We start from the raw sequence: 72,089 nt of genomic DNA, 5'->3' as shown, positions 1-72,089 counted from the left end.
CCCTATAGTTATTCATGTATGCATTAACAAGGATGCATTTCAGGAGGGTGTTCAAGCAAGCTCACCACTCTCACTCTGTGGCACTATTGAGTGACCCCACTCTGTCATAATATTCAGTGTCATCTGCGGAGATTTCTCACAGCGCGAATTGGGCCTTGGCTTGTACAAACCAAGCGACAGCACTTTGCTCCCAAAACTCTGGCAGTTTCAAAGCAATCGCATTGGCCAACAGGTTGAATAACTTTGGAACCGTTCCAGACTATCGAGTCATCAATGTAGGTTTTTGTAAATAAAACCGCAATAGCATTTTAAGTTTAAGGGAAACTATAATGACTCCTTTATTGTCAATCAAACACCAAACACAAAGTGTGGTAAAAAACTTTATATCATTATGTCATCACATCAGACCAGCTTCTTAAAGAGATCTTCAACTCAATGTTGGTGGTTGTGAATTATACATATGTTTCCACATTATCCTATAAGAGCATCACAGCAAGAGGGCAGACTTGATAGATTTTTCTAAAACCATGAGAGGCATAGATAGTTGGAATCTTTTATTTAGGGCAGAGGTGTCAACCACCAGAGGACATGATTTTAAGGTCCGAGTAGGGAAGTTTTAAATGTGATGAGACAGACACATTTTAACAGTGGTAGGAGGCTTGAATAGGTTACCAGCTGTAGTGGAATCAGTTAGTTTGTCAGAATTTAAGAGGCTTTTAGATAGGCAGATGGATAGAAAGGGATGTGGATGATACACAGGAGGAGGACAATTTGTATAAATTGGGATCACGATTGGCACATCATGGGTCAAATGGCCAATCCAGTACTGCACTGTTCTATGAGAACTGAAGTTCTATTTTAGCTGTTTGTTTTAATCACAGTTTAGTTGGATATGGGATAAATGCAGGCAAATGGGACTAGCCCAGGAGGCAAATTGGTAGGCATGGCAATTTGTGCGAAAAGCCTTGTTTCCATGCTTTATAAATCTATGTCTGAGTACATTGTACTTTGGTATGAAAGTAGAAAGAGGAGTACTTTCGCTGCCTTCTCTTCAGAAGTTATATAAAACTAATGAGTTAAGGCAGAGTTCTTTTGCATATTTAAATAGAATCAACCTCTTAAAGCTCAACATGCAGCCAATGATATGTAGTTAGTTATAAGACAAAGCTATGTAAGATCTTCAATAGAATTTGAAACAGCACCAAGTGTGGGTGAATATCCTAGCTGTCTCCACAATTGTCAAGATCCAGATATGGTTTCATAATTATTAAATAATTACATTATGGTTGGATGTTAGCAGCTGCCTGTTTCTGTAAATAGATCACTGTTGTGTACCTGCATATCAGTGTGCTGGTGAATACTGATTTATTATGTTGAATTCTGTGGAAGAGTACTAAATTTTTAATCCTCAGTTTCACCAAAATTGGGCAAGCAATTATATTCTTCAAAATTGGGCAGTGCTCTCAAACTTAAAAAGGTTGCAGCTAATAACAATGGTTTCAGTAACACCATCGTGATATATTGTCCTGAGAATGCTCTGATAATGAGCATTATTCGAAAAAGAGCCTTAAAGTTACATTGTGCAATACTATCACAGAAATGGTTTTAACATTGTATGCCAGTTTTAGCCATGACAGCAGATTTATTTTAAATGCAGTCTTATTTGTTAAAATAGCAGGGTAAGAAACTTCAAATTACTATATTGCACAATGTAGCTTCAAGGTAAAGACTTGGATCCACTTGTGTTTAGTCAATGTTTATGTAGGGAAAATGCTGAATAGCTAATTGAAGCTTTTGGGGCTCCTGTAAAATGCAAATAACAGAAAACCATAGAGGGAATTTTTTATGGCAAAGTTAATATATTATTTGATACAACTGATGTTTTGGGATGTGGACTTTACTAGCAAGATCTGTATTTATTGCTGTCGCTAATTGCTCTTGAGAAGTTGGTGGTGAACAGATTTTTGAACTTTTTTTTACTTTCAAATGAAGGTGCTTCCACAGTGTAGCAAAACTGCCCTTTCTCCAGTTTATAATCTCAACCCATGGACAAGACATATCTCTTTGCATATTTACTGTGGAGCTAATGGCATTGTGGTCATTGGATGCAAAATATTCCACTACACAAACTTCTGTCACCTGCTCGGTCTCATTTCTTAAGAGCAGATCCAATATTGCAAGCTCTGTCATTGAGACTTCACATATTAATCAATGAAACCTTCTGAACACATTTGACAAACTCTAACCTATATTGACCTTTTACAGCGTGGGATTCCCAGTCAATATGTGGCAAGTTAAAATCACCAACAATAACAACCTGAAACAGTCTGTGGTCTCTTTAGAAATTCGTTCCTCTAAATCCCATGGACTGTTGGTTGGTCTGCAATATAGCCCCATTAATGTCGTCCTATCTTTCTTATTTCTCAGTTCCATCCATAATGTTTCACTAGTCATGTTCTCCAGTCTGTCTTGAGAGAGCACTGCCATGACACTTCCCTGACTAGTAACACACCCCTCCTCCTTTAATCTCTCCTGCTCTGTCATATCTAAACAATGGAACCCCAGACTACTGAGCTGCCAGTCCTGCTGCTCTTGCAACCAAGTCTAATTAATGGTTATAACATCATTACTCCAGGTGCTGGTCCATGCCCTGAGCTCACCCGCCTCTCCTACGATACTTGTTGCATTGAAATATGCACAGCTCAGGACATTAGTCGCACCATGATCAATCTTTTGCTTCCTGACTTTATCTGAGGACTTACTAGCATTTGGCTCCACAACCTCTCCACTAACTGTTCTGGCACTTTGGTTCCCATCTCCCTCCCACTCTCATTTAAACCCTGCCATCCAGCATTAACAAACCTTCCTGCTAGGATATTAGTCCCCCTTCAGTTCAGGTGCAAACCTTCTCTTCTATACAGCTCTTACCTTCCCTGGAAGACAGCCCAATGATCCAAAAATCTGATGCCCTTCCTCCTACACCAAATCCTTAGCCACATATTAAACTATATAATCTTCCTAGTTCTGGCCTCACTAGCATGTGACATGGGTAGTAATCCTGAGAACACAGCCCTGGAGGTCCTGCCCTTTAACTTAGCACCTAACTCCTTGAACGCCCTATGCAGTACCTCTTCACTTGTCGCAGCCATGTCATTGGTACCTACATGGACCATGACTTCAGCTGTTTGCCCTCCCCTTTATGAATGCTGAGGATCTGATCTAAGATGTCCTGGACCCTACCACCTAGGAGGCAACATACCAACAGGGAATCTTGTTCTCACCACAGAACCTCCTGCCCATTACCCTAACTAACAAATCCCCTATCACCACAACATGCCTCTTCTCCCCACCTTCACTTCTGAGTGACAGAGGCAGACTCAGTGCTAGAGATTCAACCACTGTAACTTTCCTCTGTTAGGTCAACCCCACCCCCATAGTATTCAAAGTGATGAACCTGTTGTTGAGGGTGATGGCTACAGGGGTACACTGCACTGGCTCCTTACCCTCTTTCCCCTTCCTGACTGTCACATAATTTCCTGTGTCCTGCACCTTGGGTGTAAATATCTCTCTATATGATCTATCTACCACACTTTCAGCCTCCTGAATGATCCGGAGTTCATCCAGCTCCAGCTTCTTAACGGACTGTTAGAAGCTGCAGCTAAATGCACTTCTCGCAGTTGTAGTCATCAGGGACACTGGAGGTCTCCCTGTCTTTCCACATCCCACAAAAGGAGCACTCCATACTCCTGCCTGGCATTCCATTCCTAATGTCCTAACTATGCAGATATAATGAAGGGAAGGAAAAAAAAACTTAATCTGGAGTTTTTCTCTTCTTGGCTTTCTCTGACAGAAGCTTCTCTTCGCTTTAGCCTTGAAGAGCTAAAGCCTCAAGATCACCACTCTGACTCTGTCCACTCAGATGACAGCTGCTGCGATGGTGGCCATTGTGTTTGCTCCTTCCTCCCTTTAATTTGCTCTAGATAATCAAATGTGGTTTGGTCACTGGTCAAGATTCTAATATGCTGCTGTGACGTTCTGCTCCCTTTTCTACTTGGGCAGTAAACCTGAGTGAAATCCGCTCCTCAAACTTCCGATGTCTGGATTTGTCACAGGTTAAAGTCCTATTAAGCTGTCAAGATACACATCTCCATTTTCTACTCGGGAAATGAACCTGTGTGAAATCTGCTCCTCTCAAACTTCCAATGTCCAGATTGATTGCTGGTCACAGCTCTTTTGTCCTCAGTAAGGTGAAGCCCTTACTGTGGACAAAAAAGTGGCATCTCCTGGTGGCCACCCATTTCAATTCTACTTTCCATTCCAATTTTCTTGAACCTGATAGCATGAACATCAATTTCTCAATCTTCTGGTAATTGTCCCTCCACTTCATTCCCCATTATTGTTTCCCTCCCTCATTTTATCTCTTAACCTGTCCATCACCTCCCTCTGGTGTGCCTCAGTATTTCCATTCTTCCATAGTCTTCTCTCCTCTCCTATCAGATTCCCCCTTCTCCAGCCTTTTTTTCTTTCACCAATCCAAATCATTTATATAACCCACAATAAACAATGAACTTTCAGGACTTCATTGTATAAAGTTCTCCAATAATGAATAAAATCCTGTTGGCTACCACCTCATTTACTTTTGCTACTGAGAAAAATTTTACCCGAATATTGTCATTTTCCCTTGGACTCCACAGATTTTTAATTTTTTGATTAATCTGTCATACGAGATCTTGTCAAAACCCACATAAGATGCTCTAACCTCATCTGAACTACTTATTATCTCCTCACAAAATTCAATTAAATTAGTGAGACATTATCTTCCCTCAGCAAATCCACACTGACTGTATTTAATTAAGCAGAGCATCCCTAATAGCATTTATGCGATCCTTCAGAACTTTCTCCAACAGTTTGCTCACAACAAGTCTCAGACCATCCGAGGGTACTTAGTGCATAAGTTACCTGGACAGAGTTAGTTAATGATTTGTCTAGACTATGTTGATTAATGAATTACCCAAACTGTCAAATATACCAAGATCCATAAACTTCCCGCCTTCCAGCACCATATATGTAGAAAGAAAGCAGTGGAAAATTAGTCATACACTACACTTATTCTTCTCTTGTTTCTCAGTGGAACCTGATTTATATCATAGCAAGGCATGAGAGTTGTAAGCGTACAGTCCATGGTCGAGGCTGCATTACAGTCTGGTAATGAAACATCATTGCTCTTGAATGGAAAATCCACCAAAAAGTAGTGGGATGTCCACTACCATGGCTAAAGCTCTTCCAAACATTGAGCACATCTACATTAAACACTGTCACAGTAAGGTAGCATCCATCATCAGGGAACCTCACCACTCAAGACATGCTCTTTTCTCACTGCTGCCATCAGGAAGAAGGTGCAGGAGCCTTAGGGCTCACACTATCTGTCACGGTCCCGACTGTTAATTCCCCATTTTCTCCTAATTTCCTTTGATGGCAACACACCTAGTTTTCATCAGGACCTGCAGTATAAGCACCCTGGCTTTGCACCCACTAGTTGCCAGATCATTGGTTTTGCCAGTGTGGTAATTAACGTTTCCCGGCCATTTAGGATTGTGTGTCCTAAGTTTTGCTTTGGTACCGAGATTTACCTGTGCAACTCCATCTCTCTGAGTCAAGATAAGTTTTCTAAGTTCAACTCCAGTTCTGAGGTTTACCTGTGCAACTCCGTCCCTCCCTGCAAAGAAAAGATTTGTCTGCCGCTTCCCTTTCTACACTCCGTGTCAAGATAAGATCTGCCTGTCTCCTGCTTTCCTGCACTCCCTCCTGTTTACTGTTCAACGCTCATGCTCACGTCTGCATCCTAACTCAATCTCTGTGCCTGTGTCCTGCATTTAGGTTCACCTCGTTCATTGCAAAACTATCAGGTTCAGAACCAGTTAATAACCCTCAACCAAAGGGGACAACTACATAGAAACATAGAAAACCTACAGGCACTCTTTGCTTTCCGTGGGCAAGCCAATTCTGGATCCACAAAGCAATGTCCCCTTGGATCCCATGCCTCCTTAGTTTCTCGATGAGTCTTGCATGGGGTACCTTATCAAAGGCTTCACTCCACTTCACTTGCCCCATCATTGAAATGTTCCAACAGCTTATGCACTTCAAGGATTCTAGGATTCTTCATCTCAAGTGGTCGATATTTGTTGCTTATATATTATTATTGTTTCTTCTTTTTGCAATTGCACAGTTTGTTGTCTTCAGCACTTAATTGATTTTGTTATGATTGTTATTCTATAGATTTATTGAGTATGCCCTCAAGAAAATGAATCTCAGTATTATATATGGTGACATATATGTACTTTGATAGTAAAATTTACTTTGAAGTTTGAAATTTTATCCTGTTAGGTATTACCTCTCCAGTCCTTAGAGACACTGATGTGACCCTGACTGAACAATTCTTCATTCATTTAACAGGTACAGACTGAAACTATATCATCCATGACAGACAATACACGAACAATCAATAATCATCTTTATTGCAACTTGAATGAAAACCAGGAGAAAATTTTAAAAAATAATGTTTACTTTCTTGCCTGTTGTCTGTATAAAGAAGAGGTGCTAAATTATTAATCTCATTCAGGACCTGATAAGCAATCTCCTTCAATTCTCCTTGTTTAGAATAGATTTTTTAAATAGACGTGAATTTAGTGAAAGTAAAATATTCATCAATCGTTTAAAAAGGAATTTTGTAACTAGACATCTTGGCCTGGACTCTTGTTTCAAATTCTTAATTGTTGTGTAAATTTCCTGCAAATACAAGCAGGCCCCTTTTGGCCTGACTAACAGGGACACAAGAGTCTTCAGATGCTGGAATATGGGTCAACAAGCCAACAGTTGGATGAACTTAATGGGTCAGTGGCATGGGTTGAGGGAAAAGAACATAAGAACATAAGAAATAGGAGCAGGAGTAGACCATTCGGCCCATCAAGCCTGCCCCACCATTCAATAAGATCACAGCTGATCTGTCCCTAAGTTCAGCTCCATCTACCTCCTTTCCCCCATAATCCTGAATTCCCCTACTATGTAAAAATCCATCTAACTGTATCTTAAATATATTTAGTGAAGAAGCCTCAACTGCTTCCCTGGGAAAAACAGTTTCTCCTCATCTCCATCCTAAATCTTCTCCTCTGAATCTTCAGGCCATGTCCCCTAGTCCTAGTCTCACCTACCAATGGAAACAACTTTTCTACTTCTATCTTATCTACCCCTTTCAAAATTTTCTAGGTTTCTATAAGATCCCCTCTCATTCTTCTGAACTCCAGAGACTCTAGTCCCAGGCAACTCAAATCTCTCCTCATAGAATCTCCTCATCCCTTCATCTCTAGAATCATCCTGGTGACCCTCTTCTGCACTGACTCTAAAGCCAGTATATCCTTCCTCAAGTACGGAGACCAGAACTGCACACAGTACTCCAGGTGTGGCTTCACTAGTACCCTGTATAGTTGCAGTATGACCTCCCTGCTCTTGAATTCAATCCCTCTAGCAATGAAGGCCAACATTTTGTTTGCCTTCTTAATAACCTGTTGTACCTGCAAGCTAACTTTTTGTGATTCATGAACAAGCACTCACAAGTCCCTCTGCACAATGGCATGCTGCAATCTTTCACCATTTAAATAATAATCTGCTCTTCTATTATTCCTTCCAAAGTGGATGATCTCGCATTTACCAATGTTGTATTCCATCTGCCAGATCTTGGCCCACTCACTTGACCTATCTCTATCTATTTGCAGACTCTCCACATCCTCTGTACAATTTGCTTTTCCACTCAGTTTAGTGTCATCAGCAAATTTTGAACATGCTGTTTTGGGTTGAGACCCTTAATCTGGACTTTATCTGGGTAGGTCTGATGGAGGATGTTGAGCCAAAATGTTGACAGTTTAGTTCCCTCCACAGATGCTGACTGACTGGCACTGAGTTCCTCCAGCAGTTTTGTTTTATTGGGTAAAATGTCCAATGTTAATTACTGCAATGTTGAATCAGATTTGCAGGTCTGGCAAGTAAGATAGAAAAAACTTGACGGAATAAGTGTATTCATTATTTATCTACAAACTGTAAAAATTCAACCAGACATACAGTTTCCCCCAGTTACAGAAACTACAAAGCTGAATATTTAACAAACATACATTCGACAAAAACATACTTAGGTTAAAGTGCATGCAGAGCATATCTTCCTAATGATCATGTGTATGGCTTGCATTAAACAAGGGAAGAGAGAGAAAGAACCTCCCACATGTGCTGTCTATATACCCAAGATATTTGAAACTGGACACCAGACAGCTAACCAATGGGAAAAGCAGCTGCATTTTCTAAATGAACCAATTTGGATGGAAGCGACTTTCGACAATAAGAATACGCTCTGCCCTGCCACAGGACACTCCAACCCTCAAAAATTGTGAATGTGATGATCCAAACTTCAGACTAGTATGACTCTAATGAAATCCCAATTAGGCTACATATAAAACACAGAAGTACAAAACCCAGTACTGTAAACCCAATAGCCACTCACTGTACTTACAGGATGATCAACAGCTGGTGCTGTTAAAGGCAGACCTTCCCCTTTTAATGTGAAAACCACCACCATAGCCATGTGTTCTACCATTCCAGAAGTTATTTCAATACCTTCTTCCTGGCTACCACTGTCTCAGTATAATTCTGAGATAAAAGCCCACTGGCAGAGAACTTTAGTACCCTCCTCTACTCTGCTCTATTCCATTTGGGGTTTTAAATTCTGTTCAGTAAGAATGGGATACCCGTTTCACTGCAGCCATAATTCAAATCCACAGTGATTCATTATACTCAGGGGAAGCAAGCAGTGTTCTCAAAGCGTTACGGAACACGTGTTCAGACAATAGACTCCCTAAAGCACCTATCTCTCTGTTAAATAGGACCACTCCAGTGTCTCTCTCATCTCATAAATTAATAACCATACAGTCAAAGACAACTCTCCCACCAGCCTTTTGCAGGTAGTCACACCGGGGCCTCAGGAGACTGATAAGTGGGTGACGGTCAGGAGAGGGAAGGGCAAGAGGCAGACACAGGAGAGTACCCAGTGGCTATACCCCTTGATAATAAGTACTCCTGTTTGAGTACTGTTGGGGGAGATGGCCCATGTGGGGGAAGCAGCAGTGGCTGTGCCTCTGGTGCAGAATCTGACCTTATGGCTCAGAAGGGTAGGGAAAGGAAGAGGAAGGCAGTAGTGATAGAGGACTCTATAGTTAGGTGGTCAGACAGGCGATTCTGTGGATGCAGGAAAGAAACTCGGATGGCAGTTTGCCTCCCAGGTTCCAGGGTCTGGGATGTTTCTGATCACGTCCATGATATCCTGAAGTGGGAAGGAGAACAGCCAGAGGTCGTGGTACTTTTTAGTACCAATGACATAGATAGGGAAAGGGAGGAGGTCCTGAAAACAGACTACAGGGAGTTAGGAAGGAAGTTGAGAAACAGGACCAGGAAGGTAGTAATCTCGGGATTACTGCCTGTGCCATGTGACAATCAGTATAAGAATAGAATGAGGTGGAGGATAAATGCGTAACTGAGGGATTGGAACAATGGGCAGGGATTCAGATTTCTGGATCATTGGGACCTCTTTTGGGGCAGGTATGACCTGTAGAAAAAGGATGGGTTTCACCTGAATCCCAGGGGGACCAATATGTGGGCGGGGAGGTTTGCTTTGTCTATTGTGGAGAGTTTAAACTAGAACTGCTGGGGGGGGGGGGGGGGGGTGGGAACTGAACTGAAGTGACGAAGGAAGAGGTGGTTGGCTCACAAATAGAGAAAGCTTGGAGGCAGTGCGAGAGGGAGGAGAGATAGGTGATAGAGAGGGGATGTGCTCAGACTGATGGTTTGAGATGTGTCTATTTTAATGCAGAGTATTATGAACAAAGTGGATGAGTTTAGAACGTAGATCAATGCTTGGAGCTATGATGTTGTGGCCATTACAGAGACTTGGATGGCTCAGGGGCAGGAATGCTTACTTCAAATGCCAGGCTGTAGATATTTCAGAAAGGACAGGGAGTGAGGCAGAAGTGGCGGGGGCATGGCACTGTTGATCAGAGATAGTGTCATGGCTACAGAAAAGGAGAAAGTTATGGAGGGATTGTCTACGGAGTCTCTGTACGTGGAAGTCAGCAACAGGAAGGGGTCAATAACTCTACTGGGTGTTTTTTACAGACACCCAATAGTAACAGGGACATCGAGGAGCAGATAAGGAGACAAATTTTGGAAAGGTGTAACAATAACAGGGTTGTTGTGGTGGGAGATTTTAATTTCCCAAATATCGATTGGCATCTCCCTAGAGCGAGGGGTTTAGCTGGGGTGGAGTTTGTTAGATGTGTTCAGGAAGGTTTCTTGACACAATATGTAGATAAGCCTAGGAGAAGCTGTACTTGATCTGGTATTGGAAAGTGAACCTGGTCAGGTGTCAGATCTCTCAATGGGAGAGCATTTTGGAGAAAGTGATCACAATTCTATCTCCTTTACCATAGCATTAGAGAGGGATAAGAACAGACAAGTTAGGAAAGTGTTTAATTGGAGTAAGGGGAAACATGAGGCTATCATGCAGGAACTTGGAATCATAAATTGGAAACAGATGTTCTCAGGGAAACGTACGGAAGAAATGTGGCAAATGTTCAGGGGATATTTGCATGGGGTTCTGCATAGGTACATTCCAATGAGACATGGAAAGGATGGTAGGGTACAGGAACCGTGGTGTACAAAGGCATTTGTAACACTAGTCAAGAAGAAAAGAAAAGCTTATGAAAAGTTCAAAAAACTAAGTAATGATAGAGATCTATAAGATTATAAGGCTAGCAGGAGTGAGCTTAAGAATTAAATTAGGAGACCCAGAAGGGGCCATGAGAAGGCCTTTGTGGACAGGATTGAGGAAACCTCCAAGTCATTCTACAAGTATGTGAAGAGCAAGAGGATAAGAGAATAGGACCAATCAAAGGTGACAGTAGAAAAGTGTGCATGGAACCGGAGGAGATAGCAGAAGTCCTTAATGAATACTTTACTTCAGTATTCACTACGTAAAAGGATCTTGGTGATTGTAGGTATGACTTACAGCGGACTGAAAAGCTTGAGCATGTAGGTATTGAAGAGGATGTGCTGGAGCTTTTGGAAAGCATCAAGTTGGATAAATCACTAGGACCAGACGAGATATACCCCAAGCTACTGTGGGAGGTGAGGGAGGATATTGCTGAGCCTCTGGTGGTGATCCTTGCATTATCAATGGGGATGGGAGAGGTTCTGGAGGATTGGAGGGTTGCAGATGTTGTTTCCTTATTCAAGAAAGGGAGTAGAGATAGCCCAGGAAATTATAGACCAGTAAGTCTTACTACAGATGTTGGTAAGTTGATGGAGAAGATCCTGAGAGGCAGGATTTATGAACATTTGGAGAGGCATAATGTGATTAGAAATAGTCAGTATGAATTTGTCAAAGCCAGGCCGTGCCTTACGAGCCTGACTGAATTTTTTGAGGATGTGACTAAACACATTGATGAAGGTAGAGTAGTAGATGTGGTCTATATAGATTTCAGCAAGGCATTTGATAAGGTACCCCATACAAGGCTTATTGAGAAAGTATGGAGGCATGGGATCTAAGGGGACATTGCTTTGTGGATCCAGAACTGGCTTACCCACAGAAGGCAAAGAGTGGTCATATTCTGCATGGAGGTCGGTGACCAGTAGTGTGCCTCAGGGATCTGTTCTGGGACCTCTTCGTGAATTTTATAAATGACCTGGATGAGGAAGTGGAGTGATGGGTTTGTAAATTTACTGATGACACAAAGGTTGGGTGTGTTATTGGTAGCGTAAAGGGCTGTCAGAGGTTACAGTGAGACATTGATAGGGTGCAAAACTGTGCTGAGAAGTGGCAGATGGAGTTCAACCCTGATAAGTGTGAAATGGTTCATTTTGGTAGATCAAATATGATGGAAGAATATAGAATTAATGGTAAGACTCTTGGCAGCGTTAAGGATCAGAGGGATCTTGGGGTCCGAGTCCAAAGGACACTCAAAGCTGCTGTGCAGGTTGGCTCTGTGGTTAAGAAGGCATACAGTGTATTGGCCTTCATCAATCGTGGGATTGATTTTAAGAGCTGAGAGGTAATGTCAAAGCTATATAGGACCCTGGTCAGACACCACTTGGAGTACTGTGCTCAGTTCAGGTCACCTCACTACAGGAAGGATGTGGAAACCACAGAAAGGGTGCAGAGGAGATTTACAAGGATGTTGCCTGGTTTGGGGAACATGCCTTATGAGAATAGGTTGCGTGAACTCGTCCTTTTTTTCCTTAGAGTGATGGGGATGAGAGGTGATCTTATAGAGTTCTGTAAGATGATGAGAGGCATTGTTTGTGTGGATATTCAGAAGGTTTTGTACAGGGCTGAAATGGCTAGCACGAGAGGGCACAGTTTTAAGGTGCTTGGAAGTAGGTACAGAGGAGATGTCAGGGGTAAGTTTTTTACGCAGAGAGTGGTGAGTGTGTGAGTGCCGGCGATGGTGGCAGAGGCGGATACGATAGAGTCTTTTAAGAGACTCCTGGACAGGTTCATGGAGCTTAGAAAAATAGAGGGCTATGGGTAACTCTAGGTAATTTCTAAGGTAAGGACATGTTTGGCACAGCTTTGTGGGCTGAATGGCCTGTATTGTGCTGTAGATTTTCTATGTTTCTATGTTCTATGTTTCCAAACTTGCCAATTCCTTGGTGGATAATTTTCTGAGCTTTGTTGTATCAAAAGCGCCAATTGTATCATCCCCCACAATTTCCTGATGCTCTTCCCTCTCCCCCTCCTGAGAGGAAGAAACAGTGGACTAATGCCCCCCTTGGCGGGTGTGGGAACACATCATCCTTGCCTTGGCCTGTATTGTTTCAGCCATGCACTGAAGAGAGCAGTCATTTTGAGGTTTAATCCAAGGGGTCCATGCTACCCTCTCTCACTAACTTTCATTATCTATCCAGATATCCGCATACCACAGTAGAATCATTGCACCACTTCATCATTGCTCCAATCTTAACTGCGTCGGGCTGCCAATGCTTTTGGCATGCAGCATGTAAGACACCCCCCCCCCCCCCCACAGAACATCTACCCCTCTCCTATATTTTTGAGGAAGTGGAACTTCTGAAAATGAAGATCAATTCTAATAATGTATGTCAAATTCATTGCAAGTGTCTAGTTCAAGCCATTGCAATTTAATAAATTGCAATCAATTGTAACAGTCCAAAGCAATCAATTATTTAATGACTGTAAATTTAAAATGTTCAATCTTCAAATAAGCCCTAAATTATAAGTTTTAGGGTTATTCTACTTGGGTCCCTAGATCTTGCATTTCATTGCTATTGCTCATTTCACTAAAGAACCGAAGTCAAATGGAAAATATATTGATTCTTACTGTTGCTTTCAATGATCTTGATACCAAAAGCTTCCCCTACAGAACTTCGTTCTCACAATTACTTCCCTCTATTCGTAATACCCAACAAGGTTTTCCTCCCTAGACGTCACACCATGAACCGGTAAATTCCCAGCTCTAAAGTAATCAATGGCTGTCTACAACCCCCTAGTATCAACAACCAAAAACATTGATTAGCAGAGAAAAACCTTGCATAAATATTGTCTCATTTCTTTTTAAAAGGTTGAAGGTTAAAGATTAGGTTTATTTGTCACATGTAGATTGAAACATACAGTGAAAAGTATATTCATGTCAGATGATATCAGTCAGGATCATGCTGGGCAGCCCACGTGTGTCACCACGCCTCTGCTGCCAACAACCTAACATGCCGCTACTCACTAAAACTAAATATACTCTTCCGGACTAATGGAGAAAGCAGGAGTGCTCAGAGGAAACCTGCTTGGTCACAGGGAGAATATACAACCCCTTTCAAACAGCTGTGGCAATTGAACCCTGATCTTACACGGGGCATATTAAGGCTTTGCGCTAACCACTACACTACCATGTCACCCTTTTGCAATGACGTTTACTGTATCCTGAGTTTCCAAGATCCTGGTAAGATTAATAATATTTGTTCTTAGATAAATCATAAAGCTTGTATTGAGGTCTGGGACCGAGAGCTCCCCACTTTCTTTTATTGGATATATATTGTATTTGTTTCAACCCCTCATTTCCTGGTCCTTGAATACCTTCTTTTCCTTTGACACTGATTTTCTTTAAGCAGCTGCTTCCAATTCTCTTGTATTAAATAGTTTTGCAGTCTAATTAAACCAGCCTTTCCACTAGTTAAAAAAATATTTATTTGTCCTTTTACATAACCAGGATAAATGTAGCTAAATTATGATCAATGCTTGCAGCATGCAGTCCCACAGGCTCACAAGATTCTAATCTGGTCTAAAGATCTCAGATTCCCAGCTGCTTAAATGATTGATTAGTAAAGAAACAATTTACTTCAATTACTTCCATCCATAATCTTGCAAAATTTACAAATGAGCATATGACCCATAATTAATGTCGATCAGGCAAACAAAAACTTGGTATTGTGGCTTATTTATGGTAGCAGGACAGACAACAGTGACAGATCTTCTTCACTGCAGTCTTCTTGAACTGATCAAGGCAGACCAAGGCCAGAATAAGGAGGTCCATAGCTCTCCCAGCTTCTTCTTGGCACAATGGCGTAAATACTGTAGTTTGTGTGGTTTGTGAACATCATTCATTATTCTCACAACTCATTCCATTAGTAAACCAATCTCAAACAGATAAGACTATAAGACATAGGAGCAGAATTAGGCCATCTGGCCTATCGAGTCTGCTCTGCCATTCAATCATGGCTGATCTTTTTTTCTATCTGTCCTCTTCAACCCCAGTTCCCAGCCTTCTCGCTGTAATCTTTGATGCCATGTCCAATCAAGAACCTATCAATCTCTGCCTTAAATACACCAAATGACTTGGCCTCCATAACTGCATGTGGCAACAAATTCCACAAATTCATCACCCTTTAGCTAAAGCAATTTCTCTGCATCTGTGTTTTGAAAGGGTGCCCCTCTATTCTGAGGATATGCCCTCTTGTCCTAGACTCTGCCACCATGGGAAACATCCTTTCCACATCTACTCTACCTCGACCTTTCAACATTCAAAAGGTCACAATGAGATCCCCCCCTCATCCTTCTGAATTTCAGCGAGTGCAGACCCAGAACCCTAAAAAGTTCCTCATGTGTTAACCCTTTCATTCCTGGAATCATCCTTGTGAATCTCCTCTGGACCCTCTCCAATGCCAGCACATCTTTTCTAAGATGAGGGCCCAAAACTGTTCACAATACTCAAGGTGAGGCCTCACCAGTGCCTTATAAAGCCTCAGTATCACATCCTTGCTCTTGTATTCTAGACCTCTTGAAATGAATGCTAACATGGCATTTGCCTTCCTCACCACGGACTCAACCTGCAAGTTAATTTTTAGGGTATTCTGCACAAGGACTCCCAAGTCCCTTTGCATCTCAGATTTTCTCCCCATTTATAAAATAGTCCATACATTTATTTCTACTACCAAAGTGCACGGCAATGCATTTTCCAACAGTGTATTTCATTTGCCACTTTCTTGCCCTTTCTCCTCATCTGTGTTCACCCTTCTGCATCCTGCCTGTTTCCTCAACACTACCTGCCCCTTGACCAATCTTTGTATCATCTGCAAACTTCACAACAAAGCCGTCTATTCCATCATCTCAATCATTTATATACAGCATAAAAAGAGGTGGTCCCAACACCGTCCCCTGCGGAACACCACTAGTCACTGACAGCCAACCAGAAAAGGATCCTTTTATTCCCATTCGCTGCCTCCTGCCGATCAGCCAATGCTCTAGCCATATTAGTAACTTTCTTCTAATACCATGGGCTCTTAACTTGGTAAGCAGCCTCATATGTGGCACCTTGTCAAAAGCCTTCTGAAAGTCCAAATATACAACACCAACTGTATCCCCTTTATCTATCCTACTTGTAATCTCCTCAAAGAATTCCAACAAGTTTGTCAGGCAGGATTTTCCCTGAAGGAAATCATGCTGACTTTGTACTATCTTGTTCTGTGTCACCTAGTACTCCATCACCTCATCCTTAGCAATTGACTCTAACATCTTCCCAACCACTGAGGTCAGAATAACTGGTCTATAATTTCCTTTCTGCTGTCTTCCTCCTTTTTTAGAGTGGAGGAACGTTTGCAATTTTCCAATCCTCTGGCACCAAGCCAGAGTCCAATAACCTTTGAAAGATCATTTCTAACACCATCACAGACTCTAACGCTACCTCTTTCAGAACTCTATGGTGCAGTTCATCTGGTCTGGGTGACTTAGGTGCCTTTAGGTCTTTCAGCTTTTTGAGCACCTTCTCTCTTGTAACAGTAACTGCACCCACTTCTCTTCCTTCACACTCTACAACATCAGGGATACTACTAGTGTCTTCCACTGTGAAGATTAATGCAAGATACTCATTTAGTTCATCAGCCATCTCCTTATCCCCTCTTATTATTTCTCCTGCCTCATTTTCTAGCAGTCCTATATCCACTCTCATTTCTGTTTTATTTTTAACATATTTGAAAAAGTTTTTACTATCCTTTTTGATATTATTTGCTAGCTTGCATTCGTATTTCATCTTTCCCCTTCTGAAGATTTTTAGTTGCTCTCTGTAAATTTTTAAAAACTTCCCAATCCTCTATCTTCCCACTAATTATTCCTTTGTTGTATGCCTTTTATTTTGCTTTTACAATAGTTAGGACTCCCCCTGTCAGCCATGGTTGTACTATTTTACCATTTGAGTACTTCTTCATTTTTTGGACGACATATGCCCGACACTTTCCTCGTTTTTTCCAGAAATGCACACCATTGCTGCTCTGCTGACATCCCTGTCAGCAGCTCCCTTCAATTTACTTTGGCCAACTCCTCTCTTATACCACCGTAATTTCCCTTACTCCACTGAAATACTGCTACATCAGACTTTACTTTCTCCCTATCAAATTTCAAGTTGAACTCAATCATATTTGTGATCACTGGCTCCTAAGGGTTCTTTTACCTTCAGCTCCCTAATCACCTCCAGTTCTTTACAAAACACCCAATCCACTATAGCTGCTCTTCTAGTAGGCTCAACTACAATCTGCTCTAAAAAGGCATCTCTTAGGCATTCAATAAACTCACTCTCTTGAGATCCATTACCATCCAGAATTTCCCAATTGATCTGCAAGTTAAAATCTCCCATGACATTGCCCTTTTGACACACCTTTTCTATTTCCTGTTGTAATCTGTGGTCCACTGTTGGGAGGCCAGTATATACTGCTATCAAAGTCCTTTTACACTTGCAGTTTTTTAACTCAATCCACAAGGATTCAATTTCTTCTGATCCTATGTCACAACTTTGTACTGATTTGATGCCATTCTTTACCAGTAGAGCCACACCATCCCGTCTGCCTACCTTCCTATCACTGATTAAAAATGTAATCTCGGACATTCAGCTCCCAACTGCAACCATCCTTCAGCCACAATTCAGTGATGGCCACAACATTATACCCGGCAATCTGTAATAGTGCAACAGTATCATCCACCTTATTTCTTATACTATGCGCATTTAGATGCAACATTTTGTGTACCTGATTTGCTATGCTTTCTGATTCTGCATCCACAATGTTTTGATACTGAGCTGTGGGCTCAAACTAAGTCCCATCACCTGCTTGTCTTTCTTGACAGTCTGACTGCACACTATCTTTACTTTTTTACCATTCGTCCTATCCTGACAATGATGGGATTCCTCCAGACTTGATAAATCACTGCAAGAGCTCACTCCTCCAACCTTTACACAAGGTCTTCTGTCAGTGCTGGAAGGAAGGAGCCGTACCACAGGATATGCGCGACTCCAAAATTGTCACTTTGTACAAGAATAAGGGTGATAGGAGTGACTGCAACAACTGCAGGGGTATCTCCCACCTGAGTATTGTCGGCAAAGTCTTTGCTCATGTAACTCTGGCACATCTACAAACTCTGGCAGAATGAATCTACCCTGAGTCCCAATGTGGTTTTTGCACAAGGAGGTCAACTGTCGACATGATTTTCTCACTCCGTCAACTTCAGGAGAAATGCAGGGAACAACAGAAACCCCTCTATGTTGCTTTCAACTTGACCAAGGCATTCGACCTTGTCAGCAGGGATGGGCTCTTTCAGATTCTCCTCAAGCTCAGCTGTCCCCCAAAACTCCAAAGTATCATCAAGTCATTCTATGACAACATGAGGGCTACTGTTCAGTTTGATGGCAGCTCATCAGAACCCTTCACTATTCGTAGTGGAGTCAAACAAGGATGTGTGTTGGCCCCAACATTATTCGACATCTTCTTCTCTCTGCTATTGAAGCACACATTTGGGATATCGACAGAAGGCATCCACAGGCACACCAGCTCTGATGGGCAGCAGTTCAACCCTGCGCGCCTGAGAGCAAGAACAAAGGTGTGAGAGATCTTAATATGTGACATGCTCTTTGCCAATGACGTTGCTATAACCTCGCACACTAAACAGCAACTACAAACTCTCATGGAACGCTTCACTAAGGCATGCAAGGACTTTGGGTTTACCATCACCTTAAAGAAAACAAATGTCCTTGCCCAGAATGTAGTGGAGACACCAGTCATTACTATTGAAAATTACGATCTAGAAGTGGTCCACGAGTTCACGTACTTGGGGTCGACCATTAGTGACACTCTCTCCCTCGATGCTGAAATCAATAGGTGTATTGTCAAAGCAACATCAATCCTTGCTTGACTCTCCTCATAGGTCTGGGAGAATCTGAAAGTCACTACAAAGACTAAGACTGCCTTGTACAATGCATGCGTTATCAGCACCATCCTGTATGGTAGCGAGACTTGAACCATCTACTCCAAACAGGAGAGGATACTCAATAGCTTTCACCTACGCAGCCTTCGCCACATCCTCGATATCACCTAGAGAGACAAAGTCCCAAACTCTGATGTCCTCTCCGCTCTGGACTTCCCACAATGTTCACGCTTTTAAGACAACGTAGACTGTGTTGGCTGGGCCACATCCATCATAATAAGGATGGTAGACTGCCAAAGGACATCCTCCATTGAGAACTAGCAACAGGCAAGAGGAACGTTGGTAGACTCCAGCTTTGTTTCAAGGACTTCTGCAAGCACGACATGAAAACCCTAAAGATCAACACAGAGTGCTGGGAGGATACAGTAGATGACCACAACAGATGGGGAGGTACTCTTCAGCAACACCTAGAGCAAGGTGAAAGAGTGATCCTGAGTCAGTTTGAGGAGCGGAGAGCTAAATGGAGAGCACAGCAGACAGCCGACAACAATTCCACGACGCCCTACACATGCAGCAACTGTGGCAGAGCCTACCATTCCAGGATTGGCCTCAATGGCCACAGTCGACACTGTTCGACAAACCAGTGACTACCAGAGGTGCAGAACGCATGGTCGACCACACCTATCACACACCTATCCTGAGTCCCTTCACTCCAGTTCCCACCCCTCTGCCAAATTAGTTTAAACCCTCCCCAAAAGCTCTAACAAACCTGCCCATGAGAACATTGGTGCCCCTCGGACAAGTCATCCTGTTTCACTGGCAAGTGGCGCAGGCAGCAATCCAGAAATTATCACCCGGGAGGTCCTGCTTTTCAGCTTCCTACCTAGCTCTCTAAATTCTCTTTGCAGGACCTCTTTGCTTTTCCTTCCTATATCATTTGTACCAATATGTACCAAGACATCTGGCTGCTCTCCCTCCCTCTCCACAATGTTGTGAATGTGATCTGAGACATCCCTGACCATGACACCTGGGAGGCAACACACCATCCGGGTGTCCCATTCAGATCCACAGAATCTCCTGTCTGTTCTAGTGTATTTCTTCTTGATGAAACTATAGTCACAAATACTTCTTTCCTTTATTATGTTTTGTCAATGCAACTGTATTATTAAATTGATTACTCTTACCAGTGTGAATGTACAGTCATCGCCTGTCTGAATGTCAAAAGGACCAAGGACACAATTGTGGACTTTATGGATATGCACATGAACCAACCCTTTCTGAGTATACATGGTTCCTCCATAGAAAACAGTTAAGTGCACTAATTTCCTGGGTATTGAAATCATGGACAACCTCACCAGGGTCCTGGTCCCTCAATATCACCTCCCTGAATAACAAGACACAGCAGTACCTCCACTTCCTGAGGGGGTTGAGGCAAGTGAGACTCTCCCCTCGCCCACACACACACCATCTTAAATGAATTTTACAGGAGCACCATGAACTTTTCTGACAAGTTGCCTCTCTATCTGTTATGGGAGCAGCCGAGCCTCAGACCAGAAGTCCCTACAAAGGACTATAAATAACTGACAGGATCATAGGGGTCTCCCTACCATCCATCGGGGACATGTATCAGGAACGCTGCGTACATAGGGCCCTTACCATTATCAAGGATCCCACCCATCCATCCAGCATCCTCTATGACATTCTACCATCAGGCAGGAGACTCCGATGCATAAAGGTCAGAACGTTCAGGATGGGAAGCAGCTTCTTCTCCCAGGCAGTCAGGCTTCTGAACTCTGTGCCACATTATTCAAGGTTAAGCTTTTACACTTCCCTTGTTAATATCCGCTCTGTTAGGACAGCAGAGATGACAGGCGGGATGGTTGACTTCTCCTCTCTCAGTCTGTGGGAATGCAGGGTGACCTCTGGTGTCCCTGACCACTGCAACTGTGAGATGTGAGCTTCTAACAAACTGCATTAAAGAGTTGGAAATGGAACTGGATGAACTCCAGATCATTCAGGAGGCTGGGGAAGGATGATCGATATTAAATATAGGGAGGTAGTTACAGCCAAGGTGCAGGACACAGGAAAATGAATGACTGTTAGGAAGGGGAAAGGGGTTAAGGAGCCAGTGCAGCGTACCTCTGCGGCCATCCCCCTCAACAACAGGTATATCACTTTGGATACCACCGGGGCAGATGACCTAACAGAAGGAAGTGGTCGGGTCTCTGCCATTGAGTCTGTCTTTGTGACTCTGAGGAAAAAGGAGAAAAGAGACATGCTGTGGTGATAGGGGATTTGTCAGTTACGGGAATGAGCAGGAGGTTCGGTGGCTGAGAATGAGATTCATGGATGGTATGTTGCCTCCTGGGTGCCAGGGTCAGGGACATCCTGAGTCCTCATTATTTTAAGCCAGAAGTCGTGGTCCTTATAGGCACCAATAACATGGGTAGGATGAGTGACAAGGTCCTGCATAGGGAGTTCAAGGAGTTAGGTGCTAAGTTAAAGGGCAGGACCCCGAGGGTTGTGATCTCAGGATTGCCCCTTGAGCCACGTGCTAGTGAGGCCAGAACTAGGAAGAATAAAGTGTGTAATATGTGGCTAGAAGTAGGAGAGAGTGCATAAGATTTTTGGATCATTGGGAATGTTCCAGGGAAGGTGGGACCTGTACATAAAGGATGGTTTGCATCTGAACTGGAGGGGGACTAATATCCTAGTAGGAAGGTTTGTTAATGTTGCATGGCGGGGTTTAAACTAGAGTTGAGGGGGATGGGAACCAGAGTATCAGAACAGTTAGTGGCGAGATTGTGGAGGCAGATGTTGGTAAGAACTTTGGCAAAGTTAGGAATCAAGAGGTTGACCATGGCGCACTAGTATCCTGAGCTGCTAGAAGAATTGTAGGAAAGGCAAATGACAGTGCTGAAGATGAGGTAGTGTTTTACAAACAGAGGGAATGTGTGATGAGGAGACGCTGTTAATAGTGCAAAATTGCAGTCAACAGAATGACTTACAACGTAAAAGCTGGACAAAATCAAAAAGGGTGAATACAATATAGTAAATACAGTATATTTAAATGCACACAGTATACGGAATAAGGTAGATGAATTTGCAGATTGGCAGGTATGGTGTTATAGGCATTACTGAATCAAGGCTGCAAGAAGATTATAGCTGGGAGCTTAATTGATCCAGAATAGGCCTGCCCACAGAAGGCAAAGAGCGGTTGTAGATGGATCTGTTCTGGGACCCTACTCTTTGTGATTTTTATAAATGACCTGGATGAAGAAGTGGAGGGATGGGTTAAGGATGTAGAAACTATAGAAAGGGTGCAGAGGAGATTGACAATGATGTTGCCTGGTTTGGGGAGCATGCCTTATCAGAATGGGTTGAGTGAATTCAGCCTTTTCTCCTTGGAGCGACGTGGGTTGAGTGGTGATCTGATGGAGCTGCATAAGATGATGAGACGCATTGATCATGACAATAGACAAAGGCTTTTTTCCAGGGCTGAAATGGCTAGCACAAGAGGGCACAGTTTTAAGGAGCATGGAAGTATGTATAGAGGAGATATCAGAGATGAGTTTTTTATGCAGAGAGTGGTGAATGCTTGGAATGGGCTTCCAGCGACGGTGGTGGAGGCGGATACGATAGGGTCTTTTAAGAGACTCCTGGACAAGTATATGGTGCTCAGAAAAATAGAGGGCTATGGGTAACCCTAAGCAATTTCTCAGGTAAGGACATGTTCAGCATGGGCAGGAGGGCTTGTATTGTGTTGTAGGTTTTCTATAGGACAGGCAGGAAGGCAACATTGCTCTGTTGGTAAAAATGAAATCAAATTATGAGAAAGAGGTGACATAGGGTTGGAAAATGTTGAATCATTGTGGATAGAGCTTTGGAACTACAAGAGTAAAATGACCCTGATGGGAGTTGCATACAGTTCCTTAATAGTAAAGATGTGGCCTGCAAATTACAATGGAAGAAAGAAAATGCATGCTAAAAGAGCAATGTTACAATAGTCGTGGGGGATTTCAATATGCAGGTAGGTTGGGAAAATCAGATTGGTGCTAGATTCCAGGAGAAGGAATTGTTAAAGTGCCTACAAGATGCCTTTTTAGAGCAGTTTGTGGTTAAGCCCACAAGGGGATCAGCTATTCTGAATTGGGTGTTGTGCGATGAATCAGAATCGGTAAGAAAACTTAAGGTAAAAGAACCCTCAAGGAAAAGTGATCATAATGTGATCAAATTCACTTTGAAATTTGAGAAACAGAAGCTAAAGTCTGATGCATCAGTATTACAGTGGAGTAAAGGGATCTACAGAGGCATAAGGGAGGAGTTGGAGAGAATTAATTGGAAAAGAACACTGGCAGGTGTGGCAACAGAGCAGCAATGGCTGGAATTTCTGGAAGCAGTTTTAGAAGGCACAGAATATGAACATCCCAAAGAGGAAGAAGTATTCTAAAGGATACTATTCTAAAAGATGACATAACCATGCCTAACAAGAAAGTCAAAGCCAACAGAAAAGCCAAAGAGAGAGCATAGAACAGAACAAAAATTAGAGGGATATTAGTTTTTAAAAACCAACAGACAGCAACTAAAAAAATCATTAAGAAGGTAAAGCTGGAAAATAAAAGTAAGTTAGCCAATAATATTAAAGAGGATACCGAAAGTTTCTTCAGATATATAAAGTGTAAAAGAGCGGCGAGAGTGGATATCGGACCACTAGGCAACAATGCTGGAGAGGTAGCAATGGGGGACAATGAAATGGCAGTCGAACTGAATAAGCATTTTGAGTCAGTCTTCAATACAGAAGACAGTAGCAGCATGGTAGAAGTTCCAGGTGTCAGGGGTCATGAAGTGTGTAACTTACCATGACTAGAGAGCAGGTTCTTGGGAAACAGGTTGGTCTGACGGTAGATAAATCACCTGGATCATATGGTGTACATACCAGGATTCTGAAAGAGGTGGCTGAGGAGATTGTAGAGGCATTAATAACAATCTTTTAAGAATCATTAGATTCTGATATAGTTCTGGAAGATTGGAAGATTGCAAATAGCATTCCACTTTCAAGAAGGGAAAGAGGCCGAAGAAAGGAAACTCTGGGCCAGTTAGACTGACCTTCATGGTTGGGAAGATGTTGGAGTTGATTATTAAGGATGAGCTCTCAGGGTACTTGGAAACACATGATAAAATAGGTCATAGTCAGCATGGTTTCTTCAGGGGAAGATCTGGTCTGATGTATCTGTTGGAATACTTTAAGAAATATGAAGCAGGATAGACAAAGAAGAAGAGTTGATTAATGTTGTGTATTTGGATTTTCAGAAGACCTTTCCCAAGATGCCACACATGAGGCTGCTTAACAAGTTATGAGCCTGTGGCATTACAGAAAAGATTCTAGCATGGGTAAATCAGTGGCTGAATGGCAGGAGGCAAAGAGTGGGAATAAAGGAAATCTTTTCTGGTTGGCTGCTGGAGAATAGTGGTGTTCCACAGGGGCTTGTATGGGACAGACTGTTTTTACAATTTGTATCAATTATTTGGTGATAGAATTGATGGTTTTGTTGCAAAGTTGCAGATGATAAGAAGATAGGTGGAGGGACAGATGGTTTTGAGGGAGTAGAGAGGCCTCAAAGAATTTAGACAGATTATGAGTATGGGCAAAAAAGTTGCAGATTCAATACAATGTTCAGAAGTGTATAGTCATGCACTTTGGAGGAAGAAATGAAAGGGTAGACTATTTTCTAAATGGAGAAAAATGCAAAAAAAACTGAGATGCGAAGAGACTTGGGAGTCCTTGTGCAGGACTTTGCAGGTTAAGTCTATGGTGAGGAAGGCAAATGCAATGTTAGCATTCATTTCAAGAGGACTAGAATATAAAATCAAGGATGTAACATTGAGACTTTATAGAGTACTTGTGAGGCCTCACTTGGAGCACTGTTGAGCATTTTTGGGCCCCTTAGAAAGGATGTGCTGAAACTGGAGAGGGTTCAAAGAAGGTTCATGAAAATGATTCCAGGATTGAATGGCTTGTCATATGATGGCTCTAGTCCTGCATTCACTAGAATTCCGAAGAATGAGGGCTGACCTCACTGAGATCAATTGAACGGTGAAAGGCATTGAAATAGTGGATGTGGACAGGATGTTGTCTATGTTTGGGGAGTCTAAGATGCAGCCTCAGAATAAAGGGGCATCCTTTCAGAATGGAGATGAGGAGCAATTTCTTTATCCAGAGTGTAGTGAATGTGTGGAATACTTGACACAGGCTGCTGTGGAGGCCAAATATTTATGTGTGTTTAAGGCAGAACTTGATAGGTTCTTGATTGATCAGGGCATGAATGGATATGGGGAGAAGGACAAGAGATTGAGGCTGAGAGGATCAGCCATGGTGAAATGGCGAAGCAGACTCGATTGGCCAAGTGGCCTAATTCTGCTCCCATATCTTATGGTCTTATGATCACATTTGAAGTGTCACTGGATAATTTGTACTCTACCCTACAATATTTAATGGCTGCACTTTATTTTGGTTAGCTATGCATAATTAATTTGTAGATTTAATTCTTACTTTCCGAAAGTTATTGTGTGTTATGTTAACCATTGTGCTTTACCTCCTGGTCCAGGGAAATGTTATCTCTTTTGGTGGTATACATGTATAGAGTTAACTAATAATAAACATGACTTGATTTGACTTGTTTTATTCACACTGTTATCTTTACAGAGGAATCTAGTCACCTTACACTGATTTTTGTGAGCTTCCGCTGGAAACCACATTTTAAAGCATTTCAATAATCTCTTTAATTGAAGCCTCTTTTAATATTGAAACACTATTTTTGTTCAATTTTTTTTGTTTTAATCCTTTCACTTATGTTCCTCTTCTACTATTTGGTGGCATCTTCAGAAACAGCTCTATTTCTATCTTTAATATCTCGATTTTTCCCTTTCAGGTTTCTTTTGAAGACCCTGACCTGGAGTTACATGCTGACTTTGGTACTTCGTGGGAATGGAACTTGTACTCGGGGTCTCACGACTGGCGTTATTCGAGATAACAAGGATGCGACCTAGAAGATTAGCTCGCCTTCGGAGTTCGTGGATTTCGTGGCTCTGGAGGCAGGCGGACTCGAGGTCGGGACCTCTGCAGGGAATCTGTGTGTCCTGGAAGATGGAAGATCGAAAGCAGCAAGCTGGTTGCTGGCTGTGTGCCCAGCAACCTGAGTTCTTTGGGCACAGAGCTCGGCAACAGCAACACAATGGACTTTTAACATCATAAACCACCAAGTTGTTTGGTATGTCTTCCCTCTCACTGTGAAATTGTGAAATGGAGACACCTCTTTTTCCCTTATTAGGGAGAGAGAGAACCTGTAGTATGTTGAATTACCAGGTGAATGAGTAGTTTTTGGGGTACTGCAATTCTGTGTCTTTACTGATGCTTTGAGTGCTCGTTGGTGTTACCGATGCTTTTTTTGCTGGTCGGGGAGGGGGATCGTTGCTTTGCTGCTGCTTACAAGTGGGAGGGGGAGCTGGGAGGGGCTTTGGGGTTCTAACATTTAACTGTTATTCATTCTTTAATGGGGAGTACTTTGTTTTCGAGGATGTTTGTGAAGAAAAAGCATTTCAGGATGTATATTGTATACATTCCTCTGACATTAAACACACCTTTGAAACCTTTGAAATGAAGAGGCACTTGCACATCCTGCCAAGCAAAATAGATCACGTTAATAAAACCAACAATTTAACAAGTATTTTTATGTTTGTGGATTGAGTAAGATAACATTTTTGATTATAATTCTCTCATTAGTTAACAGATTAATTCTTAACACATTAATAATAAGGTAACTATTATCTCTGCTGGGTTTATTTCCTGAAACTGTCTCTCACTGCCAATGGTAAGGTTGCAACATAACAATTAAAATAGTCCTCTCAGATGAATTTGAAGAGTTATATTCACTCTTTAGCTTTTTCTCTGGCACAGACCCAAATAATGCTGAATCTTCCCGCTATCACTGGTTTGTTATTTGTGTAGTTCTCAGAAACTTGTTAATGTATTTGCTCTTCTGGGTCCCCTTGATTGTTAGGAGACCTGCTGCACAACTCAGTCTGATTGTCACTTTTTGTTCCTTACATATCACACATGTAATTGTTTCCTTAACCAGCTGGAAACAATCACAGGTATGAGGAGGATTGAATTTCCCATATGCCATTCTTTTTCACACCTGCGATTCTTTCCTTAACCAGTGCTGGGATATCTTCCCCTTTGTTAGTCCTCTCTCAATTGCAGCTGAAATAAAAACTGTTTTCAAATACTCAACTACCATTCTTGTTGCATGTCTATGTGTGCCCTTATTTGAAAATGTAAATAGTGTGAATTGAGAAGAATTGTACTGATCAAAGTTCAAAGTAGATTTGTTATCAACATACCGACATGTCACCATATATTACTCTAAGATTTATTTTCTTGAAGGCGTTCGCAGTAGGTACAAAAACACAATGAAAAACTACATACAAACGAAGATGGTTAAACAACTAATGTGCAAACAAAGCCAGACTTTAAATGCAAAAAGCAAGTAATAGTAATAGTGAATAATGAAGTAATATTGAGAACATGAGTTGAAGAGTCCTTGAAGGTTACTGCTCATGTAGTCTATAATCAGCTCTTTTCTGATGGTGAGTGAGAGGCTGTTGTTGTGGCACCATTCAGCCAGATCTTCAGTCTCTTCTATATGCTGATTCATCACCACCTTTAATTCAGCCAATAACAGTGGTGTCATCAGCAAACTTAAATATAGCATTGGAGCTGTTCTTCACCTTATAGTCATAGGTATAAAGTAAGTAGAGCAATGGACCAAACACACAGCCTTGTGTTGCACCAGAGCTGATGGAGATTGTGGAGTAAATTCTATTGCCTATCTGAATGTCTCCAGGGATCGGATATGGCCCAAGTGTGAAGTGAGAGGCACTGAAGTGGGTCAATATTTTCACAGACTTTAATGAGAACAGTGTTAAAGGGAAAAAAAAAACAATAAACACTAGGCCAAAACAGGACCGTTAACTAAAACTCTCAAATGGTAAAGGAAGCCTACACTGTGGCTGAAAAGAACAACTAAAACAAATAACATAGAAAACCTACAGCAAAATACAGGCCCTTCAACACACAAAGTTGTGCCAAACATGTCCCTACCTTGGAAATTACTAGGCGTACCCATAGCCCTCTATTTTTCTAAGCTCCATGTACCTATCCAAAAGCCTCTTAAAAAACCCTATCGTTTCCACCTCCACCACCGTTGCTGGCAGCCCATTCCACACACTCACCACTCTCTGAATAAAAAAACTTGCCTCTGACATCTCCTCTGTACCTACTCCCCAGCACTTTAAAACTGTGACCTCTTGTGGCAACCGTTTCAGCCCTGGGAAAAAGCCTCTGACTATCCAGATGATCAATGCCTCTCATCATCTTATACACCTCTATCAGGTCACCTCTCATCCTCCATCACTCCAAGGAGAAAAGGCGAAGTTCACTCAACCTGTATTCAAATGGCATGATCCCCAATCCAGGCAACATCCTTGTAAATCTCCTCTGCACTGTTTCTATGGCTTCCACATCCTTCCTGTAGTGAGGCGACCAGAACGGAACACAATACCCCATGTGGGGTTTGACCAGGGTCCCATATAGCTGTAACATTACCTCTCAGCTCCTAAATTCAATTCCCCGATTGATGAAGGCTAATACACCATACCACAGAGTGAGTCAACCTACGCAGCTGCTTTGAGTGTCCTATGGACTCAGACGCCAAGATCCCTCCGATCCTCCACACTGCCAAGAGTCTTACCATTAATACTACATTCTGCCATCATATTTGACCTACCAAAATATGTCACCTGAAACTTATCTGGGTTGAACTCCATCTGCCACTTCTCAGCCCAGTTTTGCATCCTATCAAAACAGAGGTCCCACTGTAACCTCTGACAGCCGTTCACACTATCCACAACACCCCCAACCTTTGTGTCATCAGCAAATCTACAAACCCATCCCTCCACTTCCTTATCCAGGTCATTTATAAAAATCACGAAGAATAGGGGTCCCAGAACAGATCCCTGAGGCACACCACTGGTGAGCAACCTCTATGCAGAATATGACCCATCTACAACCACTCTTTACCTTCTGTGGGCAAGCCAGTTCTGGATCCACAAAACAATGTCCCCTCGGATTCCATGTCTCCTTACTTTCTCAGTAAGCCTTGCATGGGGTACCTTATCAAATACCTTGCTGAAATCCATATACACTACATCTACCGCTTTTCCTTCATCAATGGGTTTAGTCACATTTTCAAAAAATTCAATCAGGCTCGTAAGGCATGACCTGCCCTTGACAAAGCCATGCTGACTATTCCTAATCATATTATGCCTCTCCATATGTTCATAAATCCTGCCTCTCAGGATCTTCTCCATCAACTTACCAACCACTGAGGTAAGACTCACTGGTCTATAATTTCCTGGGCTATCTCTACTCCCTTTCTTGAATAAAGGACAACATTTACAACCCTCCAATCCTCCAGAAACTTTCCTGTCCCCATTGATGATGCAAAGATCATTGCCGGAGGCTCAGCAATCTCCTCCCTCGCCTCCCACAGTATCCTGAGGTACTTCTTATCAGGTCCTGGCAACTTATCCAACTTGATGCTTTCCAAAAACTCCAGCACATCCTCTTTCTGAATATCTACATGAGCTTTTCAGTCTGCTGCATGTCATCACCACTAATCACCAAGATCCTTTTCCATGGTGAATACTGAAGCAAGGTATTCATTAAGTACCTCTGCTATTTCCTCCAGTTCTGTACACACTTTCCTACTGTCACACTTGATAGGTCATATTCTTTCATGTCTCATCCTTTTGCTTTTCATGTACTTGTAGAATGCTTTGGGGTTTTCCCTAATCCTGCCCACCAAGGCCTTCTCACGGCCCCTTCTGGCTCTCCTAATTTCCTTCTTAAGCTCCTTCCTGTTAGCCTTATAACCTCCTAGATCTCTAACATTAGCTAGCTCTCCGAACCTTTTGTAAGCTTTTCTCTTCTTCTTGACTAGATTTATTACAGCCTTTGTACACCACAGTTCCTGTACCCTACCATAACTTCCCTGTCTCATTGGAACATACCTATGCAGAACTCCACACAAATATCCCCTGAACATTTTCCACATTTCTTCCGTTCTTTTCCTTGAGAACATCTGTTTCCAATTTAAGCTTCCAATTTCCTGCCTGATAGCCTCATAATTCCCCTTAATCCAATAAATGCTTTACTAACTTCTCTGTTCCTATCTTTCTCCAATGCTATTGTAAAGGAGATAGAATTATGATCACTATCTCCAAAATGCTCTCCCACTGAGAGATTTGATACCTGACCAGGTTCACTTCCCAATACCAAATGGCCTCTCCTCTTGTAGGCTTAACTACATACTGTGTCAAGAAACCTTCCTAGACACACCTAGCAAACTCCACCACATCTAAACCCCTTGCTCTAGGTAAATGCCAATCAATATTCAGGAAATTAAAATCTCCCATCATGACAAATCTGTTATTATTACACTTTTCCAAGGATCTGTTTCTCTATCTGCTCCTCGATATCCCTGTTACTATTGGGCGGCCTATGAAAAACATCCAATAAAGTTATTGATCCCTTCCTATGCCTCATCTTCACCTACAGAGACTCTGTAGATAATGCTCCATGTCGTCCACCTTTTCTGCAGCCATGACACTATCTCTGATCAATAGTGCCACGCCCCCACCTCTTTTGCCTCCCTCCCTTTCCTTTCTGAAACATCTAAAATGCAGCACTTGAAGTAACCATTCCTGTCCCTGAGCCATTCAAGTCTCTGTAATGGCCACCTCATCTTATCTCCAAGTACTGATCCACGCTCTAAGCTCATCCACTTTGTTCATAACACTCCTTGCATTAAAATAGACACATCTCAAACCTTCAGTCTAAGCGCACCCCTTCTCTATCACCTGCCTATCCTCCCTCACACACTGTCTCTAAGCTTTCTCTATTTGTGAGCCAGCTGCCTCTTCACCAGTCTCTTCAGTTTAGTTCCCACCCCCAACAATTCTAATTTAAATTCTCCTCAGTAGCCTTAGCAAGCCTCCCCGCCAGGATATTGGTCCCCCGGGATTCAAGTGCATCCTGTCCTTTTTGTACAGGTCACACCTGCACCAATAGAAGTCCCAATGATCCAGAAATCTGAATCCCTGCCCCCTGCCCCAATCCCTCAGCCACGCATTTATCCTCCACCTCATTCTATTCCTAGTCTCACTGTCATGTGGCACAGGCAGTAATCCCGAGATTACTACCTTTGCGGTCCTGCTTCTCAACTTCCTTCCTAACTCCCTGTAGTCTTTTTTCAGGACCTGTTCCCTTTTCCCACCTATGTCATTGGTACCAATATGTACCACAACCTCTGGCTGTTCTCCCTCCCACTGCAGGATATCTTGGATGCAATCTGAAACATCCCAGACTCTGGCATCTGGGAGGCAACTACCATCCAAGTTTCTTTCCTGCATCCACAGAATCACCTGTCTGACCCCCTAACTATACAGTTCCCTATCACTACTGCCTTCCTCTTCCCTTCCCTACCCTTCTGAGCCCAGGGCCAGACTCTGTGCAAGAGGCACGGCCACTGCCGCTTCCCCCAGGTAGTCTGTCTCCCCCAACAGTACAGGTTACTCTCTAGTACCTGACTATTCTCCTTCCCCCTCCTGATCTTGACCCACCTATCTGCCTCCCGTGGCCCTGGTGTGACCACCTGCCTATAACTCCTTTCTATCACCTCTTCGCTCTCCCTGACCAGGTGAAGATCATCGAGCTGCATCTCTAGTTCTCTAACTTGGTCCCTTAGCAGCTGCACCTCGACGCACTGGTTGCAGATATGGCTGTCCGTGAGGCTGGGAGACTCCAGGACCTCCCACATCTGACACCGAGCACAAAACACGGGCCTCACACACATACCTGTCTGGAAGTAACACAGGTAAACCTACCGCGCCTCATTCCATTACCACCTAAACCTGTTGAACCAAAGGCCTATCACTCTGCTACCTCTCACTCTGCTGCCCGCTCCGAACGCTGGCCCTTGGAAAGGGCGGTCTTCTTTTTAAACCTTTCGCGCTCTACTGGCCGATGTCACGTGCCTGTGCAGTCTTGCCTCTCTTTTACCCCATGTAGTAAAAACTGCCTTCACTCCCGAAATCAGCTGTTCACTCGCTGTCTTCTTGCTGCAAAGAGTTGTCACGACAGTTCAATTTCTCAGTCAAGGCTGAATGCAAACAGGCAGGGAAGCGTTGCTGTGCTCTGACCAAGTCTCGACAAATATTACGACAAAATGAATGGAGTTAAATATTATCCCAATGAAATAATAAATAGCTGACATGTGCATGTTCAAAAGCGCAATTGCTGTATCTACTGTGCTGCCGAATCCGTGGTGTAATGCCGACGAGACTGTGGCCTGCAAGTGACAAAATTGAGGATCCAATTAGACATGGTGGTATTGAGGGTCAGGGCTTAGAGCTTATTGATTCATTTTGAGGAGATGATAGTATTAAGTGCAAAGTTGTATTCGATGAAAAGCATCCTGATGTATGCATCTTCACTGCCCATTTGTTCCAGGGCTGGATGAAGAGCCAATGAAATTGCATCTACTGTTGACTTGTTGAGATGGTAGGCAAATTGGAGTGGGTCCAATTCATTCCTCACTCAGAATTTAATATACTTCATGACAAATCTCTCAAAGCACTGCATCACAGTAGATATAAGTGAAACTGGATGATAGTCATTGAGGCACCAACGTGACTGAAGTCTGCTTGAAACAGGTGGCACTTTAGACTCTTGCCAAAGCAAGAGGTTAAGGATGTCAGTATACACTGCAACCAGTTGATTAGCATTGGTCTTCAGTACTCAACCAGACGCATGCTCTGGTCCAAATGTTTTCAGTATATTCATGCTCCTGAAGGATGCTCTCATGTCGGCCTTAGAAACTGAAATCAAAAGGTTTCTGGGGGCTGAGGAGGTTCATCAGTCTCTTTGCTCTGTCAGTGAAAACAAACCTAAAAGGCACTCAGCTCATCTGGGAGTGAAAATCTGTTGTCACTTATGAGGAGGTGATAATATCCAAGCTCTGTCACAGCTATGGAAGATCCTTCTGTGATTCTGGTTTGGTCCAGAATTGCCTCTTCTCACATGCAATAGCTTTCCAGAGATCATAGCTGGATCTCTTGTACTTTGCTTGGTCACCCGACCCGAATGCCACTAAACTGCCCTCAGCAGATTGCCAATCTCTTGGCTCATCGAGGGTTTCTGGTTGAGGAAGAATGAATGATTTTGTGAGGGCACACTCATCCACAAGCGACTTTATAAGGTCTGTGACAACCATAATGTATTCATACAGTTCCTCGGAGTCCTTGAATACAGCCTTGTCCACTCTCCAGAAGCGACCACTTAGCCACTCCTTTGCTCTCCACGAGCACGCTTTGTTGTCCTTACCTCTTGCTCTTTAGCTTCTTTCTGTATGCAAGTAGGAGGAGGACATCCATTGATCAGATTTTCCTAAAGGTGGTATAGGAATGGATGGTAGTGTAGCGGTGGTTGAGTGTATTGGGACTTCTGGTGCTGCAGGTGATATGCTGATCGAAATTGGGCAAAGATTTCTTCAAGATGGCCTGATTATAGTCACCAGCAATGGCATCAGGGAAGGTTGTTTCTTGTTTAATGATTGCAGCACTCAATATACCAAGTGTTTGCTTAGCATCTGCATTTGGCTGTATGTAAACTGCGATCAGGATCACAATGGGAAATTAATCATTAGATGTTCCAGGCCAGGAGAACAAGAGTGCAACAAGACCGATACGTCCAAGCACCAGGGAGAGTTTATCATGAAACACAGTCTACCACTTCTTGCCTTCTTTGAATTGGCAGTCCAGTGCATCCACTGTGTCAAGAACCCCAAGGATTACAGTGCTATTTCTGGTGAGATGGGAATGAGTTATGTTTCAGTGAAATAGAGAACACAGCAATCAATCATTTCTCTTTGATACAGCAACCTTGTCCTTTGGTCCTCTATCTTGCTCTCCAGTGAATGTACATTGTCACATACGCGCAACACCTGGAATCTGGTTTTGCTGTTAAAAAACACTATTTTATTAGTAACTATTATTAATACTAAACTTAAAACCAGATAATCCAAGGGTTAGCAGTGTTATGCATATATAGGTGTAAATATATATACCTCTTCAAGATTAGGTGGGAAATGTTACAGTCTTACGATGGTATGTAAGAAAATTCAGTTCAAATGCACAGGTTAATTAATGCAAGATGTATGTAATCCAAAAGCGAATGTTGTGAGAAAGCAATTATGTCGATATTCCACAGATTCCACAACAACAATATAAAATAACAATAGCAATAGGTTTTATCTCCGAAGTTGTTCCACTCCACACACAAAATATCACCAACAGTGATCTTCAAGGAATATCCTTTCAACACAAGTGGTACCACACAGGAATTCAGCTACAGGACATCTCAAAGTGGTGGTCACAGGATACTCAGACAGAATCCATGTATGGATTATCACCAATAGTAGCTTATCACAAAGGGGACCATCTTCAAGGGAATCACCACCCAGGCAAGGATTGACACACTGGTAGATTCCACAAGGTTACCCCAATAACACACAACGCAATAGCCATTTATCCAGTTTCATGACATACAAAATAACTCCAACAGTGATTTGGCACAGGGATGCCTTTCTTCAGTGAACTACCACACCCCGACAAAGGGTAAACACACACGTGGTATTCACAAAGGTTTTCCCCTCACCAGAGAACCTACTCCTGTGGATTAACTAAGTGACAATCACACTTTCGCATTCGAATGGAAACAAACTTATCCTCACGGGCTACTTAGAGAGAGTCATTTATCAATACACAGGATCAATCTTAACTCACCCCTTTTGAGCTACTGAAAGTTTAAACCAGCGACCGACTCACTGGTGTCTTCCATTGACTGAATCCATCTTGACTCTGAGTTGTGCGTGTCTGTGTGTCCTTGTATATTCAAAACAAGCCGCAAGAAACCATAACATTGATTGTCCATCAAATAACTCCACCTCACTCTCTGAAGCAGCTCAAACAGTGTCCAAAATCCGTCTCATTCTCCCGTTTTAAGTGACAGTCCACAGAAAAAATGAACCCTAGGGGTACATAAGAGCATTCCCTAACAAAAACCTAGGGAGAGGTAGTTTCATACCCCAAAGCTTTAATCTGTCTTGAAGTCTGCTCCAGTGTCCTCTCTTTTGAGTGATGGACGGCCATCATCCACATCAAAGTGCCGTTCCTGCATTATTCAAGTGTGGGAGTCAAGTTTGAGTTCTTTGAGAGATCATATATTGTATTAATTAATGAGATTGTATTTATTTGAAAATATATTCAGTGAATTAACCACTGCCACAGTCTTTCAACTCCACCCCCAGCTCACATTTCGTACCTAACACATCCTGTCTATCACCTTATTCTTCTTCCAGTCCACTAATTACCTCGGAGTTCTTTCTTTCCAATCCCCTTCTTCTCTTTGTGCTGGCCATCTCCCTTCTCCACTCACAGTCCTGAGGCAGGTTTTGGCCTGAAATGTTGACAACTTCCATCCTCCCACCAATGCTGCTAGGTCTGCTGAGATCTTCCAGTCGATTGAGCATTGCTCCAGATTCCTGCATCTGCAGTCTCTTGTGGCTCATATGATCCTGCTGAAAACAATTCACACTGTGAGGTGTAATCATCTAGAATTCTTTGCCAGAAAGAAGAAGAGAAGGAAATTGTTATGATAATGACAAAGAGAGTTTGGCGTTATTGGAAATAAAAGTATAGAGGCTTTGCAATACAGTCTAGGGTTGGTGCTGTGTTGACACATGACCGAAGTGCACCATTCTTTGACTCATTAATTCAGAAGAGAATTTAGGAGACAGGTACAGGAATCTGAAGACCCATATTCAATGATTCAAAAATAGCTTCTTCTCCATTGACATCAGATTTCTGTACGGTCCATGAACCCATGAACTTTACCTTGCAGTTCTTTACTTTTGCATTATTTATTTATTCATCCATAATTATTTTAAGTTGTTGAACTGCACAGCTGCTGCAAAACAACTAATTTCACATTACCTGAGTCACAGATAATATGCATGATTTGGATTCTGAAGGTCATCAGAAGTGGTGTTCCTTGTTCTCAACACACTTACCTAGAATTTACTCAGTCACCACTGCAGCTCAGAAAGTTCTCTTCCATCCTTGAAGAAATAACTTCTGCATGGAATGTGTCTATTAGTGAAATGACTTATAGATTAAAATTTCTGAAAACCTGGAACTGCAGAGATTCCATTACAAAATGACAAAATAACAAGCTATATTAATCAGAATTTTGTTCAAAAAGAATGATAATTTTACTCCCATTTCACCCATCCAGTGATTAAATTAACACTCACTAACTAAATATATTTTTCATAACTATGATATTATTTCCTCATGCTTTCATTTGGCCAGTTTGTAAACACTTTCAGCACTGACATTTTGAAGTAATTCAAACCCTCAAGTTCTTTTTAAATACAGGGGGGTGTGCTTAGCCCACTGCTCTGTTCTCTATATACACATGACCATGTGGCTAGGCATAGATTAAATACCATCTGTAAATTTGCTGATGATACAACCATTGTTGGTAGAATCTCAGGTGATGACGAGAGGGTGTACAGGAGTGAGATATGCCAACTAGTAAAGTGGTGCCGCAGCAACAACCTGGCACTCAACATCAGTAAGACGAAAGAGCTGATTGTGGACTTCAGGAAGGGTGAGACAAAAGATCACATACCAATCTGCATAGAGGGATCAGAGGTGGAGAGAGTGAGCAGCTTCAAGTTCCTGGGTGTCAAGATCTCTGAGGATCTAACCTGTTCCCAACATATCGATGTAGTTATAAAGAAGGCAAGTTAGCGGCTATACATTATTAGGAGCTTGAAGAGATTTGGCATGTCAACAAATACACACAAAAACTTCTATAGTTGTACCATGGAGAGCATTCTGACAGGGTGCATCACAGTCTGGTGTGGGTGTGGGGGGGTGGGGTGGGGAGTGCTACTGCACAGGACCAAGAGAAGCTGCAGAAGGTTGTATATCTAGTCAGCTCCATTTTGGGTACCAGCCTACAAAGTACCCAGGATATCTTCAGTGTCTCAGAAGAGCAACTTCCATTATTAAGGACCTCCAGCACCCAGGGCATGCCCTTTCCTCACTGTTACCATCAGGTAGGAGGTACAGAAGCCTGAAGGCACACACTCTGTGACTCAGGAACAGCTTCTTCCCTTTTGTCAACAAATTCCTAAATGGACGTTGAATCTCTGGACACTACCTCACTTTCTTTTATATAAAATGTTTCTGTTTTTGCATGTTTCTTTTAATCTATTCAATATACGTATACCACAATTGATTTACTTATTTATTATTATTATTATTATTATTTGTTTCTTTGTTAGATTATGTATTGCATTGAACTGCTGCTGCTAAATTAACAAATTTTACGTCACACGTCAGTGATAATAAACATGATTCTGATTCTGAATTAGCTGTTGTGCTCATTTGAGTTCTTTCTTTAGCTAGGATTTCCTTGGTTAGGGTAGCACAATCTAAATAAAAATACATATTGTAATAGTAATGGAATGGTGTAATAACATGAACTGTTACTATTTTTGGAAAAGGATTAGCTCAGATTAGAGGAAATTTTAAGTTCTTTAGTGTTCCAATATTTTGCTGGAATACTGAGGGGAATTACTTCTCTGTGTTGGACATAACATAAACCAACAGAGTATCAGGATTATTGTTCACCCAATAGTTGTAGATTACAATTATATTTGCAGAATTTACTTCAGTTTCTATTGACAGTAAAGCATCTTCTTTCAAATCAGTTATTCCAGTCACAGGATGTTATTTTTTATGTAAAGTATCTGAAATGCAATTTATACTGAGATTTCAAATGTTTCAGAACATGAAATATCCTTTCAATAAAAGGAAGAAGTGAGCACAAATGCAAGTAGGTTTATTTTTCTTGCACTTATCTATTTAAAGCCATCTCTAGACCTATCAGTAAATCCATTCTGTAATGCACATATTAATTGAAGAAATTATAAAAATACCACAAAAAATTGGAAAGCTTTGAAATGACCATCAATTGGTGCTGGGAAATTTAGTCCATTGTGGAGTAAAACATTTGAATATGGCCTGGGGAATGGAAAAGCTAGAAATATCTCCGGAAGGATTTCTGAATTCAATAGGGCAATATGTAAAATAATTATACTAATCTGAAAATCATTCTCATCAGACAAAATGAGGTTGCCAAGCAACCATTACTGAAAAGCCATCAGAAGGCAAAGGTAAAATTTGAATTGAATGTGGTCAGAGAATTGAAGGATAATTTCTTAAATAGGTTTGAAATTTCCATTCAGGAAGGTATCAGGCAGATTTGTTTACTCCTGAATTGTTTGGTGTTGTATGAACACCCATGTTAGGAGGCAGAGTTCATATTACCTGAACTTAGCTGATGCATTGTAAGTGGAAGCTCCATGAAGGCAACATGTTGTTTGTTATGATAATAGAAAAACTGATAAACATCAAGTTTGAGTAACCCAAAAGAAAACTGGTGCTTGAACTTTCAGAAATTGTTGAAATTTCTTAGCCTACTCGAACAACAGGGCCCACAGAAAATGCCATCTCATTGGATCTTCAGTCAATCCTGAAACATCTGGACAGCAAAGATGACTGCAACAAAATAGTCTTTATCAACTACAGCTCAGCATTCAATACAATCATCCACTCAAAACTCATCAATGAGCTCCAAGTCTTTAGCCTCAATACCTTCTTGTGCAATTGAATTCTGGATTTCCTCACTTGTAGATCCTAGTGAGTTCAGAATGGCAACAATATCTCCTCCATGATCTCCATCGGCACAGGTGCACCACAGGGCTGCGTGTTTAGTCCTCTGCTCTACTCGCTTTATGCCTTTGCCTGTATGGCTAAGCACAGCTCCAATACCATATTCAAATTTGCTGATGACAGCGCTGTTGTGGTCTGAATCAAAGATGGTGACGCATCAGCATACATGAGGGAGACTGAATACTTGACTGAATCATGCCAGAGCAACGGCCTCTTACTCAATGCTAGCAAGACCAAGGAATTGATGGTAAACTTCAGGAGAAGGAAACCAGTGATCCATGATCCTCATCGGAGGATCAGAGGTGGAGAGGGTTAGCAATTTTAAATTCCTGAGTGTTACTATATCAGAGGAACAATCCTGAACCCAGCATGTAAGTGCAATTGCAAAGAAAACATTGCAGTGTCTCTACTTCCTTAGGAATCCATGGAGATTCGGCATAACATCTAAAACTTTGACAAACTTCTCTAGATGTGTGGTGGAGAGTGTATTGACTGGTTGCATCACATTCTGGTAAGTAATCACTAATGCCATTGATGGAATATCCTACAAGAAGTAATGGATTTAGCCCAGTACATCGCAGGTCCTCCAAACTATTAAGCAGATCTGCATGGATCGTTATTGTGTGAAAGCTGCATCCATCATCAGAGACCCCCACCACCCAGACCATGCTCTTTTCTTGCTGCTGCCATCAGGTAGAAGGTACAAAAGCCTCAGAACTCACACCGACAGTTTCAGTAACTACTACCCCACAACCATCAGGTTCTTAAACAAAAGGAGATAACTGCACCATCCATTGAGATGCTGGCACAATCAATAATCTCACTTTAAGGACTCTTTATTGTGTTACCTCATGTTCTCATTATTTATTGCTATTTATTTAAATTAGCATTTGCACAGTTTGTTGCCTACTGCTCTCTGATTGATCTTTCATTCTATAGATTTGCTGAGTATGCCTACAGAAAGATGAATCTCAGGGTTGTATATGATGCCATATATACATTTTGATAATAAAGTTTACCTTGAACATTTGTCAAGGTGTATCTTTGGTGAGAAAATCTAACTAAAAGTCACCAACCTGAAAATAGATAGTAAAGCACCTTCTATTGCTGTATCTCTCCTGTACTTTACTCTACTGGTACTACCTGATCTCCTCAAGAATATTTTGTTTTATTTAGGTGAGACTGAATAATAAGCTGGTTTGGTTTTTCAAATTGAAAAACAATGCTGGAAAGCAGAAAAAAGCTGGAAACACTCAACTGGTCATACAACATCAGTGGAAAGAGAAACGTAGTCAATGTTTTCGGCAATAGCTTTTTGTCAAAACTGGGAGTAACAGTAAACAAGCTATTTCTAAGTTGCAGGGATAGAGGGGGAAGGATGAAGAGGACAAATTTTATCTCTGATAGATTGAGGCTTCAGCTGTGGTGGAGATAGGTTGCAATTGAGGTCACCCAGTCCATGTTTTAGAGAGAGAAAAGGAGCAAAAGCTATGAAATTAAGTTAGACAAAGAATGAGAACTCAAAGAAATGAAGTTAGTGTGAAATGTCAAACTGTAAAGCATTCCTAGCTGACCAGACTGTTTTAATGGAGAGAGAAAAAACTGAAACCGTATCACAGATAGGTGACTTACCAATTCTGATACCAACACAGAAACCAAGTTGTAGGATTTGATTTTGAGACTGGAAGACTGTAGTGCACCCAGATGAAAAAAGAATGGTGTTGTTCTTCAAGTTTTTGTCACACATTGCTACAATAGTGTTGGAAGCTACAGGTAGATAAATTACCTGGATATATGATGGAGAATAAAAGTAACAGGCAACAGAAAACTCAGTCAGTTAAGTTTATTTGCAAGTTATCCCTTTAGATGTTCCCTTTGTTTTTTCCCCCTCCTATATCCTCTCTGCAGCTTAAAATGAACTTGTGTTTGGTCTTTCCCAGTTCTGACTTTGAGAGTTTGATTCGAAACAGGAGCTCTGTTTCCCTTTCCACAGAGCCTTGCTGACATGCTGAGTATTTCCAAGATTTTCTGGTTTTGTACTGCTTTCTATAACTGAAAAGTTCTTTTTGAACATGTTAAAAGGTTTGTAAATGCATTACTGTCATCACATTGTGCACCATCTTTGTTGTGGAGAGAGGATGCTTGCTTTTGAATCAGCTGATCCAAACAAGAATGACACAGCTGAAGGACCTTTATGTTCAGATGTTTGATGATTCCAATATGACTTTAACAACTTACCATCATTCTGGTCAGCAAGTCTCCATTTCTTTGTTGTTTTATAAACTTTCAAAGACAATGATTATTGTAAAAATCTGCTGAAGGAACTCAATGAAGGATGTGTGTGTGTGTGTGTGTGTGTGTGTGTGTGTGTGTGTGTGTGTGTGTGTGTGTGTGTGTGTGTGTGTGTGTGTGTGTGTGTGTGTGTGTGTGTGTACGCGCGCATATTTAAAACTGCATTATTTTACTTAAACCTTTTTAGCATATTTATGACTGTATGAAGCACTTATTTAGTGATCAGATGAAGTTTATTATCAATAATAATGGGTCTGAATAAAATCATACAATTCCACCATGCATTTGCAATAGATGTAGATTGCAACAAGAGTTGTCTCTTTCTTTCTTGATGTGATCTTGCAATTTTAGAGATAAGGAATAATATGTATGTTTATTACAGAGCAAGAATCGAGCATCTTTGCAGCAAAAATTCCACATCATTCAAAGGTTAATATGTTTTCTTGTGGAAAAAGCTGCTATCGATGAGCATTTGATTGCTTTATTGAGTATTGAAATAATAATGACCTATGTTTGGACTGACCACAGTTGGGTCTGAATTTTGGGCAATCCTTAAGCATTTATAATTGTGGCTTGGCTGCTTGTGAGAATCAAAATCTTGATTCCTGTAAAGGCAGTACAGAATTATGTGGTTCATCTTTCTTCTGGCAAATTGCAGAATTTTAAATGTTGATATAAACAAACTATTTCTTCTTCCTCTTATCTCTGAAGAAGATGACATCAACGAAGATTGAAATCAATGAGGATGCGAGCAGAAGGTGAACAATGTTCGGCACTACCAGCCCATGGGTAACTGGTCTCTCCCTCGCTCTCGATCATTGCTTCCAGAGGAAGATGTCTGATTTCAATTGGTCTCTTATTTGATTTTGCTCTAGGATGATGCTGGAGTCTTAGATCTTGGGCAAGATTTAATCAATGTGGTTTGTGGATTGGATTCGTTGATTCACATTGTGATGTGCTTCTTGTTTCTGATTTCTCCTTATTTGTTTCTATTTTATCTGGTTTTGATCAGGGCAGACAGCAGATAACAAATGACCTGCGATAGATTGAACTGAACTGAGCCTAGCTGAATATGCCAGGACTCTTTGTGGGTTGGTGTTTTATATTCTGTGTTTTTCACTTGTTTTATTCTGCCATTTGTGTGATTTGTTCTTTGCTCGTTGGAGGTTTGATGTTTTTCTTTGAATGGGTTGCATGGTGTTTCTTTGTTTTGTGTCTTTCTGGGGAAGGCAAATCTCAGGGTTGTATACAGCATACATACTTTGGATATTTGAATCTTCGAATTTCATTGAATTCTAGTTTTTAATCATATTGGCATCCTTTACCCTCATACTACCCTGTCTGCTCATTTTTCAATGAAACTATAATCAGGGCCTCAGGGAAAAAAAACTGTTTTCTTCTGATAATTGTTGCGTGGATTGGGGAGCATGCCTTATGGGAATAGGTTGAGTGTATTTGGCCTTTTCTCCTTGGAGCGACGGACGATGAGAGGTGACCTGATAGAAGTATATAAGATAATGAGAGGCATTGTTTGTGTAGTTAGTCAGAGGCTTTTTTCCCAGGGCTAAAATGGCTAGCACGAGAGGGCATAGTTTTAAGGTCCGTGGAAGTAGGTACAGGGGAGATGTCATGGGTAGGTTTTTACTCAGAGTGTGGTGAGTGCGTGGAATGGGCTGCTGGCGGTGGTGATGGAGGCGGAAATGATAGTGTTGTTTAAGAGGCTCCTGGATGGATACATGGTGCTTAGAAAAATAGAGGGCTATGGGTAAGCCTAGGTAGTTCTAAGGTAAGTACATGTTGGGTACAGCATTGTGGGCCAAAGGGCCTGTATTGTGCTGTAGGTTTTCTATGTTTCTATGTATCCTGTACCAAAAAGGGAGAAACTTTGAAGTGAATAAATAACTTTTCCAAAGTGTTTTTTTCCAACTTATAGTTAAATTGGAAATTGTATAAAAATAACAAGATACATGAATGCAGTGTTTATCTTTATTTGTACATGCAGTATCAGCAGCTCTGCTTTAGACAAAAACAATTTCAATGCAATGTATGGTATAATTCAGATTCAGAAGTGGTAAAATTCTAAGTAAATTCAACAGTATGAGCCATGAGAATTTACTGTCATTGCATCCACTGTTCCTGTCATTTGTCTTGCTCAGGAGATCAAAGAAATGCAAATTCTAGTGAAACATAACATATCTAGTTATGTTAAACAAGTATGACTCCCAGTACATGACCAAACATTGCTTCCTTGCTTGCTAACTCTTTGATAGATCTTACTTTAAGTTATAACAATTGTAGTTAAATTAGGCAACGTAAAGCAACAATTATTATTTTTAATTGTTATGGTGAAAATTTGATGAATATTTCTTCATTAGGAGAAAATGTATCTTGCTTTGATTTTGTATTTGAAAGTTCCACAGTCTCATATGGATTAGGTCCAACATGCACGTCTGGTGATTGGGCTTTCTATTGCATGGTGCAACAAAGTAATTAAATTAGTGCATTGGTAAATTACTTTACTATTGTAATACAGAATGTGCCAACATACAGTGAAACCTTTGTTCTACATGCCGTCCATATAGGTAATTTTATCACAGCGGTGCATTGAGGTAGTACAAGGTCAAACAGTAACACCAGGCAGAATTAAATGTTACAGTTACTGAAAGAGTGCAGTACAAGCAGACAATAAGGTGGAAGACACTAATGAAGTAGATCGTGATGTCAAGAACCCACCTTATTGTACTAAGGAACCACTTAATAGTCTTAAGTCAGGTAGAAGCTGTCCATGAGGCTTTTGTGCCTTCTGCTCGATGGGAGGGGCAGAAGAAAGCTAAGGGGGGTGGGTACTTGATTATGTTGGCTGCTTCACTGAGGCAGCAAGAAGTATAGTCAGAGTCCATGGAAGGGCATCTGGTTTCTGTGATGTTCTGAGTTGTGTCCACAACTTTCTGCAGTTTGGCGCCATCTTAGGCAGAGCGCTTACCATACCAATCAGTGAAACATCTGGATCACACGAGTTCTGTGACGCCTCCATAAAAAACATGGTGAGTATCACAGGAGACATGCCAAATTTTCTTTAGCATCCTGAGGAGTTGGAGGCACTGGTGATGATTTTGAGGATTACTTATTTCACTATTTTCACAATCTCACAACAGTCAGCTAACTGATGATGTTCATTTATCCTGACTTGACATTCTTTCACGGTCCACAAATACAGCTCTGAAAAACATGCTCAGATTTGAATGGTACAAAGGTTTGACTTTTAAAGTTCTGAACCTGGATACTTGTGACTGCACTCAAATGGAATTTGGATTAATGTGAGACCTTTGCCTCTCAAGCATGCTGACTAGGTCTGCTTATTGCTACAGGCTCATATGCACAGCTGCAAAATGAGCTGAAGTCTGCATCACTGTAAGTAAACCAACCGTAATGACTTTTCTGTTCCATATGTTCTCTTCAGATTTAGATAACCCAAACTTCACACGAGATCTTGGAATTATTGGGAAGCTGGAAACAAGTCACAATTCTTACCTATGCAAACCTTGAATTAAAGGGATAAATTCCCAATGCTGTGCAACATCACATGTGACTTCTCTTCTGTTTGCCTTGACAGGGATTTGACTGCCCTTATACATTGCCGATGGTGCTGAAATAAAATGATTTAAGTGGATAGCTGTGATATAATTAACTGCATCATCAGTCAAGTGGAATGATGCAACATATCCTGAGCAGTCTGATCAATGATTTTCTCATTGTGTGACATGAAAGTGGTTTGTTAGCTTTCACATGCTAAATTTAATACATCATATGCATCATAACCTTGCTTTTTTTGCCTGAATTTTTGATCTACTTGAATTTCTCTGTAGTCCAAAATACATTCGCTTATGATACCACTGTTGCTGGCGGAATCAAAACTGATGAAAAGGAGGTGTAGAAGAGTGAGACTGACTGTCTGGTTAAGTGGTGTCACAACCACAACCTCACACTCAGCGTCAGAAAATGCAAGGAAATAATTGTGGACTCCAGGAAGGGAAAATTGAGAGAAAACACACCAATACTATTTAAATGTTCAGTGGTGGCAACAGTGAGCAGCTTCAAGTTGCTGGTCATCAGCATTTCGGAGCATTTATCACATTGATGCTATCATAAAGACACACATTCACATCTCTACTTCATTAGGAGTTAGAGGAGATTGAATATAACCATATAACAAGTACAGCACAGAAACAGGCCATCTCGGCCCTTTTAGTCCATGCTGAACGCTTACTCTCACTGAGTCCCACCGACCTGCATTCAGCCTATAACCCCCCATTCCTTTCCTGTCCATATACCTATGCAATTTTACTTTAAATGATAATATTGAGCCTGCCTCTACCACTTCTACTGGAAGCTCGTTCCACACAGCTACCAATCTCTGAGTAAAGAAGTTCCCCCTAGTGTTACTGCTAAACATTTGCCCACTAACTCTCAACTCATGTCCTCTTGTTTGAATCTCCCCTGCTCTCAATGGAAAAAGCCTATCCACGTCAACTTTATTTGTCCCCCTCATAATTTTAAATACCTCTATCAAGTCCCCCCTCAACCTTCTATGCTCAAAAGAATAAAGACCTAACTTGTTCAACCTTTCTCTGTAACTTAGGTGCTGAAACCCAGGTAATATTCTAGTAAATCTTCTCTGTACTCTCTCTATTTTGTTGATATCTTTCCTATAATTCAGTGACTAGAACTGTACACAATACTCCAAATTTGGCCTTACCAATGCCTTTTACAATTTTAACATTACATCCCAACTCCTATACTCAATACACTGATTTATAAAGACCAGCATACCAAAAACTTTCTTCACCACCCTATCCACATGAGATTCCACCTTCAGGGAACTATGAACCATTATTCCTAGATCACTCTGTTCTACTGCATTTTTCAATTCCCTACCATTTACCGTGTATGTCCTATTTGGATTATTCCTACCAAAATGTAGCACCTCACACTTATCAGCATTAAACTCCATCAGCCATCTTTCAGCCCACTCTTCTAACTGGCCTAAATCTCTCTGCAAGCTTTGAAACCCTACTTCATTATCCACAATGCCACCTACCTTAGTATCATCTGCATACTTACTAATCCAATTTACCACCCCATCATCCAGATCATTAATGAATATGACAAACAACATTGGACCCAGTACAGATCCCTGAGGCACACCACTAGTCACCGGCCTCCAACCTGACAAACAGTTATCCACCACTACTCTCTGGCATCTCCCATCTAGCCACTATTGAATCCATTTTACTACTTCAATATTAATATCTAACAATTGAGCCTTCATAACTAACCTTCCGTGTGGAACCTTGTCAAAGGCCTTACCGAAGTCCATATAGACAACATCCACTGCTTTACTCATGTCAACTTTCCTAGTAATCTCTTCAAAAAATTCAATAAGATTTGTCAAACATGACCTTCCACGCACAAATCCACATTAACTGTTCCTAATCAGACCCTGTCTATCCAGATAATTATATATACTATCTTAAGAATACTTTACATTAATTTACCCACCACTGACGTCAAAGTTACGGGCCTATAATTGCTAGGCTTAATCTTAGAACCCTTTTCAAACAATGAAACCACATGAGCAATATGCCAATCCTCCGGCACAATCCCCGTTACTAATGACATTTGAAATATTTCTCTCAGAGACCCTGCTATTTCTACACTATCTTCCCTCAAGGTCCTAGGGAAGATCCTGTCAGGATCTGGAGATTTATCCACTTTTATATTCTTTAAAAGTGCCAGTACTTCCTCTTCTTTAATCATCATAGTTTCCATAACTTCCCTACTTGTTTCCCTTACCTTACACTATTCAATATCCTTCTCCTTAGTGAATACTGAAGAAAAGAAATTGATCAAAATCTCCCCCATCTCTTTCGGCTCCGCACAGAGCTGTCCACTCTGATTCTCTAAGGGACCAATTATATCCCTCACTATCCTTTTGCTATTAATATAACTGTAGAAACCCTGTGGATTTATTTTCACCCTACTTGCCAAAGCAACCTAATATCTTCTTTTAGCTTTTCTAATTTCATTCTTAAGATTCTTTTTACATTCTTTATTTTCCTTGAGCACCTCATTTACTTCATGCTGCCTATATTTATTGTAGATATCTCTCTTTTTCCGAACCAAGTTTCCAATATCCCTTGAAAACCATGGCTCTCTCAAACTTTTAACTTTTCCTTTCAACCTAACAGGAACTTAAAGATTCTGTACCCTCAAAATTTCACTTTTAAATAACCTCCATTTCTCTATTACATCCTTCCCATAAAACAAATTGTCCCGATCCACTCCTTCTAACTCCTCAAAGTTAGCCTTTCTCCAATCAAAAATCTCAACCTTAGGTCCAGTCCTGTCCTTCTCCATAATTATATTAAAACTAATGGCATTGTGATCACTGGACCCGAAGTGCTCCCCAACACATACCTCCGTCACCTGACCTATCTCATTCCCTAACAGGAGATCCAACACTGCCCCTTCTCTAGTTGGTACCTCTACATATTGCTGCAAAAAACTATCCTGCACGCATTTTATTTTTAATAATAATTTGTTATTATTTAATTATTTATGGTTTTATATTGCTATATTTCTACATTATTCTTGGTTGGTGCGACTGTAACGAAACCCAATTTCCCTCGGGATCAATAAAGTATGTCTGTTTGTCTGTCTGTTTTACAAACTCCAAACCATCCAGCCCTTTTACAGAATGGGCTTCCCATTCTATGTGTGGAAAACTAAAATCTCCCAGCATCACAACCCTGTGCTTACTACAAATATCTGCTACCTCCTTACAAATTTGCTCCTCCAATTCTCGCTCCCCATTAGGTGGTCTATAATACACCCCTATAAGTGTTACTACACCTTTCCCATTCCTCAATTCCACCCAAATAGTCTCCCTAGTCGAGCCCTCTAATCTATCCTGCCAGAGCTTCGCTGTAATATTTTCTCTAACAAGCAATGCAACACCTCCCTCTCTTATCCCTCCAATTCTATCACACCTGAAGCAACGAAATCTAGGAATATTTAGTTGCTAATCACACTCCTCCTGCAACCATGTTTCACTAATAGGTACAACATCATATTTCCAGGTATCAATCCATGCCATAAGCTCATCCACCTTTCTTACAATGCTCCTCGCATTAAAATAAATGCATTTAAGAAATACTCTCTGTTTATCACTAACAACTTTACTATCTTCTTTTTCTTCCTTCTCCCATACATCTGTTCCTGCACTTTGGTTCCCATCCCCCTTTGTATCTAGTTTAAATCCAATGGAGACTCTCTAGCAAACCTACCTGCAAGAATATTTGTCCTCCTCCAGTTCAGATGTAAACCGTCCCGCCGGAACAAGTCCTACCTTCCTTGGAAAACTGCCTAATTATCTATAAAACTGAAGCCCTCCCTCCTGCACCATGCCTTCAGCCATGTATTGATCTGCGCTATCTTACTATTTCTAAACCCGCCTGCACGTGGCACTGGTAGCAATCCTGAGATTGCTATCCTGGACGTCCTGTCCTTTAGCTCATCACTATATGTCACTAAAGGCTCCAGCAAAATTCTGTAGATGTATAGTGGTGATCAATCTGACTGGCTGCACCGCAGTTTGGTATGGAGCCTCCAAATACATAGGAACACAGGAGGCTACAACGGGTTGCAGACACAGCCTGTTCCATCTTGGGCTTAACCCTCCCTGTCATCAAGGACATTTTTAAGAGGCAATGTTTCAAGAAGGCAGTATCCATCATTTTAAGACCCTCACATCTCTTTCCATTGTCACCATCAACAAGGAGGTACAGAAGCCTGGAGGCAAACACTCGGCTTCTTCCCCTCTACCATCCAATTTCTAAATGGACATTAAACCCATGAACACTACCTTGCTACTTTTTTGTATTTCCATTTTTGCTTACTGTAATTCAAGATTTTTTCAATGTTCATCATGATTGCATTGTACCCCTGCTGCAAAGTTAACAAATTTCATGATATATGCTGGTGATAGTAAACCTGATTACAATTCTGTTTCAGATTCACCTGGGACTTCTCGTGACTACAGGACTCACATCCAATGTTTTAAGTATAGCTTTTACTCTTCTGCAATCATATTTTTGAATGACCCGTGAACCCATGAATCCTATCTTGTTATTCTTCTTTTGCACTATGTATTTATTTTGTAACCTTTAGAAATTTTTATTCTAGCATTGCATTGTATTTGGAGAACACATTTCACAATGTCAGTGAAAATAAATTTGATTCTGCTGCTGATATATTTTTGAAATTGTAAATTTCAGGATGCAGAATGGAGTATTTATTTGTATTGTAACGATGATTCAATACTACATTGTAGCGATGTACTACACACAGCGCTGAAATAACGACACGTAATCGGTAAGTCGTTTCGAGACTAGTTTATACAAACTTTGCGGCACTGGCATTTAATCCCTAGCGCCCGCCCTCTCCGGGCGGAAATGACATCAGAGGTGCATTACCAAAGTCTCCCCCCCGCGCGCTGGCTACTTGTGAGCCAGTTCGCCTGTGCAGAACGTGGGTCACCACATAACTCCCCCCCCCAGAATCGGCGATGCACCCCCCAATGTCCACAGTCTGGATCAGCCTCTGTTTGGGAGGTCTGCCTCTGCGCCGCGGTGCCTGAACCTCGACCGGCTTTGCTAAGCCCACATGGGCTGGTTTGAGTCGGTCCACTGTAAAAACCTCCTCTCTCCCCCCAATGTCCAGAACGTATGTGGACCCATTGTTGTTGATCACCTTGAACGGCCGCTGTAGCAGTGCCCGGTGTCCGCCCCTTCGTACAAACACAAACTTACAGTTCTGAAGGTCTTTGGGTACATGGGTCGGGGTCCATCTGTGCTGTGAAGTCGGTACGGGGGCCAGGTTGCCGAGCCTTTCGCGTAGTCTGTCCAGGACTGCTACAGGTTCTTCCTCTTGTCCCCTTGGGGTTGGTATGAACTCTCCCGGGATGGCCAGGGGTGCGCCGTACACCAACTCGGCCGATGAGGCATGCAGATCCTCTTTAGGCGCTGTGTGAATTCCAAGCAGGACCCAGGGAAGCTCGTCCACCCAGTTAGGTCCTCTCAAGCGGGCCATCAGAGCCGACTTCAAGTGATGGTGGAAGCGTTCAGCTAGTCCGTTCGACTGTGGGTGGTAGGCAGTTGTGTGGTTTAGCTGCATTCCCAACAGGCTGGCCACAGCCGACCACAGGCTGGAGGTGAACTGGGCGCCTCTGTTGGAGGTAATGTGGGCCGATACCCTGAAGTGTGCTACCCAGGTTGCGATCAGTGCTCGGGCGCAGGAATCGGCAGATGTGTTGGTGAGCGGGACCGCCTCTAGCCACCTCATGAACCGGTCTACCATAGTTAGGAGGTACCGCACTCCTCGGGACACTGGTAGGGGGCCCACGATATCCACATGAATGTGGTCGAACCTCCGGTGGGTGGGTTCGAACTGCTGCAGCGAGGCTTTAGTGTGCCGCTGCACCTTGGCTGTTTGGTACTGCGCGCACGTTCTGGCCCATTCACTGACCTGCTTGCGAAGTCCGTGCCACGCGAACTTGCTGGAGACCAGCCGGATGGTTGTCCTGATAGATGGGTGTGCCAAACCGTGTATGGAGTCGAAGACTCGCCGCCTCCAGGCTGCCAGGACGATGGGGCGAGGTTGCCTGGTAGCCACGTCACACAGGAGGGTCCTCTCACCTAGGCCTACAAGAATGTCCTGCAGCTGCAAACCCGAGACTGCGGTCCTGTAGCTGGGCATCTCGTTGTCTGCCTTCTGCGCCTCCGCCAGTGTTGCATAGTCCACCCCCAGGGACAGGGCCTGGACAGCTGGTCTGGAGAGTGCGTCCCCCATGACGTTGTCCTTTCCCGAGACATGCTAGATGTCCGTCATGTACTCGGAGATGTAGGACAGATGTCGCTGCTGGCGAGCCGACCAGGGATCGGACACTTTCGTGAACGCGAAGGTCAATGGTTTGTGGTCCATGAACGCGGTGAACAGCCTGCCTTCTAAGAAGTACCTGAAATGCCGGATTGCCAGATACAGTGCCAACAGCTCCCGGTCGAAAGCACTGTACTTGAGTTCGGGTGGTCGTAGGTGCTTGCTGAAGAACGCCAGGGGTTGCCAGTGCCCCTTGATGAGCTGCTCCAGCACCCCACCGACTGCTGTGTCAGATGTGTCCACCGTGAGTGTGGTCAGAACGTCCGTTCTGGGGTGCACCAGCATCACGGCATCTGCCTCCTCGTCCCAAGTAATGTCCTTGCCTTTACCTGACATCAGGGTGTACAAAGGGTGCATGATACGGGCTGCTGAGGGGAGGAAATGGTGGTAGAAGTTCACCATACCAACGAACTCCTGTAGGCCTTTGATCATGTTGGGCCGGGCGAAGTGGCGGATTGCATCTACCTTTGTGGACAGAGGTGTTGCCCTGTCTATGGTAATCCTGTGGCCCAGGAAGTTGATGGTATCAAGACCGAACTGGCATTTGGCCGAGTTGATCGTGAGGCCGAAATCACTCAGGCAGGAGTAGAGCTGGCGGAGGTGGGACAGATGCTCCTGGCGACTACTGCTGGCTATAAGGATGTCGTCCAAATAGATGAACGCAAAGTCCAGGTCGCGTCCCACCGCGTCCATTAGCCACTGGAACGTCTGTGCGGCATTCTTCAGGCCGAACGGCATTCGGAGGAACTCGAACAGGCTGAACGGGGTGATGAGTGCTGTTTTGGGGATGCCTTCAGGGTGCACCGGGATTTGATGGTATCCCCGGACGAGGTCTACTTTGGAAAATATTCTTGTCCTGTGCAGGTTTGCTGCAAAGTCCTGTATGTGCGGCACGAGGTAACGGTCTGGAGTTGTAGCCTCGTTCAGTCTGCGGTATTTGCCGCATGGTCTCCAACCCCCAGCTGCTTTGGGCACCATGTGCACGGGGGGAGGCCCATGGGCTGTCGGACCTTCGTACGATCCCCAATTCCTCCATCCTCTTGAACTCCTCCTTTGCCAGGCGGAGCTTGTCCGGGGGGAGCCTTTGTGCGCGGGCGTGGAGGGGTGGTCCCTTGGTCGGGATGTGGTGCTGAACCCCGTGTCTGGGCATGGCTGCCGTGAGCTGCGGTGCCAGAATTGATGGAAAGTTTGCCAGGATTCTGGTGAATTCGTTGTCCAACAGCGTGATGGAGTCCAGGTGTGGGGCCAACAACTTGGCTTCATCCAGGGAGAACATCTGGAAAGTCTTGGCATGTACCAGTCTTTTCCCTTGCAAGTCGACTGGCAGGCTGTGAGCTCGCAAGAAGTCCGCCCCCAGGAGTGATTGGGCCACCGTGTCCAGTGTGAAGTCCCACGTGAACTAGCTGGCACCGAACTGCAGCTGCACTGTGCGGGTAACATAGGTCCGTATCGTGCTGCCGTTTGCGGCCCTCAGGGTGGTTCCTGGCTTCCTGTTGCGGGTGTTGTACCCCATCGGGGGCAAGATGCTGATTTCCGCTCCGGTGTCAACCAAGAAGTGGTGTCCCGACTGTTTGTCCCAGACGTACAAGAGGCTGTCCTGGCGGCCAGCCGCCATAGTCATTAGCGGCAGCTGGCCCTGGCCCTTGCAGGGCGGGCGACAATGGCGGGCTTTTGTGCCCCACCGCTGGTGGTAGAAACACCACTGTTCACTGGCCTCCTCACTCCTGCTTCTGTGTTGTGTGCACCCCCTTGCCGGGCCTGGTCTGGTCCGCTGTTGGGCGCGTGGCCTGGTAATCTGACCGACGGACGCCACGCTCTCCCTCTTGGCTTTCCACAGCACGTCTGCCCGGGCCGCCACCTTCCGGGGGTCGCTGAAATCTGCGTCGGCCAGTAGCAGATGTATGTTCTCGGGCAGTCGCTCTAGGAACGCTTGTTCGAACATGAGGCAGGGCTTGTGTCCGTCAGCCAGGGCCAGCATCTCCTTCATCAATGCTGATGGCAGTCTTTCTCCCAAACCATCCAGGTGAAGCAGGCAGGCACCTCGCTCATGCCGTGAGAGGCCAAAGATCCCAATGAGCAGCGCTTTGAATGCTTCATATTTGCCTTCTTCCGGGGGCGACTGTATGAAATCCGCAACCTGGGCGGCAGTCTCCTGGTCAAGGGCGCTCACCACGTGGTAGTAATGCGTGGAATCAGAAGATATCTGCCAAATCTGGAACTGGGCTTCTGCTTGGCTAAACCATACGCGTGGTCGCAGTGTCCAGAAAGTCGGCAGTTTTAGCGAAACTGAATGAACAGATGAAAAGTCGGTCATCTTTGGTCCAAATCCCGTTTGGACCGTCGGGGTCACCAATGTAGCGATGTGCTACACACAGCGCTGAAATAACGACACGCAGTCGGTAAGTCGTTTTGAGACTAGTTTATTCAAACTTCGCGGCGCTGGCATTTAATCCCTAGCGCCCTCCCTCTCTGGGCGGAAATGACGTCAGAGGGGCATTACCAAAGTCTCCCTCCGCACGCTGGCTATTTGTGAGTCGGTTCGCCTGCGCAGAAAATGGGTTGCCACAACATCACCTAAAATTAGAGAAAAACTCTTTGAAGAGTTACGCCAACCATCAGTGTATGGCATCATGCATGACCAAAGTATCAAGATAGTACATTCAGCAATTGTGCATATTATATTGAACATTAGGGTCCTCAAAGAAATCCTTGACCTATATCTCTTTGAGGGGTTACTCAGTGGCTCAGAAAGCAGCTCCACTTCAAAGTAATTCAAAAGCAATTCCAGCCACTTGTAGTAGATCAATTTCTCATATACAGCAGGATGCAGGGAAAAGAAGCAAAATGCGTCATCAGCACTGGGAGGGAGGCTTCCTAAGTTTTCAACACCTGATCAAGGATTGCCTTGGATTGCATTGGATTAGGTAGATTGACTTTTTTTAATGTTTGCATATGTATGTATAATCAGCTGCTTGTATGCTTTCAGTCATTTGTAGTATAGTTGGATCTGTACTCCTGAGGTTTCTTTGTCCATAAGCCTAAGATGTCAGGACAATGTAAATCAATCCTGTACTTGTTTCACAGACTGGAAACAGTAGGAGGTGGTTAGGTGAGGTCATAAATGTTTACGTTGCTTCATTATTCACCAGTGAGAGGGAACATAACATTCGTGAGGACAGCTTAAAACCGATTTATATTCTTGAACACGTTAATGCTAGGAAAGAGGATGTGCTGGAACTTTTGAAAAATATTAGTACAAATAAATCCTTGGGGCCAGATGGAATATATTCTCGGTTACTATGGGAAGCAGGGGAAGAGATTGCTGTGCCTTTGGCATGATCTTTGTATCGTCACTGGCCACAGGAGTAGTACTAGATGACTGGAGGGGGCATAATGTAATTCCTTTGTTCAAAAAAAGTAGGGATAACCCTGTGAATTATAAACCAGCAGGTCTTGCTTCAGTGGCAGGCAAATTATTAATTCTTAGCCACAGGATTTACAAGTATTTAGCATGTTTTTAGCAGATTATGCCTCATGAGCTTGATTGAATTCTTTGAATATGTGACATAGCACATTGATGCAGGAAGAGCAGTGGATGTGGTGTATATGTATTTTAGTAAGGCATTTGATAGGGTTCCCAATGGTAGTCTCATTCAGAGTCAGGAGGCATGAGATCCATGGAAACTTGGCTGTGTGGATACAGAATTGGTTTGCCTATAGGTGGTAGTAAATGAAATGTGTTCTGCCTGGTGGTCAGTGACCAGTGCTGATCTGCAGGGATCTATTCTGGGACCTCCACTCTTTGTAATTTTTATAAACGACTTGGATGAGGAAGTAGAAGAGTGGGTTTGTAAGCTTGCATATGACGCAAAGGTTGGTGGAGTTGTGGATAGTGTGGAGTGTTGTAGGTTGCAACAGGACATTGATAGGATGCAAAGCTGGGGTGAGAAGTGGCAGATGGAATTCAACTCAGATAAATATGAAGTGATTCATTTTGGAAGGTTGAATTTGAAAGGCTGAATACAGGGTTAATAGCTCCCAATCTAATCATCTACATCTAGTTTGCAGTATAAAGAGGGATCTCAAGGTCTCCTGTCCATTGTTACTTTTTGTCTTTTCTCTTTATTTGCCTCTATTGATTCTATAGATGCTTTCTTTTCTATGCTGAACATCTAATAAAATGGCTGTAACCATAAGATTTGACCCTTACCCTTGACATACTAAAAACCTTCTGGACAATATCATCACCAGCATTGTATGGTAACTGTAATGAGGAGCCTGGTTAGTTTACTGTCCACGCTTAATGATTGGACAGCCCCAATAAAAGGGGAAGCAGATTCTAATTTTAGCCTGCTTTGCAAATGAGGTAGGTCTGGAGTTCCAGTGTGGCACAGAATGGTTACAGTATATTTGTCAGCTTATATCACATGAAAATATTACCAATGGATTTCCTGTAGGTCAGTTAGGAGTTTGGGGAGGTGCTCATTATGATTTTATCTCCAGTACTGAAAAGCATAATTGAAGAGTTAAATACACAACAAGAAGATGACAGAATATGGAGAATTAACAAGAAAAAAGGTTTTCCAAAAGTCATTGGTTTCTAGCGGGATCATTTGCTTTAGGTAAAAGCCTTCATGGACATTGTGCTTCTTACCAGTGGATAGGGGAAGCTTCTTGTTGACACCTTAAAGTTGTACCTGGAGGCAGCCTTAAAGTAAGCAGGATGATGCAACGAACATTCTACGAGCAGAACTCCGTTGGTTGAGCAGCACCTGCAGGAGGAAAGGAAATGTCACCATTTTAGATTAAAATTCTGCATCTGGACTTGAAACACTGACAATGCCTTCCCTCCCGCAACTGCGGCTCGCTCCTCTGAGATCCTTCAGCAGATTGTTTTTCTTTTTGTTCTAGTTTCTTGTGCCTGTCTAGGATGAGTGTAATGCTCTGCTACAGGAATTGGTGTTTAATGGCTTATCCTGTATGATATAGAATAACTTGGTTTATTATCGTCATGTACACCAAGGTACAGATGATAATATTATCCTGCATGCCATCATGCAGATCATTCCAATACAAAAATATATTGAGGTTGTACAAGGGAAAACAAAAACAGAATGCAGAATAAATTGTCACATAATAGTCATACTTGTGCAACTGAGGATATCCGACACTTCCAGCAATCCAAACAAAGTCACATCCTGAAGCACTGTGATTATTCTTGCAATGAGCAAGGTTGATAATTTTGGCCATCCAAGGCATTAGCTTATCTTCTTCAGAGATCTGTGTACACTTGTGAGATAGTACAAACAGCTCTAGAAGATCCCTGGAAGGATCTGAGGGAGAGAAGTAATGGATTTGCAAAGTGTGTCTACAGAGCTAGAAAATGGCTGTTTGTTCTTAAATGTCTGCACCATTTGCCTATTAGCCCAAACCGTCCCATCCTCTGAGGTTGAGACATCCTGAGAAAATTCATCCTCTGTTCTTTGAGGTAGGAATAGGATCCAGTGAGCAAAATATCTCTTTCTGCTGCAGGTATAACTGTTAGTCAGTGTGGATATCCTACGGGTTCTACATTTAAAAGCCACTCTAAATAATGTAAAGTTTTAAATAAATGTTATTATCAAAGTACATATATGTCACTATATACAACCCTGAGATTCCTTTTTGTTGTGGGCATACTCAATAAATTTATAGAATAATAACCATAACAAAATCAGTGAAAGACCGCCCAACTGGGGTGTTCAGCCAGATTGCATAAAATAACAAACCATGTAAATACGAAAAGAAGAAATAATAATAACAATTTATAAATAAGCAATAAATATCAAGAACATGAAGAGTGCTTGAAGATGATTCCATTGGATGTGGGAGCATATCAATGATGGCACAAGTGAAGTTATTCCTTTTGTTTCAAGAGCCTGATGGTTAAGGGGTAGAAACTGTTCTTGAACCTGGTGATGTGAGTTCTAAGGATCTTGTACCTTCTTCCTGATGGCAGCAGTGAGAAGAGAGGAGGTCCTGTGTGGTGGGGTCCCTGGACGATAATGCTGCTTTCCTGCAACAGTGTTTCATGCAGATGTTCTCAATGGTTGAGAAGTTTTACCAATGATGAATTGTGCCATACACACTACTTTTTGCAGGATCCTCCATCCAAGGGCACTAGTGTCTCCATACCAGGCTGTGAGACAGCCAGTCAATACACACTCCACCACATGTCCACAGAAGTCCATCAAAGTTTTAGATGTCATGCCGAATCTCCGCAAACTCCCAAGGAAGCTGAAGTGCTGCTGTGCTCTCTTTGTAATTGCACTTATGTGCTGGGTCCAACACATGCCCTTCGAAATAATAAAACCTAGATCCTCCAATGAGCACATGCTCATGAACCTCTGGTTTCCTTCTCCTGAAGTCTATAATCAGTGCCTTGATCTTGCTGACACTGAGTACGATGTGCCGTTATGACACCACTTGGTCAAATTTTCAATTTCCCTCGTATATGCTGATTTGTCACCACCTTTGATTTGGCCCATGACAGTTTTGTCAATAAAAAACTTGAATATGGCATTGGAACTATGCTTAACCACACAGTCATAAGTGTTGAGTGAGTAGAGCAGGGGACTAAGCATACAACTTTGAGATGCACTTGTGTTGATGGAGATTGTGGAGGAGATGTTGTTGCCAATTCAAACTGACTAGGGTCTGCAAGTGATGAAATCAAGGGTCCAATTGCACAAGAAGGTATTGAGGCCAATGTCTTGAAGATTATTGAAAGGATGATGATATTGAATGCTGAACTGTAGTTGATACAGACCATTCTGATCTATGTACCTTTGCTGTCCAGATGTTCCAGTGTTGAGTGAAGGGCCAATGAGATGGCATCTGCTCTGTTGGTATGTTTCATCACCAGTTTGGTAAGACACTTTAACCACTGTGGATGTAAGGGCAACTGGGGGATGGTCATTGAGGCATGTCACCAGGACCTTCTTGGGTACTGGTATAATTGAAGCCTGCTTGAAGCAAGTGGGTACCACATTCTGCCAAAGCGAGAGGTTAAAGCTCTCAGTGAACACACCAGCCAATGATTAGCACAGGTCTTTAGTATTGGGCCAGATGCTTTTTGTAAGTACACTCTTCTGAAGGCTGCTCAGAGATTGAAATCATAGGATCATCAAGGGACGTGGGGGCTTTGTGATGGTCCTCCATTTTTGACTGACTAAACAGGCATAGAACGCATTAAGCTCATCTGGAAGTGAAGCCCTGCTGTCCCCTATGTCACTTGATTTAGCATTTTAAGAGGTGATAGTATTCAAGCACTGTCACAACTGTCAAACATCATTGATTCAAGTTTGGTCCAGAATTGTCACTTTGCCAGTGAGATGGTTTTCTGGAGATTATACCAGGACCTCAACACAGGAGTCCCTCAGGGCTGTATACTAAGTCCCCTCTTTACACCCTGTTTACTCATGACGCTGTCGCTACCCACAGCTCTAATCTGCTAATTAAAATTGCCAACTACACTACATTCATTGGCCTTATCTCAAACAATAACGAGGTGGCCTACAGGGAAGAAATCATCTCTCTGACACAGTGGTGTCAAGAAAACAATTTCTCCCTCAATGTCACAAAAACAAAGGAGCTGATTGTGGATTACAGGAGGAATGGAGACGGGTTAACCCCTATAGACATCAATGGAGCTGGGGCTGAGAGGGTAAACAGCTTTAAGCTCCTTTGCATCCACATCACCGAGAACGTCACGTGGTCTATACATGCACAACAGCACCTCTTTCACCTCAGATGGTTGAGGAAGTTTGGCACAGGTCCCCAAATCTTAAGAACTTTCTACAGGGGCACAATTGAGAGCATCCTGACTGGTAGAATTACTGCCTGGTATGGGAACTATACCTCCCTTCATTGCAGGATCCTGCAGAGAGAGGTGTGGACAGCCCAGCGCATCTGTAGTTGTGAATTTCCCATGATTCAGGATATTTATAAAGACAGGTGTGAAAAAAGTATCACTGGGGTCCCAAGTCACCCCAACCACAATCTATTCCAGCTGTTACCACCCAGGAAACTGTACCGCAGCATAAAAGCCGGGACCAACAGGTTTTGGGACAGTTCCTTCCACTAGGCCATCCACTGATTAACTCATGTTGATTTGAGTGTATTTTTATGTTATATAGACTGCTCTATTTATTATAAATTACTATGATTGCACATTACATGGAGATGTAACATAAAGACTTTTAGTCCTCATGTATGCAAAGGATGTAAGAAATAAAGTCAATTCAATTCTTGTAACTTCCTTGGTCACCAGAATGGAATATCTATGATCTGGCTCTCAAAAGAACTCATGGTTCATTCAGGGCATCTGACTGGGGAGGACTCTGAATGATTTTGTGGGGACAAACTCATCTACAGTTGTTTTAATAAAGCTTATTACAACCATGATGCATTCATTCAGATCCTTAGATAAGTCCTTGAAGTCCCAGTTTATTGACTTGAAGAAATCCTGTAGCTGCTTCTCTGCCTCCTGCGTCCTAATTTCTGAAACATTGCCCTTTATTCTCTGTTTGTATGATGGTAGGACAGCAAAGTGATCAGATTTCTTGAAATGCGGTCTGGGCATGGAATGGTAGGCATTCCTTATCTTAGTGTAACAGTGGTCTAATACCCTGGGACTTCTGCTGCTGCTGTTGATTTATGCTCTTGATAACTGGGCTTGGTTTTCTTCAAACAAGCCTGGTTGGAGGGCATCAGGATGGATTGTTTCTTGTTTGGAGACAGTATCATGCAGTATCACAAGTGCTTGATTATAGTCAGTTGCTGCAGTCAGGATTATGGATGAGAACTCCCGAAGTAAATAGAATGGACAGCATTTGACCATTAGGTATTCCAAGCCAGGGGAACATGAGTTCGACAAAACTGCCACATCCGAGGACTAGCGAGAGTTCATCATGTAACACATACCTCTTCCTTTTGCCTTTTCCTATCAGCAGTTTGGACCATTCTGTAAATCAAGAAGCCTTCGGGTCTTATCGCTGTATCTGGCGTGCATAAAATACAACAGGCTCTCATTTCTCTGCAATACACCAATCTTGCCTTCAGGTACTTAGTTTTGTTCTCCAGTAACTGCACATTTGCCAAAAAGATGCTGGGCAGAGGAGGCCTCATCCCTTTGCATTTCAGCCTGGCTTGGTCTCCTGCCATGCTTCCGGTCGTGGTGATGAACCTTTGTCCTCTGTACCTGTCTGGTCCACCAAGCCCCTCTGTTGCTATTGAGATCTGTAGATCATTAAGTTGATTTAAAAGTCTGTTGCTTAGACGGAAGTTACATGCTGCAGATTACAGTGAGAGTAATTAAGAAGTGGTACATTTAAAAGAATATTTGGAACTGTTGTCTGCAGCCTACAGAATGTGTGATGAGAGTCTTTGACGAGGATGGCTTGGACCCAAATGCTGGAGTATCCAAAGCAGGGATCAAGATACAGTATCAACCTGGGTTGAGAACTGCGCACAAGACAAACGCTAGACAAAATCACGGGTAAGTCTTAATATTGAGCACCGACATCAGTTCAGGTGTTCCTTAAATACTCAGTTCTTGGTGCTAAAGCGTGTTTGCCAATTAGCAGGGCGGACCTGAATCTTTAAAGAGGCTGCGCCAACTATCCATACTCCAGGGAGTTAGAGCATTTAAACCCCAGAAGCTGGTGCAGCTGGGTGTGTGTCATAACAGAATGTCACTGATGATCACTGGCATCATTTCAGAAAGATCATATTCATTAAATTAGTACAATTGCTTTCAAAATTTCAAGCAGAAAATGTAAAAACATAATTCTGGTAATTCTGTGCAGGTCAAGCAGCATCTGTGGAAATGGAAGGAGAACTGAAGATTCAAATCAATAACCTTTCATCGTAACATAACAGTTACTCCCAGCAAAGCAAGCAAGCAGCTATGAAGCTGGACGTTTAGTGAGAAAAGTGGTTGTCATCTACTCAACCTCTGTCCAAAGGGATTACATTCTATCTGGTTTCACTCATATTAGGATATGATGTTGAAGGGTGTTTCCAAAGTTTTTTTCAAGGGTTTCCAAAGATTTCCAAGTACCATCTTCTCAGTGTGTTTCCCATATGTTGCCTTATGGGTTTTAGGAGTCATCTGGCTGTTTGCCTGATTTTGATCACATTGACTTTTCTTTTCCTTTGTTTGAACCGTTGACAAAATAACAATAACATTTTTAATAAAGTACAGATAAACTTTTGATCAACTTAATAATGACATTTATCATATGAGGAATGTTTGATGGCTCTGGGTCTGTACTCACTGGAATTCAGAAGGATGAGGGGGGAATCTCATTGAAACCTTTTGAATATTGGAAGGCCTAGATAGAGTAGATATGGAAAGGCTGTTTCCCATGGTGGAAGAGTCTAGGACAAGAGGGTACGCTCTCAGGATAGTGGGGCGCCCTTTCAAAACAGTGATGCAGAGAGAAATTTCTTTAGCTAAATGGTTGTGAATTTGTGGAATTTTCTGCCACATGCAGCTGTGGAGATCAGGTCATTGGGTGTATTTAAGGCAGAGATTGATAGGTTCTTGATTGGACATAGCATCAATGGTTACGGGGAGAAGGCCAGAAACTGAGGTTGAGGAGGAGAAAAAAAAGGATCAGCGATGATTGAATGGTGGAGCAGACTCGATGGGCCAGAAGGCCTAATTCTGTTCCTATGACTTATGGTCTTTAAATAATACACTTTTAAAAATAGTGAAGCACCTTTTCACTTACAAATTGTGACAAAAAATTTGCTGTATAGTTGTTGGATATACTCAGTCAAAGCATATAAAGCATGATTAGAAGCAATGCCATGAACTTGACTACGGGAGATCTGGCTTATGGCCTCATTAATACAGGGCCATATTTTGCTCTTGACCAGTCTATCATGACCCTGAATAGGTCCACTGCATAAAGCAACATTAAATAATACAACCACAAGAAAATCTGCAGATGTTGGAAATCCAAGACACACAAAATGCTTGAGGTATTCAGCATGCTAGGACAGTCTTGAGACCTGATGAAAGGTCTCAGCCTGAAACATCGACTGTTTACTCTTTTCCATTATAATGCATATTGCAGTGTCTTTCTTTAAACCATTTTCTTTGCCTTTCATCAGCCATTTTTGATCCGCTGAACCAGCACTTTTTTTTTAACCCAATACAAGCATAACCCAAAATAAATCAAAGTTTGATTTGAGTTCAGGTGAAGGGTCTCAAGTCAAAATGTCACTTGTCATTAAGCTCCTGTGTCTTGGAAATTTAATTTGGGTTTGACAAAATTCACAGAATCTGATCAGTGTTATATTTCCATTCATTGTTCACTGGAAAACTACCACTCCAGGGATGGTAATTTTATCAAAGTGGTTAGATGGAAAAGGACCAGAGATGATTTTAACTTAATGCCTTCATTGAAAAGAACACAGCGTTTGAAGTTAGACTACAATGAAAAATGCTTGTACTTTTACAAGTTATTTTTCCTCAATGAAAACTGGAATAAACCTAAATCAATAAAATTGTCTTGTAGTTGTCATTTCAGCTGCTTCTCAAGATATTTACCTATAGATCTCCAAGGGTTAATTTTCAGTTGTCTTTATCAGTATTCATTATCTTGCTAAAATATATATATATGCATGTTACACTAAACTTCCATTAGGCACAAAGCAAAATTCTATTAAGGTGTACTCAGCAACACTGAACTTTTGAAATAGAACATTTTGCTGAGGGACTTATCTTTATCCTTTGACAATTCATCATACAAACCGTCAGCTTATTTCATCTAAACAAAACCATTATAGCTCTATAATGGAAAGTGCATCTAGATTTGGTTATGTGCAGGGTAAATACCTTGAGGTCTCTAAAGGCTGTTAATTTAGCTGGTTAGGAGCATTTTTTTTAAGAAAATGTGCTTTATATGTATGTATTTTCTCAATTATGGAAAATACCAATTACTTTGGGAAGCAGGACAGGAAAGTCGAAGCATTCCCTTAGCTTTTAATGCGGGCATTTGGAAATTAATTAACTAGAGTAGACCTGTCATGCTGAGGAGGATTCCACTGGCTTCTGAAGTCTTTCAGAAATTCCTAATATTGACTGCAGGCTAGTCCAAATTATTTTTGATGGCTACTCATGTAAATAGATTCCTAGCAATACATTAAGGCCAAGTAACTGGTTGAGAAGTTCTAAAAAACATTTGATTCTTCGAGTATTTTACATTAGAATTGGACTCTACAGAATGTATCTGCACATCTAGAAAATAGCAGTGATCTCTCACTGAATTTTTGCGGTGCTGATAAGGCCAGCTGCCCAATATCATTTGCACTGCAAAAGTTGTTACTGAGCAGCCTTCTGGGACTGCTGCACTTCTTCTCATCAAAGTTCAAAGTACATTTATTATTAAATTATGTATACAGTATTAAAGAATTGAAAATACACTTGGACTAAGATATTAACCGTCCTGTGCTATCACCAGTGGGATCAACAGTTGATCTGCCACGTGTCTTCAGGAGTTTCGGCCCGTTTATGATCAAGACTCCCTCGAGGTGGTGGGCCAGCAGTGCTAAAGCACCACCTCCCACTGGTGAGCTTAAAAACTTGGCATCTGCCTCTATCAGAGCTGTTGGTCGCTTCCATCCAACAGATAGTCTACTCTTCAGGTGTCTATGCAACTACTGAAGGGTTTACAAAAGATGGATACAGTGTCCGACCATCTGCCCCTCTGGATGTACTTGGTCCACACCCATGCTGATCCTGTCTCTGCTGCCTCAGCTACAGCCCTGCTGGTTGACTTGATCTCTCTTCTAGTGAAGTCAAGGTCACGCAGCCGCTTCTGGAAAGTGAACGAATAAAGCCACAGCAATCTACTTTGTCTGGATAGCATGAGACCTTCCACATTTGGTCTCTGCACTCTGATCTTAATTCTGCATACTTGGTTAACTTGGGCTTCATCAATGTTGTCTTCCCAGGGGACTGTGAGTTCACCAATAACCACTTCTCTACTGGTGTCAGACCATAAGATTATATCTGGACGCAATGTGGTGAAAGCTATTTGCGCTGGGAAACTGACTTTCCCATCCAGTTCAGCCTTGACACACCAATCATTGGCTGAAGGAAGTATGCTTGATCATGGGCTTGCACTGTACACCCTTGACTTGGAGCCTTCTTTCACAAATGATATGCGATGTTCTGTGCAGCATGGGGCATGAGATACGTTGTGCTGCAGTACCCTCTGCTCAACCACTTCTGTTACATCTTTGAGAACATTGTTATGTCTCCAAGTGTACATGCCACTGGAAAGATTGACTCTGTATGCACTCAAAATATGTTGAGGTGTTCCCTTCTCGCCACATGATTCAATAGCATCACCTTAAACCAGAAGTCATTAATGAGGGTTCAGATTCAGAATGGGAATCAGAATCAGGTTTATTCTCATTAAATATGTTGTAAAATTTGTTGTTTTGTGGCAGCAGAACAGTACGATACTTAAAACTTACTACCATAGATTCTGGACTACAGAGCGCACCTGATTAAAAGCCGCTGGCTCTAATTTTAGAAAGAAAATCAATTTTGTACTTGTACAGGCCGCACCGGATTTTAGGCCGCACCGGATTTTCGGCCGCACCGGATTTTTGGCCGCAGGTGTCCCACGTTGTAATATGAGATATTTACACAGAAAGATATTACACGTGAGGATTTTTTAACTTTTAATTAAATCCATATGGTAACATAAACAAATACATGTTGCAAATGCTTTTTTTCGAACCGTGCCTGTAACGCGGCTACTTTTAAATATACGTTGCGTATACTTTTTTACTGAACAACATTCCAATATCTCCTAACGACTGGTAAAAAATATATATACTGCAGCCTACCAGGAAAAGTTATTGATCGCCTTTAACTTAAAAGCAGCGTTTTCGCTCCGCCGCTCGCCCCCCGCCTTCCCGTTTATCGCAAACCGGCATTTTTCCCACAAGACGCGGCGAAACCGGGTGTGACGTCATAGCATCCCCGGATGTAGTACAGAAAACAAATATAGTTAAAACAGTTCTAACTTTAACTAACAAATGAATTACTAAGCGAAAATATTATAAACTAAATAACTGCCATAAAGGCAGCACAATGCTTTTCTTCGAGTGTTTTCCATGTTGATGAGGGTGAGTACAAATGACTGATTTACAATAATTTAATTGTGAAAGTGTGCTTGATTTATCATACAATTTCATTGGACCTCTGTGAACTACTCATCAATTTTATTGGTCTACTGTTACGAGGCAAAATGTTTTTGGCAGCATGAAAAAAAACCATGCATTAGCCGCACCGTATTAAAGGCCGCAGAGTTCAAAGCTGTTCAAAATGTGGGAAAAAAGTAGCGGCTTAAAATCCGGAATCTACGGTATACATGACAATAAAAATATATTGCATTCAACTTTGCAACCTTGCACTCAATGTCAGTAAGATGAAACAGCTGATGATGGACTTCAGGAAAGGTAAGATGAGGGAACATGAGCCAGTCCTCATAGAGGGATCAGAAGTGGAGAGAGTGACCAATTTCAAGTTTCTGGGTTTCACAATCTCTCAGGATCTAACCTGGTCCCAACATATCAATGCAGCTGTACAGAAGGGAAGACAGCAACCATATTTCATTAGGAGTTTGAAGAGATTTGGTTTGCCAACTAAACCACTCAAAAACTTTTGCAGATGTATCACGGAGAGCATTCTGACAGACTGCATCACTGTGTGGTATGGCGGGGGGAGGGGAGCTACTCCAGAAGACTGAAAGAAGCTCAGAAAGTTGTAAAATTAGTTAGCTCCATCTTGGATACTAGCCTCCAAAGTACCTAAGACATCTTCAAGATGCCTCAGAAAAGTGACGTCCATTACTAAGGATCCCCATTACCCAGAACATACCCTCTTCTCATTGTTACCATCAGGAAGGAGGTACAGAAGCCTGAAGGCACACAATCAGTGATTTAGGAACAGCTTCTTTCCCTTTGCCATATAATTACTAAATGGACATTGAACCCATGAACACTACCTCCCTTTCTTTTAATATGTATTATTTCTGTTTTTGCACTATTTTTAATCTATTTAATATGCATATATATACTTACTATAATTGATTTACTTACTTATTTTATTTCTTTCTGTATTATTATGTATTGCATCATACTGCTGCCTCAAAGTTAACAAACTTCATGATACAGGTCGGTGATAATAAACCTGATTCTGATTCTGATACAGTAAAATAAATAAACAGTCCAAAAGAAAAACAAAATCGTGAGGGAGTATTCATGGGTTCATGGATCATTCTGAGATCTAAGAGTGGAGGGGATAGAAAATGTTGAATGTGTGTCTTCAGTCTCCTGTACCTCCTCCTTGATGGCAATAATGAGAAGACAGTAGGTCCTTGATCGTGATGGCCCTTAATGATAGATGCCGCCTTCTTGAGGTATCTCCTTGTGAGTATGTTCTTGATGGTGGGGAAGTTTGTGCCTATGGTGGAGTGAGCTGAGCTTACAAACTTCTTCACAAACAATGCTGTTAGATAAAGAGCTGCAGCGTCCAGAAATAATACAGGGATTATGGTGTATTTCTATCCCGGCAGGAACAATTCTTTGATACGTAATCAGAGTTATGTACTCTATTTATCATAAACTTGAATGCATCATGCATATCATCTATTTCTTCTGCTTGTTTCTCCTTACTGTTCAGTAGTCCATTTGATTTGAGCATCCATACTTCATCCCAATATCTTGAATATTCCACTGAAATGAGATCTCATTATTGTATAGCTAAAATAAGCTGAAATCCGTGTCCTTTTTATCAAAGTAAATCAAAATAAATTCCTAGCCAATGAATTAATCATGTGATGCTATTTGATGCAATTAAAAGTGTACCTCTCCTGGAACGACTTAGTGAGTGACTTAGAGGAAAACTTGTAGGCATTAGTGTTTATCGGTCCCTGCTAACCTTGTCCTTCTAGATGCTTTAAATTGTTGAATTAAGAAGTGTTGCAAAAACTTGTGCATTATATAAACAGGATATACGTATTTATCTGGAAGGATTTGGACATCAGCAGATAACATGCCCATCATTGAGCTCCTCAGTGCCACACTCATTCAAATGTTGTCTTGACGTTTAGGATAGTGACTTGGTTACTTCTGCATTTGGGTTTCAGTTATTTTGTACATTTTGAACCAAAGTTGTTATGAAACTCTTCTGTCAAGTGATATTGTTGGAACCCAAATTGAGCAGTTTCGTTGTAACTTCAATGACTGCTTGAATTATTAGTCAATATTTCAGTATTATTTATTTATTTAAGTTTTTTTTAGTATTTGCATAGTTTGTCTTTGATTGTATACTGGTTGCTTATGTGTAGTTTTTAATTGATACCATTGTATTTCTTTGCTCTACACTGAATGCCTGCAAGAAAATGAATTGGTGACTTTATGTACTTCAATAATAAGTTTACTTTGAACATTGGACTTATTCTATATCCTTGGCTGCTTCTTCTGAACTTCTCCAGCACAGTGAAGGTTGTCAACACAATGCAAAATACAAATTTTGATAAAATGCTGCAGGGTAATGTGCATCTGTACTGTTTTAGATGCCACTTTAAGCACGACAACACATTGCACACTACTGGTGCAATTTCACAGTCCATACTATTTATATACCAAACAGCAGGAACTAATCTTCTCCCAACACTACAGAGCTTCTGTGAATCCCAGGGCATTTTACTTTTATCATTCAGTTAAAAAAATAACTTCACACAGAAAATATGGCATGCACAAATCTTACTGGTGCTTGTCAATATTTTTACCATCTATGAAGTCAGGCTCCAGAATCAATTCATAATTTTGTCATTTGTTTACATAACAGCTTCACTTAGGCTGCAAGTATTGGAATTCACCAGTACGCTCTTTGCAATCAAGCATCATGCTGCATTTTCACATGTTTTAAAATAACATGATATTCCAGATAAAATAAATATTAAGGCCTTGGTGCAATTCCCTTGTCACTTTTAACACAAATATTTTAAGAAAGAAAATGAGAAGAGAATGACACATATGTAATGGTATAAGTATTATAGGTTGAATTTGTCAGATTGAAATGTGAATAGAAGTGTAATATTATATCTGTCTGCTTTTATTTGTAAGTGGCAGGAAGTCAGTGTTTTTTTTGACAGACTTTGACATGCTTTCATATCAAATGTGCTGTTAATGTTGGCTTTTTTTAAAATTGCCATTTATTATTTCCTTATGCCTTGATAAAAATGCAATGGTTTTACTCTTCTCTTTCTGCTTAATGGGTTTTGGTTTTGTATATCACATGTTTCAGTTGCCCTACATTTTGTGGGACTTTAGAGACCACAAGTCGCCATTGGTACTGAATCATTCAGCACACATTAATAAAGTGATCATTCCATGCTTCTTAATTAGTTTTCATTTGATAATTACAGAAATAATTGAAGTGCATTGAGTGTATAATTGAGTTGGCATACACCTAACCCAACTGATCCCATCTGTCACTGCTCTTCTATTGAGTCAGTAAGCTGAAGCAAGCTCTGTGATATATACTTCTCAGCTCCATTGTATCACATGCATTCTGGGAGCAATTGGGATATTATGCCTTCAGTTCATTGCCATTCAATGGCAGAGTGGTATGATTGATTGTCTGCTTGTCACTTATATTTTAAAAAATCAGTTTGTTAAATTGTTGATTAAGTTTGTGAGCATCAACCATTACAATGCACTGAAGACCACTGTTCTCCAAATATTCATAGAGTTTACAGGAACAATTTATTATACATAGGATCATAGAACCCTTCTGCACAGAAACAGGCCCTTTGGCCTATCAATGGCTGTACTAATCCCAATTGACCCACACTTGGACCAAGCCGTCAATACCCCTCCCATCCATTTTGCAAATTTCTCTGAAATGTTGTAATCAACCCCACATCCACCACTTGTGCAAACACTGCCCTCTGAATGAAGAAATTCTTCCTCATGTTGCCTTTAAACATTTCACCTATCAACCTTAACCCATGACCTCCAGTTCAAGTCTCACCTACCCGCAGTGGAAAAAGCCTGCTTCCATTTACTCTATCTATACCCCTCATAACATTTAATACACCTCTATCAAATTTACCCTCAATCTTCCACATTCAAAGGAATAAAGTTTTTATCTATTCAACCCTTCCCTGTAAATCAGTCCTCAAAATTATGTTTGTTCTTTAACAAAGACAAACTTGCATGGTTAAAAACACTAGTACTATTTTATTTACAGATTTACAGAATGCTCTTGGCAGGCTGGAGTGTCTGGAGTAAAATGTGGTCTGGTGGAAGCCATTCTGTATATCTGTGAATAAAATAGTACTCGCATTTTCACCCATGCAAGTTTGCCTTTGTTAAAGAACAAACATAAAACTCAAGTCATAGCAACATCCTTGTAAATTTTCTCTTCAGTCTTTCAATCTTTTCTACATCTTTTCTGTAGGAAGATGATCAAAACTGGACACATTACTCCAAATTAGGCCTCATCAATGTCTTATACAATTTCAACATAACCATAAGACTATAAGATATAGGGGCAGAATTAGGCCATTTGGCCGATCAAGTTTGTTTTGCCGTTTCATCACGGCTGTTCTAATTTCCTTCTCAGCCCCAATCTCCTGCCTTCTCCCCATATTCCCTCATGCCCTGCCCAATCAAGAATCTATTACATCTACCTTAAATATACATAAAGACTTGGCCACCACAGCTGCCCATGGCCAAGAATTTCACAGATTCACCACTCTCTGGCTAAAGAAATTCCATTCTGAAAGGATGCCTGTCTATTCTGAGGCTGTATCCTCTAGGCTTATACTCACCCACAATAGGAAACATCCTCTCTGCATCCATTCTATCAAGCATTCACCATTCGATCAGTTTCAATGAAGTCACCCCTCAATTTTCTGAATTCTAGTGTGTGCAGGCTCCGAGCCATCAACACTCTTCATTTGACAAGCCATTCAATCCTGGAATCATTTTTGTGAACCTCCTTTGAACTCTTTCCAGTTTCAGCATATCCTTTCGAAGATAAAGGACCCAAACCAGCCCACAGCATTCCAAGTGAGGCATCACCAGTGCTTTGTAAAGTTTCAATATTACATCCTTGCTATTATAATTCTAGTCCTATTGAAATGAATGCTAGCATCACATTTGCCTTCCTCACTAACTCCTGTACTCAATATACTGATTTGTGAAGGCTAATGTGCCAAAAGATTTCTTTATTACCCTTGTTATCTGTGATGATATTTTCAACGTATTATGGATCTGTATTCCTGGATCCCTCTTTCTACAACACTCTTCAGAGCCCTACTGCTCCGCATGTAAGATCAACCCTGGCTGGTCCTCCCAAACTGCAACACCTCACACTTGCCTGCAATAAATTCCATCTGCTATTTTTCAGCCCATTTTTCCAGTTGGTCCAGATCCCACTGCATGCATTGATAGTTTTCCTCCTTCTCGACTACACCCCAGTCTTGGTGTCATCTGAAAATTTGCTGATGCAGTTTACAGTGTTATCATCCAGATCATTGACAATAGATGACAAACAGCAACACACTTTGCACAGATCCCTGTGGCATACCACTAATCACAAGCCTCCAGTCAGAGAGGCAATCATCTACAACCACTCCTTCTCTTCTTCCATGAAGCCAATTTCAAACCCACTGTTTGTCCTTGACTGCCAGCACTGAATAATAAGCACACACCTCCCAGTATTCAGATCCAGTGAAGTCAAAGGGGTGTATCAGACTGGACTAAACTGGTGTCTGGAATTGCCTTCCTTGTTCATCCATGTCCCTTGTCAACCCGGCCAAGAGAGCTGGACTCTTTGGTCTTTTTTCCTCTTGTATCTTGCAGCGAGAGCCAAAACCAGCACTAACTTAGGAGTGGGGAATGTGAGAGGAACTCACAAAAGTTACCCCCACCAGGAATGTGGTATTCAGAAAATTGTTGTAGCTCAAGTTCATGTTTATCATTGCTTTAGGCATACATACACAAGGTATAATTGCCATGAATATCAGCATTTTGCAGTAGCTGCACAGGACTTTCACTACAAGCATGAAAAATGTGTTAACATCTTAAATAAACAGAAATAAACATAACATACATATAAACAAAAGCAATGAAATAAACATAGTAACACTGGTGCAAGATTGAGAGTGAAATAGGAATATAGTCCAAGGTAATGCTCACATTTTTCAGGTCAGTTCAAGAACCCGATAGTAGTGGGGAAGAAGCAGCTGTTGAACCTTGAGGTGTGGGTCTTCAGGCTGCTGTATCTCCAGCCCAATAGCTGCACAAAAAGAGGGCATGGCTCAGATCATGGAGGACCCTTATGATGGATGGCAGCTCCCTGAGACCTCACCCCAGCAGCTACAGGAAGCTGAAGACCGACACCTCAAGGTTCAAGTACAGCTTTTCCCCCACTGCAATTAGGTGCTGAACTGGCCCGTAAAGAAAACTCTCCCTCAGACTATATTTCTGTCAACTTACATTGATGTCATTGCATTACCATTTTGTTAGGTGCTGAATGCATAATTTATGTTCATTTAGGTTTATGTCATTAATATTTGTCATTTTGGTAATGTACTGTGCTCTTGCTGCAGAAAGCTAATTTTCACAGCATTTATAGCGTGGATATGTATGTCCATGACAATAAACATGAACCTGCAATCAACACAAAACTATTCTCCACCCCTTAAAAGGTTAGAGAATGGATTCCAACTGGAAAGAAAATCAGATATGTTATACAGTCATTGCTAAGAGTACAAATATATTAGCTGTTTGAAAAGCACCCATTCAAAACATTAAAGCCTTTAATTAAATACACAGGATTGTGCAGATACTGGAAACCTTGAGCAACACACAGAAATGCTGCAAGAACTGAACAAATCAGGAGGCAGATCTATGGATGAGAATACACTGTTGACATTTTTGA

The sequence above is a fragment of the Hemitrygon akajei genome, chromosome 3, assembly GCF_048418815.1.
Source record: "Hemitrygon akajei chromosome 3, sHemAka1.3, whole genome shotgun sequence".
In the NCBI taxonomy this organism is placed as follows: Eukaryota; Metazoa; Chordata; class Chondrichthyes; order Myliobatiformes; family Dasyatidae; genus Hemitrygon; species Hemitrygon akajei.
This window is presented reverse-complemented; position numbering follows the sequence as displayed.